Source organism: Watersipora subatra, chromosome 5 (genome assembly GCF_963576615.1).
Source record: "Watersipora subatra chromosome 5, tzWatSuba1.1, whole genome shotgun sequence".
In the NCBI taxonomy this organism is placed as follows: Eukaryota; Metazoa; Bryozoa; class Gymnolaemata; order Cheilostomatida; family Watersiporidae; genus Watersipora; species Watersipora subatra.
This window is the reverse complement of record NC_088712.1, coordinates 27,832,263-27,904,351: the sequence shown is the minus strand read 5'-3', so window position 1 is coordinate 27,904,351 and position 72,089 is coordinate 27,832,263. Positions and strand designations below refer to the sequence as shown.

Here is a 72,089-nt window from a genome sequence, read left to right as displayed (position 1 = left end):
GCTCGGCATTTCGTTTGACGGTCTTAATTTTGATAAAAGTAAGGCTTGGCCAGTTTTAATAAAGATTTTTGGCCAAATTAATCTGTCTTTCTGTGTATAATCCGATCAGATGGGTAAGGTTTAGGAGTATGTCGACAATTTCCAAAGACTTAGTAACATATTCAAATAGGCTTATATGTGTTTTGTATCATTATTATACTTTAACGGCTCTGCAAAAAAATAGTTAAATTTGTTGATGAGATTTTGATACAAGGGTTTGCGACGTTGATGAATAATTTTCGTAAGTTGTGTGCACATGCATTTATCATAGAAACTCGCAAACATTGGCTCCGCTCGTTTGGTCGTGGGATTATATCATAGTAATAACTATTATAATGATTAATATTTAGATAACTAAAGTAAATGGTTAATTAAAGTTAAATAAACAATGAATACATCGTAATAAATATATTGAAAATAAATGTGAAAAACTTGTTGAATGATAATTATATTTCAAAGTGTCGTTCAATTTCATATAAAAATTTATGAAGAAGGTAAAACAAGAAACAATATAATATTTATATTTATATCCATAGTGCTAAAAATAAAATTAATTAGTTTTGTTAATGTTTGCTTTATTTGCATGTTTGTTGTATTATTATTTATCAAGAAAATTACAAATCACAAAAATTATCTCATCAGCACATTATCTCACCTATTAGTATGAGACAAGTGCATAGTGAATAGTTTATTATTTAAAAACTTTATTTGTTGACATGGCAAACAACTCGCTGAGACGCAGTCACTAAATACGTAGTGTTGACTGTGACACTTGACAGTGTTCACACAAACCCTCATCAGTATTACTATATTTAAAAAGGGATCAAGTCAGTCTATGTCATTGAAACCAATAAGAAACAACTCGCAATCTCTTCTGCCATTTGTTTGTACATTCTATTTCACTAACATATTATATAACATTTTTTCATTATTGAAAATTGAGGCCGGAACAATTTTACATGAGCGATACTGGTATGATAATCATAGTTGAATTAGTGTGTCATGTTCACAATGTAAATCTTTTTGTAAGGCCGGTGTTTCTAGACCAATCATTATTGTACAAAATATCTAAAAGGTTCAATTATTGTGTAAAATAAAGTGATTTTGAACTTTGAAAAGCCGAATTAACATTACACTGATATGAATTGCAGAGTGTATTATAACGAATAGCCCTTCCTTTGTGGTTTGGGGGAAAAAGGTCCTGCAACGGGTGCCAACCCTTTTTAGCAGGAAAAATCGTGTAACACCTGCTCCCAAACAATCGCCACAGGAGACACCCCTCAAAGGTATTACCCTCTCATTAAGAACACTGGCAGTACTTGCAGCTTGTAATGAAATAGAGTTCTACATATAGCTCATTACCAACACTTATCCCATATATCATAACTGTGAACTGTAGGAACCCTGGTGTAAATAGAGCATGGCACTGGAACAACCATACAGATAGAAACATGATAGAATTAAATTATGCCTGACTTGACTACAGATTGCATCATAGCCATGGTTAAAAATGTGTTGATATAGGAGTTGTGTTCTCATGTTCACCTTTTAAAATTCTTCCCACAATTGAAAACTAGTTGCAGATATGAACATTTTATTGCTAGCAGTTAAAACTCAACTAGGCAGCTTTCATTCATTGGGAAGTTTTTACTTTGTAAAGAGATTTATATAATACTGATGGATCTATTAATAAACTAATTTAGATGATGGATAGCCAGTAATGCATTATGGGTAGCAATACTTGATATATTTTAGCTATATATGAAGATGACTTCGAAGCTGATGAAGAAAATGCGTAAGTCATCAAATCCTTAGCTATGTTATCGCTGTTCCTTGCTAATTGTGTTGTTTTCTTATTTTTGCATCTTAATTGTTGTTGACATGGTTTTTATCAGCACTACAATTGGCTAATTTTAACTAATATTAACAACAAGACTATGATATGGGAATATGGTACAATCATAGACTCATTACCTATACAGTAATTATTACCTATGTATAGTTAATAGGTCTATGGACACAATGAATAATGGTAATTATAGCAATGCTTCTTATTTAAAAAAATTGAAATATGCAATGGCTGTAGCGGGTAACATGGACTGAACATTTTTAGTAATACTGTATGTCACCTATTTACAAATAACATTCACTCCCTGCCTTTCTAGAACAATTGCTGAGTGTTTCCATGTCAAAGAGTATTATTAGACAATATATATCATCATTCTTTAGGTTGAGTATGGATATTGAGCCGAGTCATGCGTCTCAGAGACGGACGATTCCCGCTTACTCAACTAACTTGACTTACCAAGCATCATCCATTCGTAAGCCATTCCTACCACCAATAGCCAATCCTGCTCCAAATAAATCCATCACCTGTGGCAAATATTCACCTACTCCGCTGGAATCGATTAAACCTCCGATCAAACCTTCTCGACCTTCTTTTATTCCTCGACCTCCAAAAAAGTACAGATTAAAATCCAAAGGTAACACAAACATTACTGCTTTAGAGGCTCTCAGGGCAAAGAGAGCTAAAAGGCTTCTTTAGTGTCTCTAAGAGGCAGCTTTCAGCGTTTAAAACTGCTACAAGATGAACACAGACCGACCAATTAGAAAACACCCGAGTAAGTTTATTAAATAACAATTAGTCACAAACCTTTATGACATCCTAAGAACAAAAGCAGGTTTTGGTGGAACAAAAAGGTTTTTGGTTGAGAGAAAAAGGTTTTGGTTGAAATTACATCCAAGTGGTATTAATGAGAGCTGTTTTTAATTTTTACGACTCTCATCTTTAACCATGCATGCATATAAAACTCTTGATATGCAAGTCTAAATACGCTCTCCATCGTGGGAGAGCAGATTCCCAATAAGTCTTGTTTACAGCAATTTTGAAGTGAAGCTATGAGCTATGGCGTACTTGGCTGCCAAGGCTTCCTTTATGACTTTCTATTGAGAAGCCTCACCGACCTTGATCCTCCTACACAGGCATGCAGCGTGCCTACAAGTTTGTTAATGAGCAGGCTAGTTGCTCCAGGGTGCTGAACCTCTCATAGTCTCCCACCCACACTGTGACCTCTACAGCCCCATCGCCGGTAATGAGGGTTAACTGCGATTTGATGCAAGCTCAGTCTACAAGCCTAGCTCAAATTGCTGGGTAACATGCCAGACACACCACCCTTTTTCACACCGAAGTCTTTGAGTCCACTTGACTGACCCTCGAGGAAAAAAGCTCATTTCTTTTGCCAACCCAATTTCCCCATTTCCATATTTTGCAATTTGACTAAATCTAATCGCCGATACCATTTTTTGACTAGCAGTCCCAAACAACAGCTGAATTATTTACTGTCTCTGTTTACTGTCTTCCCTTGTTGGTTTATTCAACTAGCATGTTTATAACTTCTCTAACCATGCATGCTTATAAAACTCTATAAATCTGCAAGTCAATAAAAGTTAGTAGTTGATGGATGCAAGTCTCTTGTTAAAGATAACTAGCATGTAAACAAATAATCTAGTAAAGGACAAATGTGAAAGTGACAAAGGAAAGTGAAAAATGAAATATGAAAAGCAGCAAGCGGAGTAAAGGTAGGACAAACTTAACATTTTAGGCAAAAGTGAACATTGAATACGTCACATAGCCATGTCTCAGGGTGTGAAGTAACAACACAAATAGAAGGTTAGTGAGCATGAATTTTGATGGTTTAGATTGAAAGGAGTAATAAGATGGGCAGGTTGTCATGTTGTGATGTGATGAAAAGGGGCAAAAAGGGCACAAAATGTATTAAGCGGTAGAAAATACTGACCGAGGAAAAAGGTTTTTAGCAGAAAAAGTTGAAGTACAGAATAAGCTCTGAGAAGTCTAAAATGTTGAGTGCCAAGGTTTTGTTATAATGCAATGTTGAGGTGGATTTGTGGAAATTATTGGACAGGGAACAAACGCGGACAGACTTGTTGACCAAGGTTGGATAGATCTATTTTAACAAACCAGAAGATATAATGATTCAAGACAATGAGCAATAATGAACAAGAAAAGTAGACATATTCACACAAAGTATTTTGATGTCAAGAAATACCACATTGATGTCTCCGTTATCTCTTTTAACATCAACACATCCTTTCACGCTGTTTGATTTTTTTCTTTGACCCTTCTTTTGATGCTGTTTGACTTGGCAGTGCAGGTTATGGCAACCACCTAGACCATGTTGACTCATACAATACGCTGTTTTGTACACCTCAAAGTTTATCGTACACACTAAACCTAGTGTACTCTAGTTACCATCTCTACCACATGACTGTCTTTTCATCTTGGTATATTCAACCAACACGTTTATGACTTTTAAATCTTTAACCTTGCATTCATATAAAACTGTATTTCTCCAAGTCTATGATAAAGCTAGTAGTTCATGGATACAATTACCGTTTCTCGCCGCATATAAGTCGATCCTACAAGGCAAAGATTTTTCACTAAACTAATGGGTCCGACTTATATGCGCTTAACCCTGGTTGAAAGCAAACGAAATGACATGATAACTGAATTTCAACAATTACAACTTGAGCCATGCTAATGGCCTTTGACATGCTAACGGCAATGCATTGTAGCCTTTGACTTACAGCTTGTTTTAATCAGTAGCGATAGCACTTGAAGACAATTCGCATGTAAAGATTGGTTGGAAAGGAATTGCAACGGAGCCAGTGCATGTAGCCTTTTTCTGACTAGCTTTTGCTTTTCACATCATAAGTGTGATACCCGGGTGAAGCAGCCTTGTTTGGTAATAGTACACTATGATGGCACTAATACTCTGTGGATAGTCATACACATGATAGCTTGTGTTTTATGCACGCGACCAGCGTTTGCATTAAAAGTGCCGCTAGTACACTTAACAAGGTTTTACTGAAGAATTATATGATTTTACCCATAAAAGGAAACAAATGTGATACACTGATTATTTAATAATTCTCACCACCTTTCTTAACTCTTTTGCTACCAAATAACCTTTTACCGAAACAATTAAATATTCTGTAAAATAACTTATTTTGCATTGGCGCATGTATGTTGTCATAACATCTGCCCAAATGGATTAGAATAATGTTTTATTTCATCTGCCATAAAACACCACAAATGTGTTGCAGAATGCCTTTAGACACTTTTCTTTCTTCTTCATAGTAAAGATGTCTTTTATGAACTTCACGCTACCATGGTTAACAAATTGAGCATGTTCTGTGTCAGACGAGTTAACACTTACTATAGCTTGTGACATTATTATTACAGTCATACCTCGACATACAAACTTTATCTGTTCTGGTACTGAGCTTGTATCTCAAATTTCTCGCATCTCAAGGTACTATTTCCTTTATAAAATATCTAAGTACAAATTAATTTGTTAGCATACTTTGAAAAAAATGTCTACACAGGATATTACGGTGGAAAACGTGCTTTTAATTGTCTTTAATTGCTTTTAATTCAGTACATGCGTTGAAAAGTAACAAATACTTATTCAGTTGTTAAGATCTGCAATAAAATGTAACATCACAATGTAGATTACTTTATGGGGTTTTTACCTTCTTGTCCGACGTTCTGAATAACAGCCGTTTGAGAGAGACTTGAGAGCAACGCATGTGGCATACGAAACATTTGTGACCCTACGTAATAGAAACTTTGAATTTAACTTAAATTAATTTAGTTTACTCACATGTGACGCTAAGTTTTAATCTCTAACTAAACTTACTTTTTAATATCTGTTTCATTTTGCTTCGCGTTAGCTGTAACTTTTAGCCAGCCTTTCAAAACTTTCCAAACTGATTCGAAAAGAAAGACTGAGCGATGCTGTTCTAGTTGGCCATATGCTGCTCTCGAAAGGAGCCTCTCACATACTTGGCCGTATACTGGCCATTGACAACCGGCTCATACGCTCGTATCTCAATTAAGATCCTTAGAAAGAAACTCGCTTAAACGTCAGCTCGTATATCGAGTTTCTCGCATGTTTGGGCACTTGTATGTAAAGGTATGACCGTAGTGCTAAAAGTAAACACTCCCTGTCATTATTAATTCCTGATAAATAATCATCAAAATTCCATTGATCTACAATTTGCGAAACACACTTAGCTGCCATGCTTCTGGTCATGGCGGAAAAAGGCTTTAAAAGAAGTGTTTTTCTCAAGTGAAATTAGGTCAGCTTGAAATGCAAAAATGTTTTCCATTGGCTCGGCTCAAGCAGATGATTGTTTCCTTTCGATTAAGCGGAGATACGATAGGCTGATTATACAACTACCCACCAATTGGAAACATTTTGTGCTAAGCTCATTACAGCCGCTTCATTTCCAGAACCTTTTTGTTTGATGGGTATGTACGGCGTATGCGAGAGAGGCCTATATGCGGGGATATACAGCAGCTTGTAAAACAGATAATGTGAAACCTCTATTTGATTGTCACGGCACTCTATTTGTCAACCATTCCTCTATAGTGGGGATTATTAGAGATGACGTTCAATTAGAGGCTGGCGGTGTATTTTTCGACTAGCTCATCAGCATTTTGAAGAAATAAATTTAATTCTTTCACCAGCGAAGCAAATGTCGCCTATGCTTTGCACTCTCGTTCAGACAATCAACATTAATGCTGTCGGCCTCAGAATATTTGCTAAATTTTTTTAAGTATGTCGAGTATCAGACCTAATTAAACAGGAACTACTGTTAGCCGAATACAGTTATCAAGTATTCGATGGTGTTGCTTTCATAGTTTTAAAGAGAAAATTGTGCAGTCTTGGAAGTTTGTAAACGGACTCCGAATCACCATAACAAGGGCAGTTATTACGATGCATGGTGTTCCTAAAAAGTACTCTCATCGGTCATCAAAACGTTTTAAAGTTTTCAGGTCACATTGTAAAGCACATTATGTACAAATCTAAAAACATTTGATCGGATTTAGACCTTAATGACTTCAAATCAGTGTGTAGTTTTGATACATTATTGTAATGATCAATCCTTTTAGAGACGTCATTTCTAAAACCATGACAATCACTACAGCAACAATAAAATAATTAATTTATATTGATGTAACATTATTAGTATCATTATTATAATTATTGAAAGTATTCTTGTAATCATCGTAATATTATTAGTGATGCTTGGTGGACACTTTTCTACTCATCACTTTCGATTATGGGTTTGTAAAGATCAGATGATGTCAAACTAGCAGTCAAATAGAGATGGCTTTCAATTATATGGTGGCATTAATTTTTTCAACCGTTTTCTTGTAGTGCATTCTATGAGAGGTGTGGTTGAAATAAAGGTGGCCTTCAAATAGAGGTTTTATGGTAATTTAGTGAAACTGTAGCTAGTAAGGTATAATTAATTAGACATTTGCTGTTTGCACAATGCTTACATGCTTTCTGCATGTTCTTTGTTACCATAGCTTTTCTCTGTACATGCATCGCTTGTGATCATAGCCTCCTTTTTACATGCTGCACGTTTATCTGTGGTGGTGATATGACTGAAACAACAGTCATGTAGTAGAGATGGTAGCTAGTAGATAATTTTGGACTAAACTTAGAATTTATGTTTGGTGATGTCTAAAGAGATAATGGAAACATAAACACATTATTTCCTAACATCAAGCGTTGTTCGTTGCTGTTTTGTCTACTTTCCTCATTCATAGTTGCTCACAGCCTTGAATCATTATCATATCTACTGCTTTGCCAAAGTTTAAATCTCTATCCAGCCTTGGTCAACATTTTTGCTCGACTTTGTTCTCCGTCCAGTAATTTTCATGAGTCCAATTTGACATCACTTCATATCAAAACCTGGACAGTCCACATTTTTGATTTCTTAGGCTTTATTTTGTATTTCCACTTATTTTGCTATAAACTCATCTCCTTGGTTACCACTTTCTACCGCTTCAACATTTTGTGCTCTTTTTCCCTTTTCCATCACGTCACAAACACCTGCCCATCTTACTGTTCCTTTTTATCTAAACCTTCAACATTCATGCTCTGTAAACCTCTATTTGTGTTTCTACATCACACCCTGAGACATGGCTATAAATGTATTTAATATTTTCAGTGGTGATGAAAACTTGAGCATGTTCAGTTTTAGCCTAAAATGTTAATTTTGTCTGCCTTTTCTCTTCACTTCCTAATTCTTATATTAAAACTACTGCTAAACCTGCATGATTTTCAAAGTTGAAACTTCTGTCAAATGGTTTTGTGTCAGGACTTTTTATGTCCATTTTTCTTGTCTCTATTTTCACCTGCAAACTCTTCACTCTCCCTCTTCACTCTTCCCTCCCTCGCTCTAGTTTGCTGTCAGGACTATGTGCCAACTACCATTGTCATATCTGTTCGAATCTCATACTCACTGTCTCAATGTTAATGTTAAAATGTCTGTTTACAGTTTTCAATGGCCTTGACCCTCTGGTCAGCTAACTCATCACCTTTCTTCATTTCATCATCTTTCTTCATTTCATCATATTTCTGCATTTAAACTTCTCTCTCGATGACACCTGATATTCCCTCTTTTCTTGACACCTAAGTGTCCTTCTATGCCGAATTTCCTTTTGGATGATAGTAGGATGTTCGCTTCTTTGGCCTGGCCCAGGATCATCATTTTGATGCTCACTATCATCAACTTTGTCTATACTCAAACTTGGTCAACTAGTTAGTTTGCTCATCACTTGCGGCACTTTCAATTGTTTTGTTCATTTCCTCACTCTTCATGTTTGAGTGTGACATACGCCATCATAGTTTATCTTGTCATCTCTTACTGCTGCACAGATTGCTTTTCCCTTACTTGCCAGTCACCTCTGGTTTACTCTAGTCGGCATCTGCCTCGTTGCAAATTTGACCAGTTTAAAGATTAGCACCAGTTTATACTCTTCAATCAACTGTACAATTAATGCCAGTTGTCATCTGATGATCGTCTTTCACTAGCTTGTGACTTTGGTCGCTGGCTGTCTGCTACAACTGATCTCGGTTGTATATCTCAGGCATGTATAGATTTAAAATCCATGATAACAGTCAGTTTGTTTGACTTTCATTTCATAGCCATGTATGACCCTTTTGAGTACAGCCTGTAACTCTGCTACATTTATGTAGACACCATTATCTTCTTTTCTCAACCAGGGGGTGTTTTCCACCATAACGCTGTCAACTTTTACAGACACACCAATGGCAATGCTGCTACCATCCCACCAAACAGTGTCCCGAGAAGAGTTAGTTATGGTCCATGTGCCAATTACAGGATTGAGTGTCCTCAATTGGTCAAGTGTATTTTGTAGCACCATCATAACATTATAGGGTACATTATCTCCCCCTCCACCCTCCTTATGAACTCACTTGACATTTTAAGAAACTGGCGGAAACTTGTAGTCAGCTTGCTATTGGATAATGACCATTGAGTGAGTTTATTACTTATTGAAAAAAACAGGCGTTTGGTAACACATTGTTCTACTGTTTCGATTGTACCATCCCTCACCAGTTTACATTCACCAGTCACGCTACTCATTACAGGAAGGCCCCAAAGTGTCATACATTAGGATTAGCTCCTCAGGTGTTCTTTGACTTCTTTTGATAACACGATAGCTTCATTCACAAATATGTCATCTACATGATGGTCAGTACCTCTGTCTACTTTCTTGTCTACCTCCAGCACGGTATATAATTTTAGTGACATCATTTTTTGGCCACATTCAACCCAAATCCTATACAATTTATAACATACAACTTACTACTATCCACTCAGATCAATTAGGTTCAGTTTTAAAGTCTTCAACAGTCAGTATTTACTTATCACCATCACTCCCTAGAGAGCCTCTAAGGTTGTAATGTTTGTGTTACCTTCTTTACTTTACTCTAATTTAACCTGCTAAATGTAACCTTTAACCTTTGTGTGTAATTCTGAGTTCATATGCCTGGCTATATTTTTGTCTCTGAATAGTCTCACCAATAGCTCTGGTAATATTATAGAGCACATCCTGTGTTAACACCTATTATGGTAGGCATAGACACTGTGGACAGTCCATCTAGTCTGGCTGATCTCTGTCATAAATCCTTTACATGTATTTTATGATGTGTGCTTGTTATTCAATAAAACAATTATAAATGTTCTTTTTATCTGCCTTGTTGTTCTTTGACTAACTTTTGTCAGCAACCATACGGAGACAGATGTTTAGCTCTATAATACTGAAGAACATACACTTGAAAACATACTGTTAAACTTACACAATGAATAAGATTCCAATTGCATACTCTCCACAATTGTGGTAGAATCGCAACAGCTTGAGTTATGACTCTTATTGATGATAGGTTTGCATAGGCCTCTACGGCAGGCCATCTATGACAGGCTATAATAACCAATTAATTGCTGTATGATGGAAATGTTAGGTAATTGTTAAAACAGTTGCTATTGGAGTCGTCTGCAAATCTTGCATGTAGAGAATAACTCCAAGCGTTATGCTGCTTACATACTGACCAATAACCAGCCAGGTTCAGCTAAAAGTGGGTAGATTGATTAATAAGTACAAGTTAGAACATCTCTGGAAACAGCATGAAAACCTTTATTACAACGAGCTGTTTATACATTTAACGAAGTTGTTATGAGCCACTTTTAGAAGGTTCTTAAACAAATGGAGAAGCAAGTTACGCTTCATAAATCCTTTGCAAAAAGAAAGGAATCACCAGGGACGACGTTTCCTCCAGTAACCAGACTTGCTAGGGAAACAACCCCAGTTGAGTTGCTCCAATTTGTTTCGGAGGATTCTCTTTCAAAGATGTGAAGTAAACATGCTATTGCTGTTTATATTTGCTTGTTCACACGATTTTTGATGTAACTGATCTGTGGCATTTTTTGCTGTTTCATGAATTTCTGCAATTTTTACTATTGTATCTTAACCTTTAATGTTTTCGATGTTTTAAAAGTGAAACATGCGAAATGTTTGCTTTTCATTTTCTTCTTTCATCATCATAGATAGAAATTCTTTTGTTAAAATTAAACACGATTTATATCTACCCGTTTTTATTTATAGTATGCAGTATACAGTAGTTTATGGTGTAAAATGTTAAAAAACTACTTTACCGAAGTGGTTTTCTTGACTTGGAACGGATTAAAATTTACATACATTAATTTTAATGGGAAAAATTGTTTTGGATCTCGAACAACTCAGTTTTCAAACAACCTTTTGGAACAGATTATGTTTGAGAACCGAGGCACAACTGTATATATATATAACTAGCAGAATGTCTGGTGTTGCTCGGGTCATAAAATAATTGCCCAATGAATTTGAGTAACTTCTGCTAGTAACTTGAGTGAGTTTAAATTCTTACTATAGTAAGAGCTGTGGCTTAAGCCAGCTTAATTGTTTCATTACACGTAATGATCTCTCATGATTTTCTAACTTGCTAGTAATACCTGAGTACCTGAGTTTACGGATTATGAGAGTTTAGACAATGACATCATAGCTAGTTAGCAGTGGCGCAAAAATGCCACGCCTTTAATTAATAACATATTACTGAGATACTAACTTTGACCCTTCAAAAACCCACTTCAAAAAGTGGCTAGGGTTACTAAACCACAACAATTCCACTTCATCTTTACTTAGTTGGTGACTCACATATATTGGGAGTTCTCCTTTCCTAGATGTTTAAAAAGATAACTCCAAATTTGTTTATCAAATAATTAGTAAAATCTGCTTTTTGAATTAATTATTAATAGAATTTAGAGTTTTTCGCTAGTTTAGACTGATATAAAAGACCTCCAGTCAATTTTTAAGCACTGGTTCCAAACTTCAGAAAGTGTAAAAAAAAATTCAGCTCAATGCAAGTGTATGCGAATTTTTTTAATGCACGTGCCACCAGAAGTGAGGCTTTGTATAAAGCGATGTTTACGCGAGTGTCTAAATTCTTCTATGTTCCACTCAGGTAAAAGTTCGTATAACATTACATACTACAATGTACATGTGTTAATTCTGTAGCATAAATATTGAGTCATCTTACCTCCTGGAAAGAGTAAACAACTTCTACATCAACTAAAAGTATCAAACTTGATAACGATTTTCAATCTGATTACTTTTACCAACAATTTTTAGTTAACTGACTAGTTTTTTAATATCTAGCAGATACTTATGATATATTACTGACTACACAGAGTTTTAAGCTCTTTATGTGAATAAAGGTGTGTTACATTCATAAATGTTAAATTCATAAATTATTTGTTTGTATATAATATTTATTGAGGTTAGCATGAGAATTCAAAATCTGGCGACCTCACTGATACTAGAAAAATAATTTAATAGATCTTAAATTTGTATATGATATGAGTTGTGGATAGGGTGTGTTAAGTGTGTAAAGCAATTAGGTAAGGGATGGAGTAGTGAGGAAAACTTGTTGGAGTGGAGTAAGACAACTCTTACTTCTGGCGTGTCTATAATACAGTCTTGAGGCCGACTCACTTGTGCTTTGCCGACACTAACAGAGTGCAGTGAAACTCAACGCTTCCTAAAATACAAACTGCTGGAACCAACAGGAAGAAGTTAAAACCAACTCACTTGTGCTCTGCTGAAACCAACAGAGTGCGGTGAAACCAACGCTTCCTAACAAATAATCAGCAAGAGGTACAAAACTCTGTAAAGACTTTTCAGTTTTAATCGTGATTGCAACTTTCTCTGAGCTTGCTTTTAGTTATTCAACTGACGATCAAGAAGTGATAACATTTCTCAAAAAAAAATTTTTTTATTGAAGTAACATATCTCTGTGTCTTTCTTTGAAGCAAACCACCAGCTGCCCTGCCTAACAAATTGCGGCAGTATTTATATAGCATAAGCGGGCGGATTAGAGCTTCACAGTTATTTGTTAAACTGACCAATTACATCGCTTTGCTGACTGTTGACTTTGCAAAGTTTCTGCACTCGCAACATAAAAATGTTGGTTGACGACTAGCTGTTATACTGCAACTAACTATAGACACCAACAAAAAGCCAGTAAAAACTTACAAATAATAATTAAAGAACAATACTTTCGAGAAACACAGACTGAAATCTAAAAATAATAATACAAAACATTATCTTGAAAAATCGTCTAAACAAAAAAGAAAAATACAGTACTTGAAAGAACTTTAGCAGCTAGTAACTAATCAGAACACATACCTATAATATTCCGACCGCCTATCACGACTATAAATTACTTTTACTAACATGCAAACAGTACGAATAAATTTGTTAAAAATTGTCAATTGCCAGAAACTTATAATTCTCGGTGAAAGGCATCTGTCGTCTTTTGTAGGTCAACTTCTGTCCAAGAAGTTCTGCGTATATATGTAGCGACTTTTCTTTTCATCAGTCCATCGGAAATTAATGTTCATGGAGTTGCTCCCGATGGCCCTTTCGGAACCATCACTCAATTCATAGTCTGCTCGTTAGAATAGCATTTTTGATTTTTTTTAGGTTTACCACAGTAGAATAGATTAAACTGTATATAGGCCTACATGAGATAAAAAAGCCTAAACATTTGATGGTAATGGAAATAAATGCAATTGACCTATGAGCTAAATCGAAATGATGTCAAGTACATTTGAAGCAAGGTGGAGTGCAGTAAAACTTGTTGTTGTAAAGATACAGAGCTTGCCAGAAATGAATGACTGTGGGAAGAAAAAGTATCACCTGTGACGAACATATGCTAGTAAGTTATAAGCAATGTTGTAACAACTTAGCAGAACGAAAATTTTGACAATGAACAACAAACTGGCTGTATTTAATATTACTTTCTCGTGGTGTAGGCTACAAAGACTAAACATTTTTAGAAAACTCTTTACTTAAATTCAATTTTTTAGATATTTATGAGAGCCACGTAATTTAAGATTATTATGGTTAAAAAAGCTATTACTGTTTAAAAAAAGCCACATTTATTACTTTTTGCTACATTGTAATAAGAGCAGCCAAAGTTTTAGCCATATAACCACGGCATATCAAATGACTGCGCAATAATATTGTAAATCAAGTTTTTTACTAATCAGACAAAGTTTTATTGATGTCTAGGGATGCGGAACATTCTATGACAGACACCTGATTAAACACAGATCTAGAGTGACAGCAAAGACAGAGGAATTCGTGCCACTACTCAAGTCTGCTTAAACGTAAGCTCCAATCCCCTTTAAAAACACAGTAACCACCACACTGGCAAAAATCTGGCGTACCTTGAACCCAAGGGTTTCACTCTCTTCTATTCATCACCAAGGGCTGGTCTGAAATGTTATAAAATGCACCCTTCCACTGATTTACACATTAATAAAAAACTACCCCTTATTACTTCATCACCATAGAGTAATTGCTCCCTTTTTGTCTCATGAATACCCCTTTCCACTGTGTAGAACTCAATGATACAGGTTTGGCCCCTATTCACAGCACCAAGCTAAAAAAAGCATACCCTTTTTATGAAAACACTCTAGAGTGTCTGGCCGCCTGAAAACTCCTCTAAAACGTGCTTCTTCTGTCGAGCACTTGGGGATGAAAGTCGAACCTCCCGGACTGTGAGGCTAAGCAACCAAGATATACATGTACATAAGGCATCACATTTTATTTTGGTCAACCAGTCAGAATCTTACAGATATATTTCAGATGTTGTGAATTACACAAGCTTATTTTTAAATGGGCTGGTGTAGCTCACATAGCACATTTTTAAACATACTATATTATACTTCTAGCAGTTTTTTTATTAGTCTATTGACTCATCGGCAAGTTATTATTTCTGCCTCAACAATATACGAGTTCAGTCTCTTATACATTCTATTGCCTTTTTTGTGGTCATCTTGAGTAACTGTAAATTATTAATGTAATACATTGAGCAATAGATGTTTAAAATATCAAATATAGTACTCAGCAACAGCATGGCACTGTACCTGACCATGTCTGGCTTCAGTTAAAATTCTGTTATTAAGACAATTATAACTGTTTTCAGTAAACAAAACCTTCACTTTTCTTCGAAAAATACCTGTGCATTTTGTCATGTGTAGACAGGTATGTAATCAGGAATTGTTACCAAACAGCTATTAGATTACCTGCAGAATAAATCGATGAGTAATTACTGTCATATACATGTACCGCACGTATATGACAGTAATTACTGTCATATACATGCGGTACACGTATATGACAGTAATTACTGTTATATACATGTACCACATGTATAGTAGGCCTATATGACATAGTATATGACAGTCATGCGTGTGCTGCTTACGTATCAAGTCTCATATTCGTGCATAGTATCTGCTTAGTAAAATAAGCAAATAAAATTGTATGTGGTGTGATCATGTATGTACAGATTGTGGTTATCTCCAGCCATTAAGAAGATGAAATGTTCAGAATTTAGTCTACATAATCACTCAGAAACAATTTTACAGCTGTTTGGTTTACATAATTGAAATGAGGACAAAATGAGAATTATTTTAATATATAATTTAAGGCTATTGAATAAATTGACAATAAGTAATATTGTTGTAAATGAAAATTACGGTTTTTTAACAAAGGGGTCCAGTTTATTTCAGGTTCCACTGTACTTTATGGCACACTGCATTGTAAAACCTTGTTTTGGATCAGTTCCAAGTGAGTAATTACATATTTTTGACTAAACTTGTGTTAAAACAACAAACACATATATTTATAAATCAATAAAAACTTCAGTAAATAAGATTGTAAAGATATTTGTATTTCACACCAGAGTAGTCAACATAACAGACAGTAGAAATTACATGTAGCTGAGATCTCTAGCGCATGCAATCGCATCTGCCAACTCTTTGCAAACAGGTCGATCGCCTAAGCAAGAAAGCCTCTCATTGATTATCAGCCCCATTTTGTGTCGATTTGGATGAAGAGGCCGAGGAATAAGCCTGTCACTCTCCAGAGGCCGAAGGTCACACTTGGGTGCTGTACGAGCGTTACTTGAGGTTGCTGTTGGCTCTGATTTGACATTTGTGAGAAGATAGCTGTGTGAACTTTGATAGGATGTTGGGAAACCATCTGAATCTAACTTCATAGCAGGACGGCTGATCTTAGACGTATCGCGCTTTAGTCTGTCCATAGCCTGTGATACAGCCATCAGCTCACTTTCCTTGAACTGCAGCTCTAAACGAAGCGTTTCCATGTCTTTCACAAACTGTCGTTCCTTTTCTGAATGCTGAAGTCGCTGCTTAGCCTTTTCCGCGTTGTAGTTTGTGCGGATTGTGTTGACTAGTTCGTCTTTCTGTTTGAGTGCTGTACGCAACCACTGTATCTCCCCTTCATGCGCGTGCTGCTTACGTATTAAGTCTGGTATTCGCACGCGTTTACTGTTGTCGGTGACTTCCGTTAGCACAAGTCCAGGAGAATCCACCAAACTATTTGGAGATTTGCTCTGAATATCGTTTGCACTCATTAAGTCAAGAACACCACTAGACATATTATTACTAGTGTAACTTGCAGGCTTTGCAGAGAGAAGAGAGCTAGAAGCTGTGGTAGGACGTTTAAAGACGAAGCTGCGAGACTTACTGCTCTTGTTAGCATTTGAGATGTCACATGACTGAGCAGAAGGAAGCAGGTTGGACTTGAGTACTTGGCTGATTTGAGAGCCGGTAGGCACTTCATCGGCGACTAACTGGAGGATACTATCGTCATTATCCCAGTCATCTTCATCGGCAAATGGGTCGGATGATAATGACTGATCGATTTTCGCTTTTTTACATGGCTGCATAGTGAGCAATCACTATGTAATATATCTATCTACAATTCATAAATTAATGTCCTGTCTATGGAATCACTCCAGTGAGTCTTACTCTTTAGTAGTAGAAACACTAATCTCTGAGGGCATCGACTTTTTAAATCTTGTATAACCAAAGTTCCTGTCAAAGTGTTTCACCTGCAAGTACAACAGATCCACAGCATAAGATGACAACTTCAGAATCAATAAGTTTGCCATGTCAATCTATGCATTAACTGATCTTCAAGAAATCCCGGAGAATGTCGATCCCCCAAAATTATAAATAACTTCCCATGGAAGTGTCAGCATATATGAATAACTTAACATTGTTCGAGTCTTTCTTCCCTTATATACTTTTGTTAGATCGATGAATGCCATTTTATGTACCTCTGGCTCTTGTGGCTGCTAGTAACATACACACCATTTCATATATTTTGTTCAAGTTAAATACTGTTATTAAAGTATTCTGATCATCAGATGACTTGTATTATATCCAGCTAACGTATTGTAAGTAATTCAAAGTGAGTGTTCAATGAGGATAGCTTTGTGATTCTGTGCAACTTTAAAAAAGTTTATAATATTTTCTGACCTCCAACCAGGACTCCAGACAGATGGACGAACGGACAGAGGAGTGTGGCTCTTATTATAGTAAAGATTTAGTTGATTAAGGAGATATTTCAAGTTAAACGACTGCAAACAAGTGTCCAACAGTTTATTTCTTTGAAAAGTCGTCGTGGGGTGTACCATAGGGTCGGCAACACATTTAGCTAGGTATGGCTGAAACCGTTACACATTGTGATGAGGGCTGTGAGAATACAACTCCCGATTTAACTAAAAGTATTTTACCTACTAATCCCTTGCCTGTGATTGACTGCCATGCAATAAGCCAAGTTAGAATTTAACCAATCTATGCCATTGTGACAACGTAAACAAACCTTGCAGGTCTTGACCTTACTTGAACAACAACCATAGTAAGCAAATCAACTAGTATCACTAAACTGAACCGGTTTCAGCCAGATGAAGGTATTAGGATTCTCCATCTACATAAATTACAAATGATAGACTTTATCTCCACATCGTGTTCATAAAAGCATTCTAAAATAGAAGATGTCCTTTTGTTAGAACAAAAAGTCAATCTTTACCCAAGTGTTTGTGCAGGAATTGAGAAAAGCTTTCCGAAGTTCTACGCAAATCGTCGGGTCAACAGCCGGCACCCCTGCAGCATCTAAACACTCCCAGTACCTGTCTCTAGCCGTCCAGCATACCTGGTGACACACAGTTGACATTCAACATCTCTTAGCAGCAGACAGACAAGCCTTAAGCATAGTAAAGAGATGGCAGTTATTGTGAAGAAACAATAGACAACTAGCACTCTACATTTACCAGTACGGTTCAACCTTACAATTACCCCGACAGACAGATTTTCAAACATGAGGTGAAATTTAAAAAAAAACATTTGACTCGATCATTTATACGTTTTTGTTTCTACATTTGATATTTTTTAACGTTTTATTTTTAAAACATGTAGCACGCTGGCAGTCTGGCCGCAAGAGATCGTTAATAAGTCTAAAATCGTGGAAGCTGAACGAATGGAACGGGTGGTAGTGTGCTGGGTTCAATGCAGATGCCGCAAGTTATAATTCCGTACAGTGGAAACTTTTTCTCAACTTTGGCTTCAGACAGGACTGGTTTTACAGTAAAGACTATCATATCTAGTTTCTCCATTTGTATCAAACTTGTTTTTGTTGCAATACTTTTTATCCCTTCTAATATTAGATGGCTTTGCAGACTTTTGAAAATTTCAATAATTTAGATTTTAATAAGTAACATTAATAATAATGCGTTTAACATGATTTTCTATTTCTCGTTTCAGATCTAAGAAAAGTTTGTCTTGTTCCTTTTTTTACTCCCACATGCCACTTACACTAATCTTCTTAGAATCCACGATTTTAAAACTAATAATACTTTAACATTATTTAAATAACGTAGCATGAAAATATTTAAATGATAACTGAGCACATAAGTACTGATTTACAAAACTGCAGTGTTTTGAGAAACTTCAGACATCCTCTGTTAGAAATAACACAGGATTTTCAGTCAAATGAAACTAAAATTCTAAGTTTAATGCCAGAAATACGCATGCTAAGGTGACAATATGCTGAGGTTGGACCATACGCTGAGGCTGGACCACACGCTGAGGCTCGACCATATGCTAATGTTCGACCATACGCTGAGGCTCGACCATATGCCGAGGTTTGACCATACGCTGAGGTTCAACCATATGCTGAGGTTTGACCATATGCCTAGGTTCGACCATATGCTGAGGCTCGACCATATGCTAAGGTGACCATATGCCGAGGTTCGATCATGCGTGGTAAAATTATTTGATACTCAGGTAAAATAATAAAAATAACTTCAAATCTAAATTTTCACAATTATCTATTGAGACTTTGTTAGCAAACAAAGAGGGTGTTCAGTAATAATTTCTTTACAATTTTAACAGAAAGTTAGAGGGTTTTTTCAGCTGCTTGCGTGAGAAATGTAACTCACTATGAAATTATTTTGCTCCGTAAAAGAATTAATTCTAGTATAGACTCAGTAAATTCGCTGTAAAAGTTGGAGTTTCTACCATAATGCTTTAATCTTAATTTTCTTTTGGAACCAGCAGAAAATTCTGCTCAGAATTAATGAGCTCAGAAAACAAAAGCCATGTTTAATATTTTATAAGTTTAATGAAACCAGATGCAAAAGAAAAACTATCGTTTTCGACGTTCGACTGAAATGCTGACCCCATTTTCTAATATAAAAATATGGTTATCAGAAATATCTGAGCCCCAACGTTGAAGGATTTTACTAGCTAAAATACATTGAGGTTGCTGGTTACCATTTTTTTCCATCCATCCTAACACCAAACTAAAAATAAATTTGGAAATCGCTTGTGCTGGGAATTCTGAGTAAAAAGAAAACTGCGGCTGGTTTTTGTGGCAAAATGACAACCCAATATCCTAAATTTACTGTGGCAAAATTTTGGGTTGATCTGTTAACTCTGTGATCTCAACATTTTTGTATATGTACTAAGGTGAAAGATTAGGGAGCCTTCAAGCAGAATGAATGATACACATGAGCCGCTATAAAGACTTTTCGTAGCGAATGAGTTGAAGCCACTTCACATTTTGGAAAATTTTGTTGATTAGCTGCTCTTTTTTAGGTATGTTGTAGCTGCTGTGGACGAGATTCATAAAAAGGATGATATTAGGTTTGTAGGGAACTGTGTGTTGTGTTCTCACTGGAATGTTCTTTATTCCAGTACTGAGTTTACAATTAATTGGTAAGAGACATCCCAAGAATATATATGTATAGAGAGCTGTTATAGCAAAAGTATTATTCTTGAATTATACATTAAGCAAGTAAAAGTAATCCTAATAAATCCTAATCCTAGTAAAGTTGACCTAATTAAAAAAATTTTGCACAACAACACTCTAGCGGCAGAGAAAAGTATATTACAAGTAACTTCTAATACTATAAAACCTATCAAGTTTCTACTAATTGTTAGTTTATTCTGATAGCAATGCAGTTGTTATTTTGCTTGTTCCTTACAAGCTTGCAACGACAAGCATCATTTTATGTCAGCAATAGCTAGTACCTCTCTTTCAGCTTTATTTGGAGCTTGATGGACAACTACGCCTGACATCTCATGTAAGGTCTTTCAAGCCACTGGCAGCAGTGGTCTTCTAAAACACAGCCAATGAATGGAGCTGAGTGATCAAGCGTATTTCTGGACAATACTAAGCTGATTTAGAGTTATTTAAAACAGACGTACATTATTCTCAGCGACATAAAGCCATTTGTCGATGGATGGGTTCATTGACATGCGAAATAAAACTTGATCAATACGATATGCCCTGTTGCAATGAAGTAACAGATAAAACTCAAGACATGGTTTTACACAGTTCTCTTTTACATGATTTGTTTACAAGTGTTCGGAAAACACTAAACAATCCTCTATACCCTCTTTTTAGTAGTAAAATTACTGTGTAAGTAAATATAGTGGTTAAAAAGATCAAGATTGTGCAAGAATAAACCCAAAAAAAAAAATAATAATAATGATGAAGTCAAAACAATCTCTTTAATGACGAGATACTTTAAAACAATTGAATTTTGGCTGAGGGCATGAATATATCGTGATTAAGTAGGCTTCATAAATGCTTGATTAGAAATACCAGGTTGGTTGGAAAGTTGTTCGTGTCGACTGTGCAGACCAGCGACAATTACTCACTCTACACCATTACAACACTAGAATAAAGGCAATGCTTCGTTGGTATCAAAATATTCACCATGTCTTATTCTGTTGTGTAATAAGTGCCAAATATGTGGAAATGTGATTACAAGCTCTTAAAAGCTTAAAAACGAAAAGCCGCCATAGATTGGAATTTTTTTATTTTGATGACGTAGCCACGAAATTTAGTTATCATCTTGTCACATATGTTCTCACGTGAATTGAAAGGCCAATACAAAGCTCAATATAAAACTTATCGTAGTACAAGTTTATGACAAACACTTCGGGTTTGACCGAAGACCCCGTATCAAATATAAATGATCGCTACTTTACAGTTTTGTTTCGGCGTTATTCAATCGTCAAGTCGTAATCTGATCATGTGACCCAATACTTCGCAAATAGTTTTTGCAGCACTTTTCGATTTTCACAGGTGACCAACAGGCTCGTCATGATTATCAGACAATGATATGTACTCCTTCGAGCTAAGGTTAAAAGGATAACGATTTTTTACGGTAAGTTATAAGATATCAGTGCTAAAAGTGACAGCAATACAATGACGATAAGACAGATTCGTAAGAACAATAGACATAGTTTTATTGAATGCGTGAAGTATATTTGTGAAAATATTTTGATGAATACGGTTGCAAGAAAGTGTAAACAAACCACCTTTCACAACTACATCACATTTGAGCCGTTTTGGAAAGGGAATCAAAACTACGGCGGTCTCGTGTGGCTGCGATTTTTTGTTCGTTTTTGAGCTTTTAAGAGCTTGTAATCACCTTTCCACATATTTTGCATCTACAACACAACAGAGTAAGACATGGTGAATCTTTTCATATCAAATAACGGTAATGTGAATTTTGTTGCAAGTCAACCTTTAGGATAGATAAACATTGAGAGCAAAACACTGCTAGTGCAAGTAATAACCCCAGAGTTTTGGAAAATGAAATGCATACTTCAACTAATTGGCAGTGATTGTACGCCCAAAAGTGACTACAGCAGTATAAATAATTTTTCTGTCCACTGCACACTTTCATGAGCACGAATTTTTTATTTGTTTCCATTATACATAAAATCAAAGATAATAGATAATATAGATAATACAAAACTGAGTGCTAGCTTGGTGATATATTGCACTGTCTCCGATGTGTTACACTACTTGCTATGAATTCTATACATCTGTTAGATCAAGATACCTTTAGTCTAGATCATATTTAGTTCAAGTACGCATTGTATTGATTACTGTATTCGGTTAATGTAAAAAATGACCCGAGTACAAAGCTTGTATGCAAAAATAGTAAGAAAAATTGGACTTTTTATCAATACAAACTTTGATGGAAGCAAATAATAGTGTATGACTGTAAAGTGAACTGTTCCTTAAATGAAAACTGAAATTGTCAACAGCCTGACCTGTCGTTGGGATATTCGCTCCAGGTTAGTTTGCACACCATGTTAATCCATGTTAATTCTCAGCCATGTTAATGTGTTTATTTGAGCTTTAATACCCTCGAAATGTGCAGTAGTTAAACGGTTAAATTATCGACACGGATCTCCTACTAGGTGATCCACTCTCAAGGCAAAAGCACATGACATGAAGAACATGTGACGAGTACTATATTAGTGAAGAAAAAACTTAAAAATGATAAAGAAAAGGGTGAAAGCTTCAAAAAATGAACGGTGCTTCCTTGTCATACAGCAGCCAACATGACATAAACAAACAACTGACTATTGACCGACTCCTATAGAAAAAAAGCTTCTCTACAGTGAATATAAATGCAGAAAATGAATAAATTACCATTCGCTATGCGTTGGAAATTTTTAACGCTCCGATTACGTTGACATCTGAGGTAACTACAGTTGTGGAAATTTACTAAAGCTACAGGTTGTCATGAGAATTAGTGCACAATTCCATACAGAATGCTTTTCTCTGACATTTTCAACTCTATAATAAACAAGTTCTTTACCATATACTAATATAAATGAAATGACAGTTGACAAAACTTGACCTCTTTGGGTGATTGTGAATTAACAATTGTGGAAGGGATGTCACATTAAAAAAAGTGAAGATTATTGGTACTCCTCTATGAGTGTGCAGATATAGGTGACATAAGGTTTGTCTTGGGTTATGTAACCAGTACATGTATATGCAAGTGAGGTGTTTAATGAAAGAGGGTTGGAGTAAAAAATTTAAAAAGGGAATAATGAAAGACTGGCGCAAGTCAACTAAGAGTGAGTGGAAAAACACGATGACTCCAGGAGAAGTTAAGCAAGGATGTGATGAAAAATGCACATTTAACGTGAGACATTTATAACTGAGACATTAAGTGCCTGTGAAACGACATTGAGTTCGTTAAGAACTTAGAATGTAATAAAAATAAATTAAGGAGGAAAATGAAGACTTGGATGGCCATAGTGACAAAAAATAGTTCTAAGTGACGTTCCAGTAAAAATAGTTATCGAGAATATGATTCTAGAAGCCAGTCCTGCAAGGTAATAGAAAAGACAGCAGAAAAAAATACAGATGAGAGTGGTAAACAGAATGGTTCTAGAGCGAGTCGATTAAGGTCAGGAGAGATTGCAACGATGTTAACGAAATGTAACAAGATGAGAAGTTGCCCTGCTATTGGATGATTGTTTTGTAAAAAGTGAGATCGTTCATCTCAAGATTGCACAGTTAGATAACAAGATGTGAAGTTGAGTGCTTTTAGATTACCTACACTTGGGTGTAATGTGATTGGGTACACACAATGCGTTCGAATTTCGATTCCACATTTCTAATAATTTTAGGATAAATACACTAGTTTTATTGAGAGTGAATGAGTACATGAGTATGATACATCAACAAAAGCTGTAGCTCGAGATCTTTATAAATTCTATTACGCTGGAATAAGCAAACACTTCCATTTACCAACATGTTTTGTGTATGCTATAAACCCTCTATTGGATTCATTCGCTAGTCTTTGATAGAACAACTACTCCGTCGGTCACATGTAACTGGATGCAGCATGCAGAAGAGAACTGGATTTTTAGAGATACAAGTATGAATAAACGCATGCGTATTATATACCCCACTCCATGATAGATATTTTTCTTTTAGAATTTGTCATGCTTACCCTTCTAGGGAACAGGTATGGAATCTGAAAGTACCCCTAGAGCAAAGAACATGGCACGCAAAGCAAAAGCTACAAAAATAGTAGCGGTATGCACGGTATTAGTCACAGCAGTGACTACTACCTTGCCTTTGACTACTAGCAGCGACTACTGTTTTGAGAGGGCAATCAAGACAAAGAGTAGCTCGAACATAGCGCGAGACATAGCTGTATGAACAGCCTAAATGATATAGGAATATTAATGTGGGAGGCAAGATACGAAAAATAAAGAGAGAAAGTGATTATGCAAAAACAAAGTTACATTTTTTGATACAAAAACTATTATTATAACAAATACAGTACTTTAGAAGCGTTAGACTTTTGTTTCGAAACTAATATGATGGCCATTGACTAGATCAAAAAGTTGTGCAATGTTGAAAAGTGAGCGTAAAAAGAATGTTAAAGCACATAAATTACATAATTTTTTTATTATATATTTCAACACATCAGAGTCTTGGCTTTCGAATGAATATTCAATACACAAAGAATAATAGAACTATGAAAAACGGGGTGTCAAAAGTACGTCCTGCAAAAAAACACTTGGTTCAGGTACTCAAAATGTGGCGTCATAATTTTCATTTAGCCTTAGGTTGTCGATCCCTTTCGCTGCCATTGAGGCTGCATTTTTCTGTGACATTCGGTGCTGTTAAGCCCGGAGAGCGCTAATAATAAACTAAGATTCTAGATAATCAACAATGCCCGCGATCATGCTAACGCCCGACCAATACAAACACATGTTCTGGGTTAATTAATTATGCTTCAATAAATGTACTGTCGTTGATAAAGGTAATGAAATCACACCGATTAAATTATGACCTGCGGTTGCGTGGCCCTAGGACTAAATGTCAATCGCACTTTCGCGAGATCACACAATGCTTGGAATTAATTAGTCTCAGTCGTCACCCTGTCATCTTTATTTTTAATATCGCATTAAAAATAAAGAGCTAGTGCATAATACCATCGGGAAAATATAGTATGGTTCTTGGAGTCCGAGTTATTTATCATAGAAATAATATGTACATGGAGAACTAATGGCAGTGATTCATTTGTCATCTTCATTCGTTCTCTGGAGTTGTCCTACCTTCGTCTGCCACTAGCGTCATTATCGTCACTTTCATAGTTGATAAATAAGCGGTAAGAGCACACAACAACGAATATGAGAATTGTGACGTCACAATTTTCGAGACTATGCCAGTAAACTTTTTCGTGGAAGAGCTATGGGGAAATCCTATAAACACCAACCAATGTCTGTCTCACCATGGCAAACAATAGCTCATTCGAAAGCCAAGACTCTGATGTATTGAAATATACAATAAAAAAATTATGTAATTTATGTGCTTTAACTTGCCGTTTGATAGTTACGCAAAGGTTTTGGCAATAACGAAAAGCACAACTGTAAGGTTAGAGAAGCCATCATACGTGTTATAACGTGCTGATGGTAAGAGTGTTAAAAGTAAATGGTAAATCAAGAATTTGATAGGAAAATAAGGTAGGTTTATGAAAACTGTGATGTACATAGGAAAACAGTTGAGGAGAAATGAGTTGGTTGTAGCTGAGTTGAGAGGGCTCAAATATTAATGCACTAAACAAAAGGTTTCAAGGTTTTAATAAATGCGAGAAGTATATTTGTGAAAATATTTCGATGAATGAGGTTGCATGAAAGTGTAAACCGAAGCCACCTTGTTCAGCTACATCCCATTTGAGTCGTTTTGGAAAGGGATTCTAATCTACAGCGTTTTCGTGATGGCTACGATTAACTGTTAGTTTTTGAGCTTTTAGGAGCTTGTAATCACATTTCCATATATTTTGTACCTACAACACAGCAGAGTAAGACATGACGAATCTTTTAATACCAAATAACTGTAATGTGAATTTTGTTCCAAGAAAATCTTCAAGGAGTTGAAGGAGGTTTTCGCCAGGGTTGTTTAAAAGTTGACTTAAAAGGTGTTAGAGAAAAAGGAGATCACCGAAGGAGCAGAGGTCGAGAGAAGCAGTCCAACAGAAATACAGTGATGGGTAGAAACACAGAGTTATAGTAAAAGGCAGCAAAGTGACAGTATTACAAAAGTTAGTAGTCAACGAGTAATAGGTGCAAGTATTCGAACAAAGCATATCCTTTAGTGTAGGTAGGTTGTGGTGCATGGTATGTGAAGCCAAATGTGACCGCATGGCAGTTAGTTATGCTGAACATATGTGTAGATGCAGTAAAATTGGAGATTGGCTATTGCAAGATCTGCAGAGTACATTGATCTCAGTGATGTGGTCAAGCCGTCGAGAAGTGAGCAGTTGTTCGTACAAAAACTCAAAAATGCAGGAATTGAGGGCTAAAAAATTGACACTGAAGTCAAAACTACTTGAAAAGATTAGACTCACGAGCTCTGATGGCTGAAAGGAAACTGAATCAGTTTTTATATAACAGAAGATGCCAACTCACTTTTACTAACACTTCGGGTGATAGACTGCTGAATATGAATGGCTTTGAAAAAAATTGATAGAACTAGTAACGAAGGAAAGGTTTAAGTAAATACTGATAACATACCTGCCAACTCTCACGCATTGGGCGTGAGACTCGCGCAATCACCCCAAAGAAAAAATGAAAATGCGTGAGAAACGCGTGAGATTTTTGCCCCAATTTCCACAATTTTATATATACTATCATTGATTCATCAATTGCCCCAAAACCAAATCTCACGCATTGCCCCACTCTTGGGTTGGCAGGTCTGACTGATAACGATGTAAGCCAACGCAGTTGGGAATTTTCAAGGTATTTAGGATAGCTACTGAGCAGTTAGAAGGGCAACGGAAAAATATTGCAGAGACTAAACCAGGAGCAAGCTAGTATAAGTAGGTTTGAGCGCAACAGCGCGAGGCCTGTGGTAACACACCCTCTACAGTGAAGCATGACCCAGGAAAAACTTTCGTCAAGATGCTTGTCACATTTGCATCTCTCTGTGAGTTTTGAAGAAAGACCAAAGAACTGGTATTGCAACTCAGCATCGACCTAACATTGTGGCTCTAGAATAAGCAGTGTAGTAAATAGTGCAGAGTTGTAGTGATACTTACAAAAAACATTACTGTATTTCACAATGAATTCATAGTTATTGGGAGAAGGCAAATTTTATCCAACCGCGGGCCAATATGAATAATTTTAACAAGACAACTTTATGTAAAAAAAACAGCGTACTTATTCAAACCTTGTCTGCAAAAAGCACTTGAACTTCAATATTCCAACAAAATCAAACTTAACGATTGTACAAGGCCTTTTTTATCACATCTGGCGCGAAACGCACTTGAAAAATAATCTTTGCAACACCGGACAGCGAAATGTTGCTAGAACTATAGACGGTCAAGGACGCAATGTGGTACAATTGTAGTCTCAAACACTACCATTAAAAAGTTGTTTAATGCGGTAAACATGATACTATTTTAATTTAAATAAAATAATAATTTTTTGTTTCTTTATTCAAATATTTTTTTGTTGCATTAAAATTATACTTGAAATTTCATCAAGCTAACATGTCTGCCCCCATGAACTGAGCTCTGCCCAGGGAAGTGAAGCGCCTCCTTTGTTTTTTATTCATAGGGCTTTACACACCGCGCTGGTTTCTGTGTAATCGTTTCAGGAAATAACAAAACATTGTATTATGTTTTCTTGTACTACGTTGTAGTAATGAAATTGTTAATAATTTTCATTTTGGTAGCCTCCTAGCAAAACACATCCAGACGGCAACCGAGAGACTTGACCAGCAAATTGAGTAGTGAGTATGACAACTCATGAGTTGAAACTTAAAACTGGTGAATTGACTGAAGAAGAGCATTCTCATTTCCGCTCAGAATCAAATATTCCATGCAAGAACGATTTAACTAGTCATACCAAAGAAACAAACCATGTTCCTTGCCTCGATGTCGAGTTTTGCGAATCATCAAGTATCCATATAGAAAAAGAACCGTTTAGTTCTTGCGGTGAAGTGGATAGCTTAAATTCCATCAGTTCTTCGAAAGATGTTATCAACGGCTTAAAATCATCGACATTAGCTCCAATCACGAACGACTATCAAACGCTTGTAGATAAACTACATAAACTAGGAAATGGGACACTAGGCTCAGTCAAAAATAGTTCAGAAAATCAAGAAGAAACAAGAACTTTTCTGACAAATGGTATAGCAACGGCGCCTCCAACCTCACCATCAAGAAGTCCTGGTTCTGGTGGAGCGGTTAAAGACGTTCTCGTTTTGGTAGATGAAAATGGCATCAATTATGTACGTTATGAATCAGAGCGCCAGATGCCGGTAATAATGTCACTGATTTCGAAAGACCTATCTGAGCCATATTCTATATATACATATCGCTATTTCATTCATAACTGGCCAGGACTGTGTTATTTGGTAAGTGTTCTGCAATATTTCTATTTTAAGCTGAATTGCTCACCAATTTTTAGCCATTGTAAAGCATTGATATGAGGCATGTTCCTTGCATTGCTTCAACATTAAAAAGTTGCAGTTTGAAAACTTGTTTTATTGTTTGGCATAGTACTAGTGCCTGCGTACCAAATGAGCATTTCTACCAAATATAAACCAGTTGAGTACATTCTCAATGTTACCTGAAACCAACTGATGAAGTTCTAAAAAAATTTTCTAGACATCCAGACTAATTATTTTTTGTATTTAAGAATACTCAAAGGAAAAAAATTGCCTAAATTAAAATGTAGCTCACTAATTTAACCCTATCTTTCGCTCAACTTTTAAAAGTGGTTCAATTCAAGCCAAACCTCAAATCTTTTATTTTTTATTAAATCAAGTCAGTTCTACGTACCTCAAACTTAATAAAAAAATTTGTAAAGTTGTTTCGTTTACTTGCGTGTACACTACTTTGTAAATCTGACAAGAACTGACCAACCTCGCTGATGTCACTCTTACTTTCATCCAATTTATAGCTATTATATTTCAATTCTGCAGCTTCAGAGCAACCACAGTTAGTTGCACTTTACAGCCTTAAAAGCCTTAACCCTGAAGCTTTCATTTACACATGTATAGATAAAAGCAAGCATATATATTGTTATATATATATTATTATATATAGTGATATGTATATATTTATATATATTTGTTACGTCATTTTTTTACAATAGTCAAAGTGTGATTCACTCACTTGCACATCATATTGAAACAATGAAGAATGCCTGTTGACTGTAAACCTTTTTGAAATACCTCTATGCAACGCTTTTGTTGGTAACAAAATTAAAACTAAGAAATATAATGAAACAAACTTTATTATTCTAACACTCAAATGCTGTTCGTTTTTAATGTTTGAGAGCAATTACTTTGGACTGCTCCAGCTTAACCAAGTTGAGGTTCCTTTCACCTTGATAACGAATCAAATTTTCATTGACCGATCTGCATCAAATTATAGGCCTACATGACATTCTAGCTATTATCGCTCTTGATATTAAACCAAGTTTCTGTAAAAATACAACAGCAAAAAGGCTAATGTAGCATGCTCAAAATGCGCTACCTTGTCTTCTCCGTGGTGTGAGAGCAGTTTGTTTGGTTGCTGTTGCTCCTACCAGCTACTAAAGACTGACTACAGATCGATATAGCAAATTTCAGACTGAGTTATTGTTGTGGTCTAACATGTCTAAAATTTTCTGTCTCCGTGGACCAGACTCCTAAATTATTGGTCGATGTAGATACAGTAGACTCTAGCGTTTTTCTCAAGTAAAACCATATTCTTTTTTTTAAAACTGCTATATAGTTGGCTATAGTTGTTTTTTATAATACAACAAATATACTCAATATTATGGAGAAAAATAAAATATTATTTTAACCTATTCAAAGTTTTGAAATTTTCAAAAGTGCTACAGAGCCTTCGTAGGTTTAAACTGAATGATACCCTCCAAGTTGAATAGTTGTATAAATGTGAATTACGCATCATACTGGTTGCTTTTCAGGATGATAAGTCTATGGTACTACTCTAAGGAGCTATTATTGGGTCTGGTATGATTATGAGGTCAGGATTGTACACATCACAACTGATCACATTCCAATTTTAAAATAATTTTCAAATTAACAAGATAGAAGCCAAATCACTGGATCTGGCAATACCCATTATCACATAAATTTAATAGTTGCAAATCATTTCGATCTCAAATGAGACGATTGGCAATTATTTAGTCTGTGTGAACTCTTCATAAGAATGGTTTGCTCCAAGATCATCCCAACTCACTGAAATCATATCTTACATAATGATGTGTATTTCTTACTTATTTTCATGGTCTGCATCATGTTTATACCTGTAATATCTTAAATATTTTATCATTTGCTAGCACTAATTGCATGGGATTTCTTTTACATTTAAACAAATAGCTCGCAGCACACACATAGATTTTCTACCCAAATTGATCCACTTTCATTGCAACTTCCAAGAACAAATTCCAAGAACAAGTTTCTAATAAGATCGGTGTTTGAGAGGATGGTTCTCAGCAACCAAATGGAGTTTTAAAATGAAATATCTTTGGTGACCTGGCGAAAGGCATGAGGCGTATTCGTATGAAGTTTTGATGAAACTGTGGAAATGCTATAACGTTTACTTGGACTAACCAACACACACGCAATGACAAGATGAGATTTATTTATAGAGGCTCGAAATGAAATATGTTCAAAATGAAATACACTGCTCATGACTCAAACATGTATTGTCAAATAATATTGAATTGCCTAGGCAACTGAGGGCTCACGGACAGTTGGTGCCATAGTATGTAAGCTAGATCATCACAAGAGGACGATGAGAAAAAGAGGATACATCGCCATGCTCGCTGTCGATGACAGCTGCCGTCGCAAAAGGATTGGTAAGTTAGCTAATCATAATTATTTAGGCCTACACTTCGTTTAATATCTCATCCTTGGATGATTGGATCATCACTAGTGTTTGGATTTTTTTACCAAAAAAGCGTTACAGTAGGCACTCTTATAACATAAATAATCCTTTCCAGGAACATTTATGTTATAGGGAATTTATGTTGTAAGAACAGTAAAATACATGTAAATTGCCTAATCCATTCCAAGATCTCTCCAAACTCACCCCTTTAAACCAGGCAAAAAAGGAAAAACTGGACTCTTTTAATTTGTGGGTTGTATCGTAACTGTAAAATTATTGGTTTGCATCAACAACTTTCCTCCTTTTTATGATCAATCTCACTAGTTTTATAGACCATGACTATGGTAAATTTACCACAAGTTGATAGGGACTGCGCATTGTTGACATTCTTTTAAAATGATTTGCTTATTTTTCTAAACAGCAACGCCTATTCTGCAAAGTAAAGCTAATAACAAATATTTTGTACGCCAATAAAGCAAAACAACAAAATATTTTTATTATAAAAAGCGGTTCTACATGTTCGTCGTCTATCGCTATTAAGGGGTCAAGGTCAGGATGAGGATAATTTTTGACGATACTCCAAGTCCTGACAGCAAGACTGGTAGACCGACGCTGTAACACCTGCACAAACCGGTCGCCTTTGTATTTATGAACAATTGCGCAGCTATCCTATTCGCCTTTTTGTCGACACATTTAACGATCTATTACGACAAACTAAAATGTTGCGAAAGTTATATGTAAATACATATTACGCTAAGCGTACGGTGTTTTTTTTCGCAAGTGCGGCAAAATAAACCAACATTCAAATCAATTTGGAAAACTCGCCTGACTTGACACTTTACGTTATATGGAATTTTGTACGTAGTAGGAAGCAAACACTTCACATCATTTTTTTACGTTATCTGGAATTTACGTTATAGGAGATATATAGGTTATAGGAGCGTCTACTGTGCTTTTTATTTGAAGATAAAGTTAATGAGAGCTGTTTAAAGAATTTATGATTTAAAGACATCCCTGCTTCGGTTTTGCTACGTTTCAGATCTTGCATAAGTCGGAGCTCGAGCAAAAATTGAGACTTTTTAGCTTGGATTCCGAGCAGCAGTTTTATCCCCGAGCACCTGCGATATGAGCTAAAAAAGCCCAGCAAGGCGGTTTGATTTCCAACTGACACACTCTCGTTATCCGTAGTATTTAACCAGTGTATGCAACTATGATGGTTGTGGTTTATGAAATATCAGTTTTTTTGCATAGTGTAATACTTATTTAGAGTTTTTTGCTGAAACATACTATTTCTACACTTTTTTTTATTTTGCGCAAAGATCTGAGCAAACGCGGCAATTAGAATTAGTTCTAACTAGTCAGATTTTTGGACGAGGTGGACAAATTTGGGCACATAGTTACATTCAAACAATTGTTAATCAGTTTATAATGATTTTAGTAAAACTTTAGAGAACTATTAAATGTAACAAACACTTGTTCATTGGAGCCGTTTATATAAATTACTCGCAGGAGTAAAATATTATAGTCATATTGTTTGCGTGCCATTCGACTTTTATGCTGATTTACTAAGATTTATAAATATGTTGAAAATATCAACTAAGTTGGAATTAGTTTGAATCAGCAACTTGTTCAGTAAAACTGTAAAACAAACTGGAAATGGTTTTTGGAAATGAAAATTTGCTATTACAATTATAAATAATTTGCTATTACAAATTATTTGCGAAAATTATATTTTCGCAAATAATTTCCGCTATTATAATTTGCTATTTGCTAATTACAGGAGTTGTCTGACCTTCGTTGTTATTTTTAAAAAATTTCCTAAAAAAAAATCTTTTTTTCATAGGTTGAATATTTTAAAGTATATACAGCGTAGTATAGTGGCAAAAGTGGCAATATATACAGGCCTTGTTACTATTACTTTTCCTGTCTATATAGACCTATGTATAGGCATGTCAGTTAAACCTGACAATCGGCCTAACGACACCACCCGCCACTCCTATTGGATCATTTTAATGAGGGTCCCCAGTGTTTGTTGCGCTGACATACTGGTTTAAGCAACTGGTACTGTTTCTACTCGTTTTTCTACAAAACTTTAGCAAAAATCACAAGAACTGTCTGTCCATGCTGATCAAGCAAGAGGTGGTGCATGCTTTGCAATAATAAACAAGAAAAATGCATCTACCTTTGTTTTTATTTGCCACACTGGCAAGCACTGCGGTTATGTTTGGTGGAGACACTTTCTCCTCCGCAGGTGAATCTTGTGCTTTTCGCTATAATCTCTGTTGTTATAATCTGAACACCACACCGCCTTGTTGGACACGTCTCCTGTCTGCATAGTGTATTTTGAGTTGCTATGCCGAAAGACAGGTTCTCACTAGGTCATGGATAGATCTTGCTGTTGTTTTAGTATTTCTATGCTGTTGCAGGCAGCACTCTCGTTGGCATCGCTATTGACTCAATGATTGCTGAGCAAGCAGATGAGGTGTGTATAATTTCACCTTTGTTTTTCTTTGCTTAAACTTTAGTTTTCTCTTCTGGGTATAGAGGTGGAACGAGACAGGTTTTTTAAGTTTGAGACGAGACTCAAGACACTGTCTTTTAAAAATTCGAGACTCAAGACAGTAAAATAATTAGCATTTGGTGATGATTTCACTACACAAGTACTAGCGCACTTCATATATAAAATTGATAAACCTCTTTTTAAATTGAATTTTTTCCTGGTGTAAACGATTTAAATACAACATTTTAATAGCAATATTTCATGTAATTTTTGTAAACAAAAGTGACACAAACTGCTCTAAAATAGCGAAGTTATATATTTCTAAGAATTTTGAGCTTGATTAATAATTATTATTATAAACATATTGCTTTGTACATGTATAGTTTTACCATCTATTGAATAGGTTTTTATTTCCTGCAACTTTATTTTCCTTCTTCTGCAGTCGTGTTTTAACAGCCGTGCGCAGGCGCTTTAGTTCTATTTCCTGTCTCGAGTTTGGCAATAGTTAGGTCGAGACAAGATCGATCTGGGATGAGACAGGTCGATACTCGAGATGTCTCGTTCCACCTCTAATTGGGTGTACTGCTCTTGCTCCTTTGCTACTCTCAAATTTTAAATAGAACTTAGTTTACTCGATATTTGAATGTTTCTATGAAGCATTGAGGCATTAATAATTCAATGCGTGATTTGCTGAAGAATGGATATTTTTTACAAGGCCTTAAAAATCACTCCAAACTACTCATGCGAAAATACAACCTTTGTTTATATGATACAATCTAGGAGGGCTACATAATGCTTCGGTTTTCTATGCATAAAATCCATCATCTGCATACAATAGCCCATATTGTTTATTAGTTCTTGGTATAAACGTACGAGTATAGCTCAACATCTCAACTGTTCCTTCTTTTATGAAGAGAGGGCTGCCGCAAGCTGTGGTAAGGCCTCTAGGTCCAGCGCTAACTAGTAAGTCGCTGCGGGGGAAGAGTGACAGTCAGTATATCATAGTGGTAGCCCAGCAGTGACATACCACCAGCAAATATTAGCAGTGATATTGACAACTTTACATCTGGACAGTTGCAGCCTTGTACATAGTTTTACTAGCCTATCCATAGCTCTCTCTAGCTTACTAAAGTTTTTGTAACATTTACAAATCACGTTTAGCAGAGGATGAGAAGATACCAACTGTCATGTTAATTGATTTCCATGGATCTGAGTCTGGCGTAGCTTGTTTTGCGGTGCTAATTAGAACTTGAGTTCACTGGCTATTGTTATATATCATAGGTTTTGGTGTATTTTTCATCAGTTCAGCACTGTACTGGATAGACTCGTGCGTAACATCTGGTGATACCAGGAGTCATAAATAGTCACATTATATTAATCTATGTATAAAATGTTTAATGTAAATGTAAAGCACTTATATGCTTCAGAAATAATGTTTATTCAAAATTTACAAGCGTTTTATAGCATAATTTTTACTATATGTATTAAGAGCTGTCCGTCCACCTGTCTAAAGCCATGGTTGAAGGGGAAATGTTTTCCCACCTGATCCTACACCTGAGTAAACTCAGCTCCATAGTTTCGCTGTTTCATGTAGGACTAGCTGTACTACCCGGCGTTGCACGGGTAATAACAAAGTCTGTTGCACAGAAAATTGATTTGTATTCAACATGTAACAAAATTTTCAATTCTGACTTTCAAACTTCATATCATGAGAAAAGTGTTTTGTGTAGTTGAAATAATTTAAGAGAAAATAAAAACAACTGTAAAGGTTTTCAAACTTTGTCAAAAAACTACAACTTTCAAACTTTATATCATGAGGAAAATGGTTTGCGCAGGTCAAATAAATTAAAAAACAACTATAAAAGGGGTTTAGGTGTAAATGTGAAATAATTAGCAAGTAATAGCTAAATTAAGTCGGTTTTGCTACGATTACAATAAAAGATGATTAGGTAATGATACAATTAATACGAATTGAGAAAACAAAATAAAAATTTTGAATAATAATGTTAAATGAATAATACCAATTCTTGCATAGAAGTGTGCGTGTATGAAAAGGTTACTGTTCTACCAGAAGCTATCCATCAAAACTTTGAATACGACGATAGTGGTACCTCTCGATACTGGTACCTCTCGAAACTGGTACTTCTCGATACTGGTACCTCTCGATACTGGTACCTCTCGATACTGGTACCTCTCGATACTGGTACCTCTTGATACTGGTACAAATGTAAAAATGAGATATCGTATTGTCTTTGTCTGACTGAACAGAGAGAATGTCGAGGCTTTTCCGATGGAGATAATATAACTGTCTGCGTGAGAAGAATTGTTCTTAACACCAGATATAGTAATTGAACCTAATGAAAAATATTTCTTAACAGGGGCATCGTAATGCGTGGGCGCAATGCTAAAATAATGTGCACATACTGTTATACAGTATATAATAACTACTTAAATCATTATGCCTTGTATGGCTCAGTGGTAGAGCGCGTGGATTTTTTAACTTGCGGTAGCAATCTCCGTGATCTAAATCCATCAGAATGCGGGATATCAATTCCAAGATTTTAATAACTATAGCTGGACACGTATACACACATACGACAAACTTTGAGAAATATATATATAGATATATATCTATATAGATAAATAATATAGATATATATACATCTACATGTATATTAAGTATACAAAATATATATATATATATATTTTTGTATCTTTTATTATATATATATTTTTTTATATATATATTTTATATATATTAATAAGCCATATATATATATATAGATTATAAAATTTTGGTCGCTTTTTGTGGTATTTGTTTTCAAAAGTTTTTAGTTGATTGGTCTATTAGTTTTAGAGATATCGCCAAAATACCGGAGGTACTTGTAAGTCACGAGAAATAAAAAATGGCTGCTGATGAAACATTAGTTTCTAATGACACACTGATTAAAGTTTTTAGTAATGACGGATTACAACTAGTCAAAACTAGAAAGATTCTTCTTTGCAACAAGAGCTTTACAGTAAAACTATTTGTCTTTCTATTCATAACAAATATGCACACTCTATCAGACTCAGTAGTACATCAACCATTGTTTCTTTGGTTACCTGTAAACATCATTTCTTTGAAAGAGTGAAGAAAACCTAACTATATTTGATTTCTGTTTTTTAGTTCAAGCATGGAGCTTCAAAATAGTGTTTGGTTCAAAAGGAATTGTGCTCTCCTACTTGCTTTCACAGTCGATTGAAGGTTGTTGATACTGTCTAGGAACAGCGACCAGCTAAAGTATACATTGATTAGGTGTAAAAGTGATCGACCAATAAATTGGTAAAAGAAGAATAAATGACTGCTTTGCTTTACAGGTTGTGTTGGAGACAGAGGTGACCAATCTGTCGGCTCTGAGATTGTATGAAAAGCTTGGGTTTGTCCGGGACAAGAGACTCTACAAATATTACCTCAACGGGGTTGATGCCTTTCGACTCAAGCTTTGGCTGACCTGACACTTGTCTAAGATAGACTAATGAATTGTTTCAATCGTTGGGTCTGCTGCCCGGGCTTATTACTTCTCTGTGTGCCTCTTCCTCTTTCTTGCTCGTATTTTAGGCGCTGCCAACTAGGACAGCGGAAGAATAAGTGATTGTTTTTTTGTAATAAATATGATCAATTGTTATTTATGAAGTCTTGTTTAATAAAGCAAATACAACTATTCTATGCTAGCCAGCAAACTACACTACTTCGTTCATATCGATCGCTTGATAGCAATATCGCGATTGATTTGTTGTTATTCCATAGTTGCCTTGCAAAGACATGAAACAGGATGACAACTGGAGCACTTATTGGCCTAAAACATTTTCAAATGTTTGGGTGTTTTGAGTCGTTCAAGCGACAGCCCACATACTTACAGTTGTAAAAATTGGTGTTTTATATTGAAATTTTTTCTGGAATCGGAACAGAAAACTACAATTACAGATCAATACAATTTTCATATTATAGCAATTTCTTACTTGATTGTAAATTGGAAGATAAAAAGAAATACCGGAATGAATTGACTTTGCACATAAAAGTTCGACTACGAAGTGTATTTATAGGGAGCCCATGTGTGAGCAGACCAAGTGCTGTTTGCAGCTTTGGTTTGTAGCTGTTTTTACTGTGCGTATGTTCAAGGTTACCAGTAGCTAGGATAAGCCTACTATCAATGACAGCCGCTGCCATGGCCTTTGTTAAGGATTATCAGCGTGTGAACTAGCAGCCTGTATTCCAAGACACTCCGTGTGAAGGTTATTCGTCTCTGCACAAGTCTGAAGCAAGTGAGAATGCGCAGTACCATAATATTTCTCTGCTTTGTGCTGCTGTCAGTAGCAGAGGATCAGTTCCTGCAGTATGGGGCTGGAAATCGTGAGCTTGCTAGATATCGTGAAAGAGTAAAGATCCTTCATGATCTTCTCATCGAAGAATGTCAGGTGAAGAGTGTGGACCGATTGAGGAGGGAGCTTGTCACTGATGAAATGGTGGACAATGCGCTGACGGATTTGAGGGTGGAGAAACTGCTCTATGCAAGGCTTCGCAAAATGCTCATTGACTGCCAGCACAAAAAGTTTGTCAAGGATACAACGACTTTAAAGACTGCACCTCCCACAAAGCCAACAACTACACCGACTACAACAACCACACCTACCACAACCACTACAACAACTACACCAGCCCCAACAACAATGCCAACCACAACAACCACACCAGCTCCAACAACAACGCCAACCACAACAACCACACCAGCCCCAACAACAACACCGACCACGACAACCACACCAGCCCCAACAACCACGCCAACCACAACAACCACACCAGCTCCAACAACCACACCAACCACTACAACCACACCAGCCCCAACAACGACTCCGACTACAACAACCACACCAACCCCAACAACGACTCCGACTACAACAACCCCACCAGCCCCAACAACGACACCAACTACTACAACACCGCCACCTCCTTCAGAATGCATTAATGCTGTCAACCTCACAGAAAACTGGAGGTTGGATCATACTGGCAGCAATCTCAAACCTATTAGGAACCGATGGAATTGTGATACACGAACGATGGTTTACACTGGACGACCATGGTTCCGCTTTTCTGGCAACGCTGGAACTCGAATGCTGAATCAGTGCCCACCAAGCTTGAGTTGCGGATCTGCTGGTTCTATTTGGTCAGACCAACCACTCCCAAAGGTAATTGGACAGGAAACAGCTGTTCACGCTTACACACGCTACGGAGGAAACTGCAAGCATATGACTTGGAAGATGTCTGTAATGCGTTGCTCTACTGATTTCAATGATATTGTATACAAGTTTCAAGGAGGCGACAGGTGTTACAACTCTTTCTGTGGAATGAAGTAATGCTTTATCTTTGATGTCTTATCAATAAACCTATTAAACCATCTACTTTTAGTGTTTAATATGTATATTGATGAGTTACCCTCTCTATTATAACACACTTCCGGTTATTTCTGCTAACTGACTACTGAGCATTTACAGGGAATACCATTATCAACAGCAAAACTTTTAATAGCTAGTAATAGCTAGGCCAATCAGGCACGATTTGTAATAGCTAGACCAATCAAGCGCCAAAATGCGAGAGCTAGAATCCAATCACCATATTCCTTTTACAAATGAAAATAGCCAATTGATGTATATTACATAGACAAGATTCAAACCTAAAAGCATGAACGCCAAAAATTAAAGAGATCCAATAAACTACTTGAGAGTTTGTAGTTCACCTTTTAGGATTGTGCTCTCTTGATAAATAGGAGACTGCTAAGTGTTGTCTTTTCATGCTGAGTCAACATATGGCAATACCACTCACGAATTCATGCATAAAATCAGAGAGTTGGTTTTCTGATGCAAACATTTCCCTAAATCATGACACAAGGATGAGAAACCAAAGATAGTTGTTGATAACCAGCCAACAGGTTGTCATTAGCTATGACAAGCTGATTTGACATGTACAAACAGGTAACTAGCTAGTCACGTTAGCGGAAAAATCTGATTGGCTACTCAACTGTAGATTATAATCATCCTGGTGGTAGAGATCAGCTAGGAGTCTGTATATGTAGGGTGGAGAGTAGCCGCCTCTACAAAGAAAACATATATGTGAGACCAGGCATCTATTAACATGTAATTTCAAATGCTTCAAAAAAACGTTTTTGAGAAACTAAGAACTTTTGATTGGAAATTATGTTTGAACCAGTTTAATTCATTTGGAAGGAGATTGTGTTTTCTAGCTTGCGCTGCTGCGGCTGGAATTATTATATTCTAAAATAACTTAAATTATTGATTTTTTAAAACTGTAGTTATGATTGGCTAAAACTTTTTACAAAAATAAATATATAATTATTTAATTGCATCAACAGTCTTAAACTTGAGCAAATTCCTTCAAGCAAAGCCAAAACGGTGAGCGCAACCAGTTTCATAGTATGAGCCAGTTGTTTCTAATATTAACAACCATGAATACTTGATGAGCAAACATTTAGTCTGTAGCTAGTACAAGGATTTGTTTTAGTAAATTCGCAACACTGTTCAGCGAAACAAGATCTTTCCAGCAACTGATCATTAAAAACAACATCTATGAAGATTCGCAACTTTCAACATAAAAGCAAATTTTCCTTTTAAAAGAGTTGCCCTTTCTTACAACAATAAACAATGCTGAGATTATACCATCCCCTCACATAATCTATGTGTAACTGGTTGGAGTGCTGCAATGCAATTTATTGACAGTTATACATTGTTGATGAGCTTTACACCTTTTATATGTCTCTCGTAGACACCGGGAAGAAACAGTAGTGTAATAAATGACTCGAATTATACTGCCCATATGCTTCACATGTAGCAAGAAGGAGCTATCTATCTGTACACTCATAAAGTAATCTTGCTTGATACAACATCGAGCTGAAGAAATAACAAATAAAATGATTGCTTCATAAAAGATTGCCATGTGCAGGACTCGAACTCACGATAATCAGTTTTGCATACTATCCTCATCGACTGCACTAATCCAACCGCCATCAGGGTTTGCAGAATAATCTTTACTGTAGTAAGAGTGGTGTTCTGTGATGTTGAAAAGGCTTATTTTATGTGAAAAAGCAACTTCAAGCAACGCTGAGCACGATTGGAAATCTTAGCACTTTTATTTTCCATATAAGTGCATCCATCTATTTGATTGGAAACTCTAAAATAAGTCTCCACACGCATTAAGGACAATTGTCATCGATGAATGAATTCATGGATTATTGCCATGAAAGCAGTTTGAGTTGAAAAAAAAAAACCCGAGCTTACCGCCAGTAAGCATCATTAGTCTAAATTATACTTTATAATATTCAGTATATGCAGTTATGTCTATATGTATAAATCTCACGTTTTGTTTTATGTAATTAAAAATCCACAACACAGAGGATTTGTTCTGGGAACTTCCCGTTCATTAGGCGACAAACTAACTCATTAAGCTACACAGGATACAGTGGATTCATTGGGGAGACAGTCATTATCTGGGTTGAAACACGCATAACAACGCTGTGTTACGCGCAATGTCACTAAAGCTTGCTCTCACCGCTATGTATACTAACTGACTTAAATTAGCCAATAGCAACTTCATTACCTGCCACTGTTTATAAACTGTTTTTATTACCTGTGCGATGTCGGGCATTCATCTAGTATCTATATATATATATTTCTCAAAGAATGTCCGTATGTGTGTTCTAGGTTTGATTGTCCGGCTAGAGCAATTATTAAAATAGTTGTAGCTGGACAACAATGCAGACATAAAGTCATGGCTTACCGCCATTAGAAGCCTATCTTATTAAGCAGCTTACTAGAATTTTCCATTGGCAATGTGCCTGGCTAACAGCTTGAAAGTTACAATTGTTTGACAAAGTTTTAAAACCTTTGCAGTTGTTTTTATTTTTCTCTTAATTTATTTCAACCACACAAAACACTTCTCTCATGATATGTAGTTTGAATGTTAGAATGGTAAATTTTGTTATATGTTAAATACAAATCAAATTTCTGTCCAAAGACTTTTTTATTACCCGAGCAACACCAGGCATTCAACCAGTATATCTATATACGGAATATACTATATAACTGCACTATATACTACATATGGTATAGTAATATAACTATACCATATACTAAATAGTATACAGTACAATTTACTATATATATATTTATAATATATATTATATATAATAAAGAATTTATATAATATAATAAATATATTATACTTACATGTACATATAGTATTAGTACAGTATTTAGCAGAAATATGTGTATTTCACCCCTTCTACTCACATGTTGGTTGCGTAGAGAGTGACGAGACGAGGAGGTACATAGTCATAGAGTGGGCAGGAGATGTTAATGTGACTGAGAATCTCCCCTGAGCTGTAGGGCATTACGTGGTGCGGAGAGACTGTGTGGTTAAAGTCATCTTGGTAGGCGCTAAGGTGCTGTGGAGTCAGCTTGTACATGGGGGCGAGTACCAGCATCTAAGAGACAGAGTTACTGATGACAGGTGACAACAGATAACATAAAATCAGAAAGATTTCGCTATTTAGCAATTAATTTGAAGCATGTTCCAAAAAACATTTTATAATCATAGTGAAAAGCGCAGAGCACAGTACAGAAGTAGCAGCCAGCTGTACAATCAGTATGTGGGGCAGGAGATAGTACGGTCAGTAGTAGTCAGTAGTGCAGTCAGTAGTACAGTCAGTAGTACAGTCAGTAGTACAGTCAACAGTAGTCAGTAGTACGGACAGTAGTACGGACAGTAGTAGGGTCAGTAGTAGGGTCAGTAGTATGGTCAGTAGTACAGTCAGCAGTACAGTCAATAGTACGGTCAGTAGTAGAGTCAGTAATACGGTCAGTAGTAGTCAGTAATATGGCCAGTAGTACGGTCAGTAGTAGGGTCAGTAGTAGGGTCAGCAGTAGGGTCAGTAGTACAGTCAGTAGTACGGTCAACAGTACAGTCAACAGTAGTCAGTAGTACAGTCAGTAGTACAGTCAACAGTACAGTCAGTAGTACAGCCAACAGTAGTCAGTAGTACGGTCGGTAGTACGGTCAGTAGTACAGTCAGTAGTACAGTCAGTAGTAATCAGTAGTATGGCCAGTAGTACGGTCAGTAGTACGATCAATAGTGTGGTCAATAGTACAGCCAGTAGTATGGTCAGTACTACGGTCAGTAGTACGGTCAAGAGTACGGTCAATAGTACAGTCAGAAGTACGGCCAGTACTACGGTCAGTAGTGCAGTTAGTAGTACAGTCAGTAGTGCAGTCAACAGTACAGTCAGTAGTACGGTCAGTAGTAAGGTCAACAGTACGGTCAGTAGTACAGTCAGTAGTACAGTCAACAGTAGTCAGTAGTACGGTCAGTAGTACGATCAATAGTGAGGTCAATAGTACAGCCAGTAGTACGGTCAGTACTACGGTCAATAGTACGGTCAATAGTACGGTCAGTAGTATGGTCAGTAGTGCAGTTAGTAGTAGTCAGTAGTGCAGTCAACAGTACAGTCAGTAGTACGGTCAGTAGTAAGGTCAACAGTACGGTCAGTAGTACAGTCAGTAGTACAGTCAACAGTACAGTCAGTAGTACGATCAGTAGTACGGTCAGTAGTACAGTCAGTAGTAGGGTCAGTAGTAGGGTCAGCAGTAGGGTCAGTAGTACGGCCAGTAGTACGGTCAATAGTTTGGTCAATAGTACGGCCAGTAGTACGGTCAGTAGTATGGTCAATAGTATGATCATTAGTACGGCCAATAGTATGGTCAATAGTACAGTCAATAGTACAGTCTATAAGAACATAGACAAGGGAATGAGTAGGCTGGAGTATAGATGAATAGAATAAAAACCTGGAGAACCATAGACATGTGTACAAAAATCTAACTTGGACAATCATAGAACAACAAGGAAGAAAACTAGAGAACCATCCATAGAGATGTACAAGGAGAGAACCTAGAGGATCATATAAATAGGGAAAAGAAAAAGGAAAAAATGGAGATGCTAAAGGATACTCACAGGCACCGAGTAGTGGGAGGCAGCTAGGGCCAGCGTGTGCGTCCCACTCAATGCTTTCAACCTGCAATTCACCAACTACTTATTAACAAAATACAAGTACTACAGAGAAACATGTGAATTGTCTTCCCATGCCTCTTACTAAAAATGACCGAGCTACTCAGAGGCCAGAAACAAATAAATGAAGGGACTCCCTTCAAATGTTTGAGACAATCAGGAAACGAGGACTAGATATCTCCTCCAAAAGTCCACCAGCGTTTGTTCACTGAATGTAAGAAATACTTTTGCGTTGCAGATAGATCATAGTGATTACTAGTTATAATGTAAATTACCACTATTACTAGTAACTATGTAACTCACTACTATACTAATCCTAAAATATTGCAACAGAACTTCTCTATTACCGCTATATGACTGTTATATTACTTTTATATGACCAATGGAAGCACATTAACTCTTAATTACTGTTACACAACCTCTGTATAATCATTGCGTAACAGCTCCATATGACATACAGTACCCCTGTATGACTGATACATTACCTTCGCCCATCGAATACATCAACTCTGTATATCCAATATATTACCTGCTATATGACAGTCATAAACCTCTGCGATACACTTCTGTTACTACCATAACACAACTAATGGATGTCATCATAGTTACAGACCAAACTCAAGGTGGACTGATACTTAGCATTGAATATGATCACTGATCAACCTTATGGCTGTACTACAACTAATAACAAACCAGCCGGTCCCTGCCGACCCCCAGTCAGTTAACAATCAGCCAACAGTGATTATACCTCCGGTCTCAGACCAAACGAACAGAATGAAACATCTCTTCTCTCAATGGTGTGTCTCGCAATACATTTATTTGCTTGCATATGATCTACACAAGCGACAGGTCTCACAACTGTCACAAAATACAAGTCTCATAGCAGGTGTCTGAGGTCTGGGTCAGCCTTCCTGTTTATCTCTGTGTTTTTGTATTGCTAAATATAGAATGACACTGAAGCAGTATCTGTTGGATAATCAGGGGTAGCCAACTCTGACGTTTGCTTGCTGACTTTGAAGCCCAGCACCTTGATTAGTCATGCTATTGTACATTGGAGCCTGCATCACTACTTTCATCGCTAATAATTAGTAAAATATTTACATATGTATTTTTATATTTTCTTCATTATTAACAAATTTCAAATTGTTTATGATCAATGCAAAAAAACAATTTAAAAAAATTAAAAACGAGCATTTTCGAACGCTAATGGCAATACAAATGGCAATTGCACGTAATGGGAAAGTAACTCCGATTCCATAAATAAAAGAGAGATGATATTTCCTTACCCTCCATCCGCCATCACTGATTGAGTCCCGATAATAACTTTATTGCAGCGAGACATCATTGCAAAGATGGCCGCGTCGCCAATAAGCGTTGTCTTGATGCCCAACTCTACGAGGGCCTTGGCAAGAAGGTGACCCTATGAAACATTTACGTATATGTGTCATGCTAACATAGGCCAAGATTTATTCACAATGTTTCCATGACACCTCCTACTATGTTTCTATAACAAATAAGTTAACATGGTTAACAAAGATCTCATAAGTTAACATAGTTAACAGAGACCACATAAGCTAACATAGTTAACAAAGACCACATAAGTTAACATAATTAACAAAGACCACATAAGCTAACATAATTAATAGAGACCACATAAGTTAACATAGTTAACAAAGACCACATAAGTTAAAATAGTTGAACAATAACTACATAAATGTTAATTGTATTTATGCCGTAAAAGTTGTTACATATAATCACTAAATTTCAGGCCATTTGAAACACTATTCTTCTTGTAACAGGCTAAAATGTGCATGTACATGTATATTTGGTCACAACTCAAGAAACAACTCTGTTCTCAACCAGCCAGTTGATGATGCATGAATAACCTTATTTATATATCTGTTTATAATTTTCATTTGTGCAATGAAATAAAGATAAATAATTGCAGAGACGGATGAGGGACCACCCTCACTCATATCTCTTACAGGTAACGGACTACCCTAACTCATATCTCTTTGGTCATTACCCTTTCAAAGAGTTTGTTGGCATACAAATAGTGAGACGTATGGGTGAAGTTTGTCAACCAAAGTCTAATCTGACATGTGATCCTCAGCACCGTTACAAGCAGTTGTTGTTATTGATTTATCTCTGCTCTGTTACTAGAAACAACAATCATTCTGAAAGTAGACCATGATTGGTTGAAACATTTAGTAACTCAGACTATCAACTCATAGACAATTGATAAGACTAGAGCTTCATACATCACCAACTGGCTACTTAGATCGTAAATACTACCAAGTTTGGTCAAACATACCAGTACAGTACACACCCCTATACTCAAACATGCAAGTACAGTACACACCCCTATAGTCAACATACAAGTACAGTACACACCCCTATAGTCAACATGCAAGTACAGTACACACCCCTATAGTCAACATGCAAGTACAGTACACACCCCTATAGTCAACATGCAAGTGCAGTACACGCCCCTATAGTCAACATGCAAGTACAGTACACGCCCCTATAGCCAACATGCAAGTGCAGTACACACCCTTATACTCAAACATGCAAGTACAGTACATGCCTCTATAGTCAACATGCAAGTCCAGTAGTGTGACACACCCCTATTATAGTCAACATGCAAGTACAGTACACGCCCCTATAGTCAACATGCAAGTACAGTACACGCCCCTATAGTCAACATGCAAGTACAGTACACACCCCTATAGTCAAACATGCAAGTACAGTACACACCCCTATAGTCAACATGCAAGTACAGTACACACCCCTATAGTCAAACATGCAAGTACAGTACACACCCCTATAATAGTCAACATGCAAGTACAGTACACACCCCTATAGTCAACATGCAAGTACAGTACACACCCCTATAGTCAACATGCAAGTACAGTACACACCCTTATACTCAAACATGCAAGTACAGTACATGTCTCTATAGTCAACATGCAAGTCCAGTAGTGTGACACACCCCTATTATAGTCAACATGCAAGTACAGTACACGCCCCTATAGTCAACATGCAAGTACAGTTCACGCCCCTATAGCCAACATGCAAGTACAGTACACGCCCCTATAACTGTACACAAGTCTAACATGACCCTCTTTATGTTAGACTTACTCTGTTATTAGGATAACTTTCAGCAACTATCACTTGAAACTTCTTCTTTTCTTTAGCAGCCGCCTGTTGACAGAAAAGTAACAGTTGCATAAGTAGTAACTGATAGTAACTAGTAATAACTGATAGTAACTAGTAGTAACTGATAGTAACTAGTAGTAACTGATAGTAACTATTAGTAACTGATAGTAACTAGTGGTAACTGATAGCAACTAGTAGTAACTAATAGTACCTAGTAGTAACTGATAGTAACTAGTAGCAACTGATGGTAACTAGTAGTAACTAATAGTAACTAGTAGTAACTAATAGTAACTGGTAGTAACTAATAGTAACTAGTAGTAACTAATAGTAACTAGTAGCAACTGATGGTAACTAGTAGTAACTAATAGTAACTAGTAGTAACTAATAGTAACTAGTAGTAACTAATAGTAACTAGTAGTAACTAATAGTAACTAGTAGTAACTAATAGTAACTAGTGGTAACTGATAGTAACTAGTAGTAATTGATAGTAACTAGTAGTAACTGATAGTAACTAGTGGTAACTGATAGTAACTAGTAGTAGCTGATAGAAACTAGTAGCAACTGATGGTAACTAGTAGAAACTAATAGTCACTAGTGGTAACTGATAGTAACTAGTAGAAACTGATAGTAACTAGTAGTAGCTGATAGTAACTAGTAGCAACTGATGGTAACTAGTAGAAACTAATAGTCACTAGTGGTAACTGATAGTAGCTAGTAGCAACTGATAGTAACTAGTAGTAACTAATAGTAACTAGTAGTAACTAATAGTAACTAGTAATAACTAATAGTAACTAGTAGTAACTAATAGTAACTAGTAGTAACCGATAGTAACTAGTAGTAACTGATAGTAACTAGTAGTAACTGATAGTAACTAGTAGTAACTGATAGTAACTAGTGGTAACTAATAGTAACTAGTAGTAACTGATAGTAACTAGTGGTAACTGATAGTAACTAGTAGTAACCGATAGTAACGAATAGATACAATTTATTAAAAACTAGATTATTTTAGTCAAATACTGAATGCATTTACAATAGTAGTCCCATAAGCCAGACTCACCTGAAAGAAAGCTTGCACGAGTCTGGAGTTGCCAAGAGTGATGATGACCTCGTTGTGCTGAATGTGTTCTAGAGAATGTCTGCAGACGAGGTCCGAGCTACAGGCAAATGTCAGCATGTAGAAGACAACTTATTATTCTCAAAGCATGCATGGATGTAATAGAACGGTCGACTCACCTGGTTTCTAATTCAGAAAGAAGTACATTTATAGAGTCGATAACGGAATCCTTGAGATTTGCCTTGCGCTTGTCATACCTTTCCTCATCGTCTTCTGCCAGCAGAAGTTTCTGTTTGCCAATCAATAGTTATTTCACACTTTCATACAAACTGACTCGTACAAACTCAAGGTAAATGTGACACTCTATATCTATGTGATCCTCTATATCTATTTGATACTCGATATCTATGCGATACTCTATTGTGATGCCATTTATTGACTCTAAGCTCCCAATTATCACACCTGTAAAGATTCCTGTGTGTCCTTCTCATCTGTCTTGTCTTTGCCACTAAAACAATTATTGACCCTATTAGAGGAAAAACAAAGCAAAAAAATCAATTATGTCTCTGTTAGTGAAACAACAGTAGCCTAAAGCCTGGTTCCCATATCGATTGTAAGACCACGGCGGTAACTTGCGCAGCGAAACGCTTGCGACGCTAGGTTCGGCGGTTTCTGTTCACATAAAGCTGCATCGCTAACAATCACATAAAATGTTCGCTCGCCATGCCGTTTTGATAATGGTGACCTTGATCCGTACAGTGCATTTTGGGAAAGTTTTGATTTCGGCTTGACGCGAAATTTGAACAGCGCTAGACTCTTGCGTTGACCGCCGGCAACTACCGACGGTACCCGGTGTGTAGGTTCACATTTCACCGCAATAGCCTGCGGTGCTGTCGCCGGTGCTTTGCGACCTATATGGGAACCAGGCTTAACTGAGCAGTCAAAGTGATCTCACCTTGAAAAGTATTCTTCCTTGACAATCTTCAGCACTAAAATATAGTACATGTATAAAGTAGTATATCGTATATTAGTATAAAGTTATAGTACATGTATTGATAATTTTAGAGCACACGTTATAATGCTGAAGATCGATTAGTCGACAATATATCGCCAAATGGCGTTACGTATCCCAGAATACTTTCAACAATCATGTTGTATTTTTAGTCCGAAAAATAATTAATTTAATGGCGTATTTGTCATTTCCACCTAACGTTCAAGGCATAGAAATGACAACCCTTGACACGCTTTGCTTATCAAAAGGTCAAGGCTGAAGGTTCAAGAGCAAAAACCAACTTGCTACTTTTTTCAGCAAATGCACTGCTGTCAGTACAGACAACAAATGCACTGCTGCCGGTACAGACAACAAATGCACTGCTGCCAGTACAGACAACAAATGCACTGCTGCTGGTATAGACAACAAATGTCAGCCTGTGTAGGCAGGACTTGGAACCATCAAGGTTCTCACCTTTGCTTGTCTGGTCACCTTAGGCATGTTGGTCACCTTAAGCATGCTGGTCACCTTAGGCATGTTGGTCACCTTAAGCATGCTGGTCACCTTAGGCATGTTGGTCAATTTAGGCATGTTGGTCACCTTAGGCATGTTGTCTACTCATTGACATTATTATGCTAACACACTAGGTCTAATGCACTAAGCCCAAGTTATAAAAAAAACCACAGATCTTACCTAGTGAAGTACGAGATGCACAGCATTTCATACTTAAGTTATTAAAATGTCATGGCTAACGGAATACAGCAGATCGACCATAGAGCGCTGTAAATACTTCATTGCATCGGCATCTTTAATACATCTACAGCACTAGTATATACAGTAAGCGCTCTTACAACGTAAATAATCCGCTACAGAAACGTTTACAATATGGAGATTTTACTTTATACAAACAGTAAAATACCTGTAAATTGCCTAATCTATTCCAAGACTTCTCAAAATCACTCCTTTAGCTCTTAAAAAAAGAAAAAACTGCTCTTAACTTTGTAATTTAATGACTGTAAAGTCACTGTGGTATTACTGAATTGTATTAACAACGTTTCTCTTTTTCTTACCACTTTCATGTAGTTTAGTGTCTGTTATGGTGATTTTACATTTAGTTAATGGGATTACAAAGCATCAATATCAAACTCAATTTTTTTAACTGTAGTGCAAAAGGTATGATGCAAAATTATATGTAAATATAATACACATATATATGTATTACTTATACAAATTTTCCCACGATCAAATGAGCGGAGCGAAGTTTGAGAGTTTTTATGATAAATGCATGTGCACACAACTTACGAAAATAATTCATCAGCAACGTCGCAAACCCTCGATTCGGAATCTCATAAACAAATTTAACCATCGTTTTGTAGAGTCGTTCAAGTATAATAACCATACAAAACACATATAAGCCTATTTAAATATGTTACCAAGTCTTTGTAAATTGTCGACAGTCTCTTAAAACTTACCCATCTGATCGGATTATACACAAATAGACAGATTTATTTGGCCGAAAATCGTTATTAAAACTTGCTAAGCCTCACTTTTATCAAAGTTAAGACCGGAAATTGAAACGCCGAGCGACAGAGAATAGAACGATTAAGTCGTGCGCATTTCACGAAAAAATAACGTGCACATCTCACCAGTCTATAGTATTGTCGAATCGCCAAAGGTTTCTGTAATTAACGTAGGAGTACTGAAATCGTTTCATTTTTGCCGATTTCAAAGTAACTGACATTTTAGACACTTTTGAGTACTTTGGTATTCTAACTGATGTCCAACGCAGTGTAAGCAAAGGAAATGACGAAGACATTTTTTTCTAACGATCCTTATGAGATTATTACAATATTTAATTATAAGTTTGGATGACTACAGAACAATGACTACTTAGTACAGATTTTCTAAAAATCTATATAAATATCACAACTCCTTGATATTGTTAGCTATGACGTTTTGAAATATAAAAAAAATTGTGCATTGGTTTTATATTATTACTATATTAATAATATTGGTTATTCTAATAATATCAGTGTATTTTACTTCTAATATTGGCGAATATTGCATTTCTCCTATCGCAGGGGGAGAGATATAAACATATAATCTTTTCCTTTCATTATTGCTATTTGTTGTATATAATAACAACCATACCCAGTACATTACAGCTACCATTGCAGTTATCCAATTGCACTGCAGTGCCATTTGACTGCTAATATTGCATTTCTCAACCATCGGTACCCTTTCTTTTTTTCCAATATCACAGTGGAATTTCTAGTAATAATAGTTTTTAAAATCTACAGTTCCTAATGCATTATATATATAACGTATATATATATATATATATGTCTATTATAATACATATATATATGTCTACAACAAAGTAAAACAAAAATACATCTTTTTTATAAGAGCAGTGTCTGTCCGTTAATTTTTATCGAAGCCAGGGTTAGAGGGATAAAACACTGCTTTCAATGAGACTGCAACTCGTAACATTCAGATTGGTAGATACTCTAACATCTACATCAATCGACCACTTTTGAGTATTTACGAATAATTGTACACCTACTTATTATATATATGTGCTTTATCGGTACACCTGATGATCCCCCGCGATACAGACTAGACTACCAGGGTTCTATTATTTATAGCAGAGATAACCCTATATGTCATTTTCTATCCAAAGTGCAGTAAAAGAGAAAACAATGTTTTCAATGCTAACTAAAAGATTCTCTTTATTTAAATTGAATTTGAGAACTTGTACTGAATTGAATCTTTATGTTACATGGAATTTTTTATGCATTACAAAGAAAAAACTGTACAAAAATATTTATGTTAAATAGACATTACATTGAAAGAGGCATAAGTTGTAGGAGCGTCTACTGTATTATAACTAACAGCAAGCGCAATGTAATACATTAAACACTCTAGGCTTATGACTATCGCTGTACATACCTCTTCTAATCATGTTGCCAATAGAGGAATCCTGATCGCCTCTGAGCTGAGCCCCATGTTTCTTGATAAGTTCGATTGCCTCCCTGCATGTACAGATCATGCATATTAAAATGTGACCTTTCAATGAACCACAGGTTTTATGTTATTGTCCTTTTGGGGAAGACTAAATTATTAGGACAAAGGTCATGAACTTGAATATTTTTTTCCTGCCGGAATCTACCTGTTAGCAACACAATACCTGTATTTTTGAAGTAGCACCTTGCAAACAGCAAAAATTTAAATTAGAACCTGTTTTCTCTGAAAATGGTTCAGCTATTTTAAAAACTTCATATGTAGAGGGGATCAAAGGTTTAATCTTATAAGATGATGTAATGTATTGAGAGCTGATATATCTTATAAGATGATGTAATGTATTGAGAGTGAATATATCTTAAAAGATGATGCAATGTATTGAGAGCTGATATATCTTATAAGATGATGCAATGTATTGAGAGCTGATATATCTTATAAGATGATGCAATGTATTGAGAGCCAATATATCTTATAAGATGATGCAATGTATTGAGAGCTGATATATCTTATAAGATGATGTAATGTATTGAGAGCTGATATATCTTATAAGATGATGCAATGCATTGAGAGCCAATATATCTTATAATATGATGTAATGTATTGAGAGCTGATATATCTTATAAGATGATGCAATGTATTGAGAGCTGATATATCTTATAATATGATGTAATGTATTGAGAGCTGATATATCTTATAAGATGATGCAATGTATTGAGAGCTGATATATCTTATAAGATGATGCAATGTATTGAGAGCTGATATATCTTATAATATGATGTAATGTATTGAGAGCTGATATATCTTATAAGATGATGCAATGTATTGAGAGCTGATATATCTTATAAGATGATGCAATGTATTGAGAGCTGATATATCTTATAAGATGATGTAATGTATTGAGAGCTGATATATCTTATAAGATGATGCAATGTATTGAGAGCCAATATATCTTATAAGATGATGTAATGTATTGAGAGCTGATATATCTTATAAGATGATGTAATGTATTGAGAGCTGATATATCTTATAAGATGATGCAACGTATTGAGAGCTGATATATCTTATAATATGATGTAATGTATTGAGAGCTGATATATCTTATAAGATGATGCAATGTATTGAGAGCTGATATATCTTATAAGATGATGCAATGTATTGAGAGCCAATATATCTTATAAGATGATGCAATGTATTGAGAGCCAATATATCTTATAATATGATGTAATGTATTGAGAGCCAATATATCTTATAAGATGATGCAATGTATTGAGAGCCAATATATCTTATAATATGATGTAATGTATTGAGAGCTGATATATCTTATAAGATGATGCAATGTATTGAGAGCCAATATATCTTATAAGATGATGCAATGTATTGAGAGCTGATATATCTTATAAGATGATGCAATGTATTGAGAGCCAATATATCTTATAATATGATGTAATGTATTGAGAGCTGATATATCTTATAAGATGATGCAATGTATTGAGAGCCAATATATCTTATAAGATGATGCAATGTATTGAGAGCTGATATATCTTATAAGATGATGCAATGTATTGAGAGCTGATATATCTTATAATATGATGTAATGTATTGAGAGCTGATATATCTTATAAGATGATGCAATGTATTGAGAGCTGATATATCTTATAATATGATGTAATGCATTGAGAGCTGATATATCTTATAAGATGATGCAATGTATTGAGAGCCAATATATCTTATAAGATGATGCAATGTATTGAGAGCTGATATATCTTATAAGATGATGCAATGTATTGAGAGCCAATATATCTTATAAGATGATGCAATGTATTGAGAGCTGATATATCTTATAATATGATGTAATGTATTGAGAGCTGATATATTTTATAAGATGATGTTATGTATTGAGAGCTGATATATTTTATAAGATGACGGAATGCATTGAGAGTCAATATATCTAATACAGTCCTAGACTTTATTAGATATATTGTATTATAGTACAGGCTAGATATACTGTATTATATCTAGACTGTACTAGATATAATATATCTAGTACAGTCCATGTTCCCAGTGACTTGTATAAACTGAAGCCTGCCTCTAAGATTTCGCATACCTCGCTACCACCCAATCAGTGTCCATCAGCTTCTGTCTTAAAAACTTCACAGTTTGATAGGCTGCTTCGTATGTCCCAACATCATCCCTATAATTGGACAAACAACCATAATGCTGAGCTGTGAATCTTGGCTTTCATGACCAAGTGATATACATACATCTGACTCAAACTAAGAAAACATTTTTAGGTGACGTTCGCCGGCAGGTGTCCTGAGACTATGTATAGATTTGCCAAACGGCCCATGTACACTAGAGAGCTAAAATTGATCAGTTTGAGACTGGATGCTATGCATAACATTTAATTTATTCTTGCTAATTTATTTCTTCTGTACACTAGTGAAGAGTAAATTTATATACCTATTTTGGAATTTGCTATGATCATATGAGTCCTACTTGAAGTGTTCGACCTTAGTCAATGTAACTAAGGCTACATCCACTTAACTCATCAAGTAAATAGTTAAACTTCTATGAAAAGTGTGATATGAGAGATTTATTGTGAAGCCCTGAAACCCACACAAATACATAAATAACTATATATTTGTTTGGGTTTCAGGCTTCACATAAGAAAGGGTAGGGTTTATGGTGCTACCCTGACCATTATGATATCAGGTTATTTGAGTGTATTCAAATGTGACCACAACAGTAGGCTTTTACCACAAATAGTAAATAAGCAGCAATAGTTACCGTAAAACCTCTAATTGAACGCCACCTCTATGTGAACGCCACCTCTATTTGACCGCCATTATGAGGAAAATGTTAAAAAACAAAGTGCCACTCTCTATTTGAATGCCACTTTGACAATCTTTGATATTTATGAACCCATAATATCAAGTAATCAGTAGAAAAGTGTCCACAAAATCGTATTTATAATGAATTGTTCACATTAATAACAATCAGTTCTCTCGTTGTCTAACTCCAAAGCTTTTTATTTTTTTTCATTAAAACTTAAAAAGCAACACCATAGAAATAGTTAATAACTGTCTCAGTCTAATAGTAGTTCCTTGTTTAATGCGGTCTCGATACTTCGAAGTACATGTATATAAAAACAGTTTACATTTACGATGGTAGATGAATGACTAGTTTAGGCCAAAGGCTACATTTAGCGAGACAAACTTTTACGCGTTGCATTTGTGCTAAATGCAATGTGTGAAAGTTTTGCTCTGTCAAAAAATTGTTTGGGCGCTAATATCGACTAGTTCAGCAGTGCAGAAGAAGAGTTGAGGTCAAAAGGTTTGATAACATCATTGCGGTAATCTGATCTTACAATTGATCGACGCTTGTAACTCTTCTTCTGTTGCACATAAAAAGCTAGTTTTTGGCTGCAAACTGTAGCAAACATATCAATGAGTGCAATGAGTTTGTATGCAACATTGGTAAATATTGAGGTGAAATCGAAATGTTTTTAAATTTAGAATGAAATAAAAATTGAACGCTCCAACGAATTTCAAAGCAGGACACACGCTATAATATCATCGCAGGTTAATTGCAAGCAATAGATATCAATTGGTTGATATATTTCTTGGTTTCTCAATGCATATTTATTAAAAGATCTTTAACAAGTTGGAGAAAAGTTAATAGATTTAGTGCATTCAAAAGTTTTAATATCCCTCCACCAGAAGAGGGAAAACTACAGGTGACATTCGTTTCGCCATTGAAAGGACTAAATTTATTTTTCCAAAATTCTGATGAGCCATTTGAAAAATACAACGCCAGCCTCTATTTGAGCATCACCTCCAATAGACTACCACCATAAAGAAAGGGTTAAAAAATTGAGCGCCATGGTCTTCAAAGAGAGGTTTTACTGTAAGTGTTCTGTTGGACTAGTCACGTTAATCAAACTAATAGCAGGTCAAATTAACTTGGCATAATTACTTTCAATTATGGATAAGAAAAGACGGAAAAAGTCAATGTTAGTTATATAGGCGTAAGTCTTTGCAGTGATTAAGCATAGCTTGTAGTAAGTCACCTCTTTTTTCAGCTAACAGAATAATACTTTACATTATTATTGGTCATTGTGCATTCGTCTGTTTTATTTTTTTAGTACAGTTATTCTGAGCCTTCAAAAGAAGGCTGGTTAGCTCAATTGGTTAAAGCATCAGTCTGATAAGCTGAAAGTCATGGGGTCCAACCCAATATTGACCAAAACATGAGTCATCACATACCTGCATATACAGAATTTTGTGGTTACGTTTAAGTTGACACACTTAAACCATCTGCTATTGTAACACAAAATTGAAAGGCTTTTATATCCATGCTACACTTTGTCATTTCTGGCAATTTAATCTTTAATTAGAGATAAATTGAGTCCTCTTAAACAAATCTCAAATGAAGCTGACTTCGGATACATGGAAGTACAATGGAAATCCTTCCAGAGCGAGTCACTCATTTCAAGGAATCAAATAAAATTATTTCAGATTATTAAGATAAATTATTTCACAGTCATCAATTGCGAAGGCCTAGGAACTGAGAAAAAAGAGCGATAGCTATCATTTAAAAAGACCACCGATAGTAAAGAAAAAATTTGCGAAATAAACCTGTTTTAATTTTAATTACAAATAAGTTAAATGATAGCAGTAGCTATTGTTTAGTTTTTGCATGATTATTTTCTTTTGCCACTTAATGTCTATGCTTAACGTTGTGCAGTGCCTCTTAACTACCTAAAAAGCTGAATGAGAGGCTGTCTTGTGGACACTACTGATATGAGGCTCACAAGAATTCACAGTCACTGTGACAGGTGCTGTCTCATCGTAAACCTGCTGGTTATTGTATTAAACTGTTCAACCTTACAGCACGATGAATGCATAAAACATGTATTCATTACTAGTAAATATATAATGTTCTGTGACAATAAAATCGAAGATGTCTTATTATACAAAAATACACTTTATTAAAACACTTCGCTTCAATGAAACTTCCATGTTCAATACACACATCAACCTTTTGTTGCACCTACTTTTTTCTTTTCTGCAAAAGCCAAAAAGCGAAAAGAAATATATATACAATGAACAAAGGTACCCGAATACGGCTCACTCTACACATTGTACATGACAGCTGTCATTGCACATGACAGCTGATTACTCACGCTTGGTCTTCATCTTCCACATCCACTCTCTAATCTACTCTTTTCATATTTGCTACTTATTGTTTTCCTTCTCACTATTTTTTTCTATTCATCCAAAATAGGAAGATTCTGGCAACCCTTCTGCTTTTCTATGGGAAAAGTGGCTGAATTTGTTAGTCTCCTTGTCCTTTTGAATCTCTTTGTATTGTTCTACCTATTTATTTTGTACTACTACTCTGTTCAGCCTCTCAGACCTTTACTACAAAACCAACAACCTAAACAATAAATTTATACATTTTAGTTTGAACTTTGAATCGGTGCACTATATAAATAAGAAAAACTAAGTTTTTTTTATGGCCATATACAAAATTTCTGATTCTGCACATAACGCATTAGCTTGTTACCATAACTTTGAAAACTCATCATCTTCTCAATTTAGCTGTAAATTTATTAGATGGCATAATTGAACAAATAATTACGTAGCATAGTACGTTTATGTAGAATGTAAGACAGGCAAACTGTTTCACAATCTGAGCATAGTTCAATCGTAGCTGTATAAGCTATTGGAATTCACTGAAACACCACAAAGCAAAAATGATCATTCAATAATAGAGTAGGCTTTAATAATATAACTAAATTAAAAGAACTTTCGAGACAGTAGGTATGCGGTGGTCGGCTGGAGATGGCTCTGGCCAGCTTCACACTGCAATGCTGTTTAACAATATTGTAGTCATATTTCGCAAAGAACATTGCAATGTTTAAAACTTTTTTTCTCACGCTTGAACGTCACTCTAAAGGTTTTCAAGTTGATAGCTAAGAGATGGCAGATCTTCTCGATTGAAACTCTTTCACTTGGCTGTTTTGCAGCTGATCTCATTTTATAGGCTACCGTCCCTGTATTAGCAACACTGCTTCCCTTTGAGCTACACTTTTAGTTTAAAATAAAAACAAACAAATCTCATAAAAATATAATATGAAATATAATCTGCAAGTGATAGGCTAGACGAAACAGCAATTATAAATGTTCATAAGTTTGCCACTTCACACTTCGGTGGAATAAACAAATAATAAAACATCAGAACAATCAATAAGATTTAAACAAACCCTTGCTGTATATTTTTTAAAAATGTTCGCATCTCATCATCACTCATTTCCTGGTCAGGTTCCAACAGAAGCATTTTGATGGTTGACTGAACTACAGCTAGCGTGTGAGAAATTGCGCTCCTTTCATCAGTCGCCTTTAAAATAGTGCACGCTCTCAGACAATTTACGAGAGGCTCTCGTAAAAATACATTACACTGAAACGTAGGCTTGGATTGTAGCTGTGCCATAATCGACTATTTTTACCAAGTTCTATATTGAGATCACACAACTCCTAGTTAAATATGCACTGCCGCTGCAACAGGCCAAAAAACTAATGCCGTATGCGTCAACTAACAAGCTCGTCAATCGCTAACCTAGTCAATATGATTGATGTGTACGTAATAGTAACCACTTGGCTTCATTCAGACAGATGCCAGCTGTCATTTTGCTCAAACATACTCTGTAATGTTCACTCAAATCTCTGGAATAATTGAAAGTGTCTTAATATTTGTTACAAGCTTTAATACTCTGATAAACAAACAGTTCGTTCAATAATGACATTTTTATTTATCATAGAAATTCGTTAGCAGAGCTAAAAGCACAGTTACAGAGTTATAACACACTATGAATACTAATAAAAACATGCTGCAAAGAACTATTTTCTATTTTACAAAACAAAAAACAACTTATAGACCTTGTGCATTCATCATCATCATAGTATACTATGTATGTATATTCATTCCTGATGTTCAAATTTGACAAATGTTTTTATTATTTATTAATATTAATTAAAAAAGCTATGCTTTGAGATGACTTATCTATCGCCAACAGTGAACCATTAACACAGTCCTATTTTTTCTTTAAAAAACCAAAGTTTAGATTGAAAGATTGAAATACATATTCTGAGAATATAAGTTTGTTTAAATACTGTAAATGTAAGGAATATAACTGTCATTAAAACTTAAGCATGCGCTGATAACTTTAAAGTGAAATCTATTCATTCAGAGGCTCTACAGGCTTCCGCCATTGCTCTTAAAAGCTCGGTTGTAGCTTTTTTCCCTTCTTTTGTTTAATTTCTTCTGGTGCTTCTTGTTTTCTCTGCGATTCTGCTTCTTGCCATTCCCTCTGCCACCTTGTCTCCCACTTCCTTTGCCCTCCTCGGCTGAATTCCTTTTGTTAGAGGTCCGGGATTTTCCATTTTGGGATTTTCCATTTACATCGAGCGGATGGCTGACTTCCGCACTACAGTCACCTCTCTTCGCTACTCTGATTTTCCCATCTGATGCGCAAGAGGCCACCTTCAGATGACACCTTAAAATAGAAATTCAAAAAAACATTTGAGATTGATTAAAAAGATATCCACGTTGCCGTTTTTCGAAAAAATGACTTTCACTTTAGCAGTAAGTCAGGAGTCACCTAACTACAGAAATTTAAAATTGGCTGTTGCTGATTATTTATTCCTTGTACTCACTGTTGTAGCCATAGCAACAGCAACAAATCATAATTTTTCCACATTCCTTTGTATTCCGCAATCTTTCCTTAAAAACAACTTTTATGAGACTTAGGAATGTACACTAAAAAGGTTACTTTTTTCAAGAAGAGAATTACAAAGTGTTGAAGCTGTCAAAGTTTGTAGGTTATTCAAAAAAGGTGTTAAAAGTTTGGCTACAACCACTGTAGTGACAAGAAAATGTATATAACTTAAAGATTGACTTGCAACAAAATTCACATTACAGTTATTTTGTATCAAAAGATTCATCATGTCTTACTCTGTTGTGTTGTAGGTGCCAAATATGTGGATATGTGATTACAAGCTTTTAAAAGCTCAAAAACGAAAAGCCGCCGCAGATTGGAATCTCTTTATTTCTCTGACGTAGTCATGAAATTTGGTTATCGTCTTGTAGCGTGATGTTCTTTCGTGAATTGAAAGGGCAATAAAAAGCTCAAAAGAAAACTTGTCGTAGCACTAGTTTATGACAAACACTTCGGGTTTTACCGAAGACCCTGTATCAAATATAGATGCTCGCTACTTTACAGTTTTGTTTCGGTTTGGTCTAATCGGCAAGTCGTAATCTGATCATGTGACCCAATACTTCGCAAATAATTTCTGCAGCACTTTTCGATTATCACAAATGACCAACAGGCTCGTCATGATTATCAGACAATGATATGTACTCCTTCAAGCTATGGCTAAAAAATTAAACGAATTTTTACGGTAAGTTATAAGATATCGGTGCTAAAAGTGACAGCTTTAAAATGACGATAAAACAGACGCGTAAGAACAATAGACATGGTTTTATTGAATGCGTGAAGTATATTTGTGAAATATTTCGACGAATAAGGTTGCATGAAAGTGTAAACAGAAACCATCTCTCACAACTACATCACATTTGAGCCATCTTGGAAAGAGAATCCAAACTACGGCGGTCTCATGTGGCTGCGATTTTCTGTTCGTTTTTGAGCTTTTAAGAGCTTGTAATCACATTCCCACATATTTTGCACCTACATCACAACAGAGTAAGACATGGTGAATCTTTTCATATCAAATAACGGTAATGTGAATTTTGTTGCAAGTCAACCTTTAATAAGAAAGTTTTACGGTTTAGACAATCTACACGTCAAAAAATCTAGATCGCCAAGGAATAATCAGTGAGAACAACCCCTTCTTATCGCGATCAAGCGTGAACCAGCCTTATACATGTATGTTCATTATAGACTTAATTCCACAGTTATTAAATAACCATCGCTTTAAACCAAGTGTTCATAAAAGATGGTTCTTGTACTATCAATGCATTTCCATCAGAGAAGTGGAGAGACAGAAAGTCTACGGTCAAATATAATGTGTTGCGAGATGCGGCAAAGAGAGCCCTAGTTCCATCTGTGAAAATACCTTGATGGATAGGTCACACCATCCGACCCACAGACTTTTGATTTTTTGCCTACACCTCGGATGAGAAGTTTTTTGCATGCTTCCTCTGTTGGACACTTGCACACTGGAAGGCCTTGCTGGTTTAGCACACATATCTTCTTCTTAGGGCAAGTCATTTTGCCACACACCTCAGCTACAACCATGAGCATATATGTTTACCCAATGTTATGAGTGAGAAGAACAGAAAATATCGTAAAACCTCTAGTCGAACAACATGGCGCTCTATTTTTCAACCTTTCCCCAGTAGTGGCATTTTATTAAAGGTGACATTCTAATAACGGGTGGCATTGTATTTTTCAAATATCTCGTAAGATTTTTGGGAAGCTAAATTTAACCCTTTTACTGTGGAAGTGAACGTTGCCTATATTTTGCACTCAATTCAAGTTGAGTAATACCTCTAGCCAAATAACTTTTTTGGATGCAAGAAATCTGCTAACTTACCTCCAACTTGTCATGGAGCTTAAATAAAAATGCATTAGGAAGCTGAGAAATATCTCTCCCAGTTGATATCTATTGCTTGCAATTAACCTACAATAATCTTGTAGCCTGCATTGCAATTTGTTGGAGCTTTCAATCTTTTATTTCATTTTAATTAAATTTGTAGGTATATTTTAACTTTAGAACTATATCTAACAAAGTCGCATAAAAGCTCTTTGCACTCATTGATATTTTTGCTAGATTGTATCTAAAACTGGCTTTTTATGTTCAATAGAAGAGGAGTTATGAGTCGCAATCCACTGTAAGCCCAGTTTAGATAACCGCCATTATGCTATAAAATAATATGCTACAAACCTGCAAATTTATGAGTTATATAATAATCAATAAGCTACAAAAATACATATTCAAAAACAAGTGACATAAAAACAAACCATAATTATAGTAAACGATATAAAAAAACATACTTATAATACATGCAGAAATAAAAATTAACATTTTTGAAACAAAAATATTTGCTTCGATTGCTTGAACAGTTGCATTCTGATTGTTACTTTTGTTTGAAACTATTTTGTCTTCTTCTGGCTGTTCAATACCTTCCACAGCGTCTCCTGACCGCAACTCTTCTGCACAGCTGAACTAGTCAATATGAGTGTCCAAACTAATTTTTAGCAAAGCAAAGCTGTTCGCCAAAATTACGATAAACTTAGCCACATGCGTGCTAAGGACAACTTTTAGCCTAAAAATAGTCGTACAGATTACATCGTAATAGTAAACCATTTTTCACACCCATCAAAGTATCAAGATCGCATTAAACAAAGAACTACCATTAGCCTGACAGTTACCGTATTAATTATTTCTATGGCGCTGATTTCAAAATTTGAAAGAAAAAACTCGTAAGCTTTAAAAATAGAAAATGGACTTCAATACGAACAGCAATCACGAAAGAATTAATTGTTGATGATGTAACCCAGTCATTATTAGCACCATTTTGTGGACACTTTTTTACTGATCACTTGATATTAAGGGTTTGTAAAGATCAAATGTCAAAGTGGCGGTCAAATAGAGGTGGTGTTCAAATAAAGGTGGGCGTTCAAATAGAGGTTTTACAGTATGTGTGAACTTGTTATTATTTTTCCAAAAAAAATCGTCTCTTCAGTCAAAATCAAATTACTATAACAGATATATGCTGGAGAAAATGATCTTGCCTTGCATGAGAGGGGAAAGAGTGCTGGTGATGAACTGAACATCACATCTCTTGCAGCAGCCACATCGGTAGGTTACAATGTATTCTTCTGATGGACAATCGCTTACCTACGAATCATATATGATATATGACAGACTAGCAAATTATAGACAACTCGTCTTATGAACTATCTTGTTAGCTGGAATATACAGTAGTTCCAGTAATATTCAGATGATGGACATTTTGGGCTTTTGTTAGGTAAGAGGTTATGGGAGTGTTAAAGCGTATTGGGATAAAGTGATGAAAAGATCATTGGTCTGAATAACATAAAATAGATAATACAATCTTTAGCAGCCAAGTATAGTAGTGCTAATTGCTATAGTAGATAAGCTATAGTAGTAAAGTGCTATAGTAGATGTAACTGGTGTATAATTATCATGGACACCACCCATAAAAGGCCTGGCTAAGAACACCGACAAAATGCATTGCAGCAGCGAAGTGCAGATATTTGCAGGGGGTACACCCCGATGCTACTAAACGATGCGTGGTGTTGACACATAGATTGATGTTGATGCCCAATGAGATTTGGCCTCAGTAGTGTCAAGGCTATGATGTCCTTGCTCAAAGTTGTGTTACTACTATTAAAGCATCATCATGTTTGCACTTTTAACATGGGTCATCAAAAATTTATGATAATTATAGCATTTTTGCATTGCTATATTTTGCACAAAGAAAAATGCTATAACTATTTAGACAACCGAGGACAAAGATGCTCCAAGTTCATGACATAAATTAAACTGCAGAAAAATCTTTTTAAATATTTACTAAAAAACTCTCTGAAATGCTTTTTTACCAGTCTGAATTTATACATATGTGGTTTTTATATATATGCTACAAATGACAATATTTTTATCCATATGTAAATATTTTTATGAATTTAGGTGTATGAAATTCCCAGGCTTTAGTCAACGTTTTAGTGTCATAAAAATGATATGCTTTGCTCTCACTTGACGAATTTCCGTATAAAGACACAGGACAGTGAAGGAGCCCTTCCATTCAAATATTATTACCTTAATAAACTAACTATAAAGCTCCCTCGTTCTGTCACAAAATGCACTCCCAAAAGTTGGGGAGCATTATACTTCATTATGTGAGATGAGAAATTAGCAAATTTTACTTCTGTGTAAGGGTAAACAACTTCTGTGTAAGGAGAAATCAAATTAAGTAATAAATTTTATTGGTACATTTGTGGTAAACTTAGGGGTAAACTTAGGGTTTTTTGACTTGAGAAAGTCAAAAAACCAGTTTTACGGTGTAGAAGCGGAGTATTATGCTTGAGTAAGCACTATATTTGGGTGATTATGACAGTTTAAAGCAATTATAGCTCAGGTTCTATAAAAACTTGAGAAATTAAGAAACAGCTTAAATTCTTGATAAATTATTTCCAATTTAAGCAAAGTTGTCTGTCCCATATTCTTTGTAGAAATGTACAGACCTAACTACTGTGATTGCGTGCGATGCTTTTGTTTACGCTAGATGATTCAATCATAAACAGAGAATCACGAAGAATAATCACCTGCAATCCATTACCGCTGGGCTGAAGTGATTTGTCAATGTTTCTTGGCCAATTGAAAATCGTGATGGCTTTTCACTGATTTAAACATGTCTCATTTTTATAATCGTAAAAATAGTTTGTACTTGTTTTGTATAAATTATTATCTAGATGATTCGATCATAAACAGAGAATCACAAAGAATAATGATTCTGCTTATTATAACCACCTGCAATCCATTATCAATATATTGATCAGTGATCAATATATTGATCAGTTATCAAGATATTAATCAGTGATCAATATATTGATCAGTGATCTATATATTGGTCACTGATCAAGACATTAATCAGTGATCAATATATTGATCAGTGATCTATATATTGGTCACTGATCAATATCTTCATCACTGATCGCACTGATAACCAGCAGCATGCAATAGACATACGACTTCATGGGGATACATATCCAATTGGGTTCCATAGTTATACGGATTACACGATTTGTTCTTTTTAACAAATATCAGTCTATTTTAAACAAGGTTCCTCAAAAGCCCCAGACAACAGAAAATGGACCGATAATAATGGATTGCCCATAACATGAAGATCTTTAGTCAATCAAATAGATGGTCGTCCATGTAGGACCTGTACTACTACTTGTCCGCCATATGATTAAAAACTGCTTTACAAAAGCGTTGTCTTCCATTTTAGTGAAGTTGCCTCCCCTTTAGCTACTTTTAATCATAGATGCTGCTATCGTGAAGCCTCATTTAATGGTTTAGAACAAGAGAAATTGTTTACGTGTACCTTACTAAATAGTTTATGTTTGTTGATGAGATGAGTCTGATTGCAGATGAGTCTCTGCAGAGTAAAGACTAGAGCACACGAGAGGCAATATAAGGGGAGTTTGCTAAATGTATTTGTTTTATGAGGCACAGAAAAGGGCGTCAGAGAAAATTTTTTTTCCTTTTGTAATACCTCATAAAGGTCCTTGACCTTTATAAGGATCTTATAAAGGTCCTTACAAAGGTCAAGCTTATAAAGTACAAGCTTATAAAGGTCCTTGACCTTTATAAACAGCAACTTCTATAATAATACTTGTAATATTAATGGTATAGAGATTCAGCAAAAATTTAGTGAAAAATTATTATTTAAGAGTTGCTTATTATTTTAACTTATTTCAGAGTTTTTTTATTATAAACATGATGAATTTTTTATATCTATGAGTTCGAATCAACGTACTTGTAATATAATGTACTCATAATATAATGTACTCGTAATATAATGTACTCGTAATATAATGTACTCGTAATATAATGTACTCGTAATATAATGTACTCGTAATATAATGTACTCGTAATATAATGTACTCGTAATATAATGTACTCGTAATATAATGTACTCGTAATATAATGTACTCGTAATATAATGTACTCGTAATATAATGTACTCGTAATATAATGTACCCGTAATATAATGTACTCGTAATATAATGTACTCGTAATATAATGTACTCGTAATATAATGTACTCGTAATATAATGTACTCGTAATATAATGTACTCGTAATATAATGTACTCGTAATATAATGTACTCGTAATATAATGTACTCGTAATATAATGTACCCGTAATATAATGTACTCGTAATATAATGTACTCGTAATATAATGTACTCGTAATATAATGTACTCGTAATATAATGTACTCGTAATATAATGTACTCGTAATATAATGTACTCGTAATATAATGTACTCGTAATATAATGTACTCGTAATATAATGTACTCGTAATATAATGTACTCGTAATATAATGTACTCGTAATATAATGTACTCGTAATATAATGTACTCGTAATATAATGTACTCGTAATACAATGTAACTGCTTGAAAATTTTATTGATAAATATAGAGCTGGGGAACGAATTAAACGAAATACAATGTATGCTTATATAAGTATTTACTCCATCATATGTTTGTTTTGACATATGAAGAGAATATCAGAACGAATTAACCTCTGTGAGCTAAGTATGACTAGAGATGCCAAATAATAAATTCTAGCCATAAATTATGCCAAAGATAAATTCACCAGCCGATTCAGATACCGATCCGATATACCGATTCTTATGGAAAACTAATCCGATTCAGATATTTTGTATTGCATAGATAATTGTACCTTTTATTATGCAAATATAAATATAATGCAAAAAAATATAAATATTAATGTAAAGTGTTTGTATTTATGGAAAAATGTGTCTACATTCACATACTGACATGCCGTGCATGTAGTAGCAAAGCAGTCCATGTTTCTTATAATTTGTAATTAATAAAGGTAATTACTGTTAGTGGTACAGCTTTATCTGTGATAATTAAGTCTTTCTTCTACTGCTGAACGAACTGCTGCGCCTGTACAAGTTTAGAGCAAACCAATGTTTCTTTTAATTACCGATTTAATTAGTGATTCAATTATCTCGGTGAGAAGTCTTTTTCTTCTATCACTATCAATGTAGCCAGTCGTAATGAAGGGGGGACTCACTTGCCACAGATGATGGAGAAAAGGCTAAATACCGATAAGCCACTGGGGTTACCGTATTTTGTACATAACAAACAATACATTGTATCGTCAGGATCAAGAGAGATAGATAACTTCATGCATCGACTGCTTAAATTACTTTTGCAATGCTAGTAGATAGGAATATTACACTGCATTCTTGTTGCTCATCATTGTTATCTTGTTCGTGATTAGCTGCAATAAATCTTATCGCTGTAATTGCGGAAAAACCACTTTGTGATTACGTCCTGACTAAAGCAAAAATGTTCTTCAGTTGTGATGATGTTGATCAGGCTATAGACATGAAATAAATTGTGTGACAGGCCCGTAATTCATTAGGTAAAAGTAAGGAACTTGCAGCTGATGATTTTTATTAGTGTAGAAGGCTAAAATACTGTTTTCTGCTAAATAGTTGATCTGTAAAAAGTATCTGAAGTTTTTCAATTTTTTAAGCAAAGACCGACTGATACCAAAATCGGGGCAACTCTATGTATGACCATATGAGAGAGGTAAAAACTCACTCCAATAGGACCAGCATTAGGACACTTCTCTGGCTCACAGACATCTGGGCAAGTGTCATGTTGTCTCTGCTCCTTGCTATTCACTTGAGATAAGAGCACAAACAGAGTAATCTGAAACAGCTGAGCTCCTAAATGTCCTTTCATGTCTCCTGTTGGGAATGAAGAGGCTAATTAGCCTACCTATATAATAAACAATCAACAGGCGTTTACACCACGTCCCATCATAGAAGAAATGTAAAGGGAGCATGCAGACAACAGTTCTCTGTTGGTCATGTGAGGTTTTGGATAGAGACATGTAATGTGTCTGCGCTAGTTTGTGCCAGTTTGTGCCAGTATGTGCTAGTTTGTATACAAAGGATTTGCACTTTAGTGGCTCTGAACCATTTTGACCTGGTAAAGACATTTGGGCTAAAGACAGTGGATGCACTCGTCTGTATCTGTTAGATTAAAGATCCGCAATGGATACTTATTCAATATAAAACTTGTGCACGCTGAGTGAACCCTGTGGCTTGCCAAAATCTGCAAAACAGCTTCTTTTTTGTACGCTTTCTCATAGCTGTGGTGCTGACATCTGCCGTCGCTGCCATATAAACTGTAGAGAAGTTGCAATGGCTTCTGGTCTTGATTATAATGTAATAGTTTAACCAATCAGCATTAGTACTTCATTAGGTGATTCATTGTTTACTGACAAAACTTAGTGCACGCGCCTTTGCTAGGCATTAAGTGTTATTGCCTAGCAAACGGCAACTAGCAACAATTAACAAGACTTGCTACTCCACAACTGTTGCTATGAAACGACATTTGCTACAGAACAAGTGCTGCTATGCAACAAAATTACTTAATTCATAACTGTTGTTACGCAACAAGATTTCTAACTCAACCAGTGTTGTTATGGAAGGAGATCCGCTAATCAACAAGCGTTGCTATGCAACAACATTCGCTAGCCAATGAGCAATCCTAGACTTACACAACAGTTTAGAAATACGGAACAAGCCTTTGGAGATAATGTTTGAAACATCGGGTACCACCAAGTTTTCTGCTTTACTTCCAACTGTACAATCTTAATGCAACTAGTATAGCAAATTACCAAAGTCATACTATGAATTGTGATTACCTCATCATACAGTCAAACCTCTACTTGTGATCACCTCAACATACAGTCAAACCTCTACTTATAATCACCTCAACATACAGTCAAACATCAACTTATGACCACCTCAACATACAGTCAAACCTCTACTTATGATCACCTCAACATACAGTCAAACCTCTACTTATGACCACCTCAACATACAGTCAAACCTTTACTTATGATCACCTCAACATACAGTCAAACCTCTACTTATGACCACCTCAACATACAGTCAAACCTCTACTTATAATCACCTCAACATGCAGTCAAACATCAACTTATGACTACCTCAACATACAATCAAACCTCTACTTATGACCACCTCAACATACAGTCAAACCTCTACTTATAATCACCTCAACATACAGTCAAACCTTTACTTATGATCACCTCAACATACAATCAAACCTCTACTTATGATCACCTCAACATACAGTCAAACCTCTACTTGTGATCACCTCAACATACAGTCAAACCTCTACTTATAATCACCTCAACATACAGTCAAACATCAACTTATGACCACCTCAACATACAGTCAAACCTCTACTTATGATCACCTCAACATACAGTCAAACCTCTACTTATGACCACCTCAACATACAGTCAAACCTTTACTTATGATCACCTCAACATACAGTCAAACCTCTACTTATGACCACCTCAACATACAGTCAAACCTCTACTTATAATCACCTCAACATACAGTCAAACATCAACTTATGACTACCTCAACATACAATCAAACCTCTACTTATGACCACCTCAACATACAGTCAAACCTCTACTTATAATCACCTCAACATACAGTCAAACCTTTACTTATGATCACCTCAACATACAGTCAAACCTCAACTTATGACCACCTCAACATACAGTCAAACCTCTACTTATAATCACCTCAACATACAGTCAAACATCAACTTATGACTACCTCAACATACAATCAAACCTCTACTTATGATCACCTCAACATACAGTAAAACCTCTTTGTATGATCGCCTCAACATACAGTCAAATGCCTAGTACCATATTAATTTAACTATTATAACAAATGACAACACTCAAGCTTGGACTAGGATTCACTTCTTCATTCAATTGTTTGGCACGCAACATGAAGTTGATGCAAATATTTGTCTCAGAATATGAAGTAATTTCCAAGATAAGAAACACAAAAGTTTTCAGAACACTACAGTTTCAAAAGTAAATGTTCAACTCTCAGTTTTAAAAGGAAATTTAAAAATCTGGTAGAAATTAAAAACATGAAAATAGTAAAAATATGTACTAAATATACCTAATTTATATATCATCTAAATTAAATCAAATTATGACAGTTATGTCTACCATGTTGACCATTCGATAACCGAACCTACACATTTCTGAGCGTAAACTTTCATATATGTGTTCCTATGATGAAGTGATAGAAAAAAGTAGTTTAAATAATGCATTTGTACTGCTGCCAGATGTAAGTATTTGAAATATCTTAGTTTTTAAACTGTAGAACGAATTAAACAAACTACAATATATTCTTATGAAAATATATACATCAACATATGATGGTTGATATACTGTATAGAGCAAATATCGGAGTAGATTAACTTAATTTATATGTCAAAGTTGTACTGTAGCTCTATACCCTAACACTAGGTGACTGAAGGTTGTACTGTAGGTCTATACCCTAACACTAGGTGACTGACGGTCGTGCTGTAACTCTATACCCTAACACTAGGTGACTGAAAGTTGTACTGTAGCTCTATACCCTAACACTAGGTGACTGAAAGTTGTACTGTAGGTCTATACCCTAACACTAGGTGACTGAAAGTTGGACTATCTCTATACCCTAACACTAGGTGACTGAAGGTTGGACTATCTCTATACCCTAACACTAGGTAACTGAAGGTTGGACTGTAGGTCTATATCCTAACACTAGGTGACTGAAGGTTGTACTGTAGCTCTATACCCTAACACTAGGTGACTGAAAGTTGGACTATCTCTATACCCTAACACTAGGTGACTGAAGGTTAGACTGTAGCTCTATACCCTAACACTAGGTGACTGAAGGTTGGACTGTAGCCCTATACTCTAACACTAGGTGACTGAAGGTTGTACTATAGCTCTATACCCTAACACTAGGTGACTGAAGATTGGACTGTAGCCCTATACCCTAACACTAGGTGACTGAAGGTCAGACTGTAGCTCTATATCCTAACACTAGGTGACTGAAGGTTGGGAAAGGCTTCAGAGCTTTGGAGCTGGCAGCATTGATGATGAATAGAGCAAAGCAGGATAAGGAGTGCACTAACTGCTGTCTGTGAGCTGTCAGAAATAATATATTGCCGTTAGCTATTCAAAAGCACCTGCTTTTTATATACCCACGTTGCCAAGAGTGTGACGAAACACTGACTGCTGTCAGTATCAGTGATTCATGTATCAGCTGTCACTAGAAGAAAAACATGGAGTGAATGTGTGTGGCAGAGTTACTTACGACTAAAAACATAGCTACATTATGCCTGCCCACTTGTATAATACATCACCATTCACCAACACACGCATATGTAGGCCTACTGCATAAATACCAAAGCTAAGCAAACTACCAAACAACTAAACAAAACAGGTTTGCGAGGCAATTTGATAAAATGGCTCAAGTATGGCAATGTTATTTCAATATTCTACAGCTATAGATGTGAGCGGTATGACTTTGGTGGTTTCAGAGACTTGTTTACACTTGATATACTGTTGCTAAATCATCTCCTCTAAACCACCTCGCACCAGTGTCCATTTCTAACGCACAATGTGCGGTCTAGTAGGAAAATCCTATCTAAAAGACTTCTGTTGAGGCCTTGCTGACAAGAGTGATGATAATTTAACAATCTTTTGTCATTATATTATTGGAGTTGAAAATAGAACTTCTTAATTTGACAATTGGATATCATTTATGAAATCAATGGTATAAGACAATGGGGGGTTAATATCATTGCTGAAATTCACATTATTTCTGGTTGAGGACATTTCTTTTTTAAAAAAATCACAATCTTAAATGCTTCATTGCATCACGTTTGTTCAGAAGTTGTTTTAAATGCTGAATTGAGTAACAAAGGCAAACAGAAAGTCTTGTCTCTTATTTCTATATAGTTGTGTCAAATAATAGTACAATTTTTACTTTGTTATAAATCCTAACAACGCAGTTAGTATTTGATATCTCACCCGGATTGCCTTCGCTTCTTACACCTTTTAATCACTTTAGTCTCTACCTCTTCTCCGTCTGTGTTGTGGTGTTCCACAATGATCTGACAGCGAACTACTGATCTACTAGCAAACGTCTAGCCAGAGTCGTTAATGTTTTCTGCCGCGATGCCAAAAGTCAAGGTTTGCCAAGTGCATCTGATGTCCTCTGACCCCGAGCAATTATGGCTAAGTTCAATTTGCCTGATATACCCTACTGAAAGAATTCTGCTTCGTACGTTCACCATCGATGATATTGCACCAGCATCGCAATATTGACCACTAATTTACTGGCGGACAATTTATTTGGCAATTGCAGAAATAGCTTTGCTGAAATAAATCTTAAACTAAATTTTGTTTTTTGCATAAGAGCCCTACATTTTTTGTGTGCACATCTATCTTGCATAATGGGACAAAATGGCAATTCGTCCTATAT

The 72,089-nt window shown here is 35.7% G+C and overlaps 5 protein-coding genes across 8 annotated transcripts; 2 read left to right on the top strand and 3 right to left on the bottom strand.

The window, feature by feature from the left end:
• Window positions 1-15,641: 15,641 nt before the first annotated feature.
• On the bottom strand, window positions 15,642-16,879 carry LOC137397474 (uncharacterized). Its single transcript, XM_068083763.1, has one exon. It carries the CDS (start codon window positions 16,734-16,736, stop codon window positions 15,756-15,758), a length of 981 nt encoding a protein of 326 aa, XP_067939864.1. The 5' UTR covers window positions 16,737-16,879; the 3' UTR covers window positions 15,642-15,755.
• Window positions 16,880-27,690: 10,811 nt separating this feature from the next.
• LOC137397475 (N-alpha-acetyltransferase 30-like) lies at window positions 27,691-37,263 on the top strand. 2 transcript variants are annotated; one of them, XM_068083765.1, is made up of 4 exons: window positions 27,691-27,925; window positions 30,885-31,011; window positions 33,467-33,522; window positions 36,901-37,263. In XM_068083765.1, the coding sequence occupies exons 2-4, from the start codon at window positions 30,948-30,950 to the stop codon at window positions 37,036-37,038; spliced, it is 258 nt and encodes an 85-aa protein (XP_067939866.1). In that variant the 5' UTR covers window positions 27,691-27,925; window positions 30,885-30,947; the 3' UTR covers window positions 37,039-37,263. The 2 variants fall into 2 exon arrangements, with proteins under 2 accessions (XP_067939866.1, XP_067939865.1); XM_068083764.1 differs by having other exon boundaries at window positions 27,691-28,552.
• A 456-nt stretch (window positions 37,264-37,719) lies between these two features.
• On the top strand, window positions 37,720-38,934 carry LOC137397238 (uncharacterized). The gene has a single exon (XM_068083526.1). It carries the CDS (start codon window positions 37,852-37,854, stop codon window positions 38,932-38,934), a length of 1,083 nt encoding a protein of 360 aa, XP_067939627.1. The 5' UTR covers window positions 37,720-37,851.
• A 59-nt stretch (window positions 38,935-38,993) lies between these two features.
• LOC137396489 (translation initiation factor eIF2B subunit beta-like) lies at window positions 38,994-58,278 on the bottom strand. 2 transcript variants are annotated; one of them, XM_068082784.1, is made up of 12 exons: window positions 58,149-58,278; window positions 53,985-54,071; window positions 51,809-51,891; window positions 48,821-48,854; window positions 48,328-48,373; window positions 48,045-48,154; window positions 47,869-47,965; window positions 46,794-46,856; window positions 44,939-45,072; window positions 43,599-43,659; window positions 41,881-42,074; window positions 38,994-39,668 (listed from the first exon to the last, which is right to left on the bottom strand). In XM_068082784.1, the coding sequence occupies exons 1-12, from the start codon at window positions 58,220-58,222 to the stop codon at window positions 39,554-39,556; spliced, it is 1,098 nt and encodes a 365-aa protein (XP_067938885.1). In that variant the 5' UTR covers window positions 58,223-58,278; the 3' UTR covers window positions 38,994-39,553. The 2 variants fall into 2 exon arrangements, 1 of the variants encoding a protein (XP_067938885.1); XR_010978562.1 differs by having other exon boundaries at window positions 39,571-39,668; window positions 41,818-42,074.
• A 396-nt stretch (window positions 58,279-58,674) lies between these two features.
• On the bottom strand, window positions 58,675-71,799 carry LOC137396417 (uncharacterized). 2 transcript variants are annotated; one of them, XM_068082688.1, is made up of 5 exons: window positions 71,636-71,799; window positions 67,300-67,448; window positions 62,700-62,805; window positions 61,018-61,189; window positions 58,675-59,438 (listed from the first exon to the last, which is right to left on the bottom strand). In XM_068082688.1, the coding sequence occupies exons 2-5, from the start codon at window positions 67,441-67,443 to the stop codon at window positions 59,138-59,140; spliced, it is 723 nt and encodes a 240-aa protein (XP_067938789.1). In that variant the 5' UTR covers window positions 67,444-67,448; window positions 71,636-71,799; the 3' UTR covers window positions 58,675-59,137. The 2 variants fall into 2 exon arrangements, with proteins under 2 accessions (XP_067938789.1, XP_067938788.1); XM_068082687.1 differs by having other exon boundaries at window positions 67,300-67,479; window positions 71,636-71,797.
• Between the last annotated feature and the right edge of the window lie 290 nt (window positions 71,800-72,089).

Excerpts from the sequence above, each read along its gene's own strand:
- LOC137397238 (XM_068083526.1), top strand. The coding sequence starts at position 37,852 with ATGCGCAGTACCATAATATTTCTCTGCTTTGTGCTGCTGTCAGTAGCA.
- LOC137396489 (XM_068082784.1), bottom strand. The coding sequence starts at position 58,222 with ATGCTTCTGTTGGAACCTGACCAGGAAATGAGTGATGATGAGATGCGA. Across the intron at positions 48,855-51,808 it reads TGGCAACATGATTAGAAGAG|TGCTGAAGATTGTCAAGGAA; the intron begins GTATGTACAGCG and ends ACTATATTTTAG. Across the intron at positions 43,660-44,938 it reads TCAGTGATGGCGGATGGAGG|GTTGAAAGCATTGAGTGGGA; the intron begins GTAAGGAAATAT and ends GGTGAATTGCAG.
- LOC137397474 (XM_068083763.1), bottom strand. The coding sequence starts at position 16,736 with ATGCAGCCATGTAAAAAAGCGAAAATCGATCAGTCATTATCATCCGAC.
- LOC137396417 (XM_068082688.1), bottom strand. The coding sequence starts at position 67,443 with ATGAAAGGACATTTAGGAGCTCAGCTGTTTCAGATTACTCTGTTTGTG. Across the intron at positions 61,190-62,699 it reads TCTTTCCCCTCTCATGCAAG|CTGAGGTGTGTGGCAAAATG; the intron begins GCAAGATCATTT and ends TCATGGTTGTAG. Across the intron at positions 59,439-61,017 it reads GGTGTGACCTATCCATCAAG|GTGTCATCTGAAGGTGGCCT; the intron begins GTATTTTCACAG and ends TTCTATTTTAAG.
- LOC137397475 (XM_068083764.1), top strand. The coding sequence starts at position 27,932 with ATGACAACTCATGAGTTGAAACTTAAAACTGGTGAATTGACTGAAGAA. Across the intron at positions 28,553-30,884 it reads GGCCAGGACTGTGTTATTTG|GCAACTGAGGGCTCACGGAC; the intron begins GTAAGTGTTCTG and ends TGAATTGCCTAG. Across the intron at positions 31,012-33,466 it reads CTGCCGTCGCAAAAGGATTG|GCAGCACTCTCGTTGGCATC; the intron begins GTAAGTTAGCTA and ends ATGCTGTTGCAG.